General features: G+C 37.0%; 2 protein-coding genes and 1 long non-coding RNA gene across 3 annotated transcripts; 2 read left to right on the top strand and 1 right to left on the bottom strand.

Annotated features, from left to right (window-relative positions):
* Positions 1-30660: 30660 nt before the first annotated feature.
* LOC131599198 (mavicyanin-like) lies at positions 30661-31631 on the top strand. Its single transcript, XM_058871646.1, has 2 exons — positions 30661-30930; positions 31023-31631. The coding sequence occupies exons 1-2, from the start codon at positions 30750-30752 to the stop codon at positions 31421-31423; spliced, it is 582 nt and encodes a 193-aa protein (XP_058727629.1). The 5' UTR covers positions 30661-30749; the 3' UTR covers positions 31424-31631.
* Positions 31632-33869: 2238 nt separating this feature from the next.
* On the top strand, positions 33870-34997 carry LOC131599197 (uncharacterized). The gene is made up of 3 exons (XR_009282624.1): positions 33870-34266; positions 34519-34590; positions 34670-34997. It is a non-coding gene; the product is annotated as an uncharacterized LOC131599197 (long non-coding RNA).
* A 14816-nt stretch (positions 34998-49813) lies between these two features.
* On the bottom strand, positions 49814-50437 carry LOC131597268 (uncharacterized). Its single transcript, XM_058869974.1, has one exon. It carries the CDS (start codon positions 50435-50437, stop codon positions 49814-49816), a length of 624 nt encoding a protein of 207 aa, XP_058725957.1.
* Positions 50438-72089: the final 21652 nt, after the last annotated feature.

Here is a 72089-nt window from a genome sequence, read left to right as displayed (position 1 = left end):
CCCTAACTTTTTCCTGAACTGTTTATTTTGAGATTATAGTCAGCGGGATGTTTTTGATTTTTGATAAGTCTCCTTCATAGGTTTTGACTTAACATCTTTTTCTTTTTGGTGGACATTGACTGCCTTTCTTAATGGTTACAGGAATCCATCATTATTTGTATAAACAAACAGCTAGTTCAATTGAGTTAACTGAGTAACTACCCTGCCCGAGGTTATGAATAAGGTTTTAATTTGTATGAGAAAAAAAACTTCTACTTCTTCGGCTCAAAAGGGGTTGACGATGGATTAACATCCTTATATCTCCACTGTTTAGGAATTGAAACAATGCCTGTACATCGTCAACATAGTCCGTTCAAAAGCATACTGCATGAGGTTACGGTATCATTTTCGTCATCCTCCCTTAAAAGGCTTACAGCTTAGCAGGAGTTAAATATCACAAAAATATATGCAAAGTAAAGACATAATTTAAAATGAGTGATAGAGAAATAATTTATTCAAGACAAACATATGCAATGCACTGATGATGATTATTAAAACAGATAATGTTTATCATAAGTCGAATGTTTAAACAAACAGAAAAAGAAATTGCAACTGAAAGTAAAACTAATGATCTTAAAGTCCACCCTTCTAGCCGTCCACAGTATTAGCACTCTTGTTATGATTAGGCATGGTTGCAGGAGAGTCAAACTCGATTCTCCAACGTTGATCATATCCTGGATCTTGTTCTTCAATGGCCAACAATCATTAGTGTCATGTCCAATGCCGTCGGAGTGATACGCGCATCTTGCATTAGGATTATATTGATGAGATGAGGTATTAGGCTTTATAGGAGGATCCTTTAAAATAATCAACCCTGCTTTCAGCAACTGTTGTAACGCTTCAGCCAAAGTTATGTTGATCTTTGTAAATTGTCTCTTAGATGCGCCTTGTTTACGCTGGTTTCCCTTTTGTCGTACCAACACTTGATTAGAGGCCAGGACTGCTCCTACAGTATTGGATTCATTCCTCTCATTGTTCGCCTTCTTTGTAGTATTAGAATATGTAGTCACTTGAATTTTACCGCTTCGGATACCGCTTTCAACACGTTCCCCAGTCAGTATGAGGTCAGTGAAACCAGATGAGGAACTTCCTAGTAAGTGACTGTAGAAAGGGCCCGTTAGTGTACTCATGAACATGTCAGTTAACTCTCAGTCAGTCAAGGGAGGTTGAACTCTGCCTTCCAGTGTTAGACGCTGGCCTAAGGATCTAGAGGGGGGGTGAATAGATCTCTCTAAGTTTTTAAGGATTTTTCTACTGACTCGAGCGAAAGCGGTTCTGAATCGACTTGCGTCTATTCTGGACCGCTATTGCAAAGATCGTACGTGTTTCAAAACCAAAGAATAAGTGGAATTGATGGTGAAGTAATATGATAGCTAACCAATACGTTTAACAACTGAAATCCAATTAACTTCTAGATTGACAACTTTGATTTGCAATGCAGTAAGATTGGATCAAGCAAAAACACAAACACTTGGTGCTTATAACCAATTATGAACAGAAAGTAAAAGAGAAAGTAAAAGCGACAAGAACACGATATTTGTTTAGGCAGTTCGTCGATCGTCCTCGCTACGACTACGTCTGCCCCCAATTCCAAATTGAAATTGGGTAATCTTTCATTAATGTTGAAAGTAGTATATACAAAGAAGATAACAAAGCGATAAACGATGAACCAATTATGTCGATCCTTTGAATCTTCTTCCCCCTTAATCTTGAGCCAGATCAAGGTTATCCAAGAGCTTCACTTTGATCCCTTTCTGCAGTGTCTTCAATTCCCTCGAACCCTTGTTCTTCAATCTTCAATTCCCTCGAACCCTAGTTCTTCAATCTTCACACTCAGCCGGATCCTCGATGAAGCCTCTTGATAAAAACCCCCAAGAACCACCCGTCGTGGAGGACAAAACCCGCAGATTTTATTCACCAACAAACCCCACAGACCTTCACCCACTAGGAATCTTCAATTCCGTTCCATGGACGTTATCGAACTCATCACTAACCCGCAACGCAAGAATGATTATGTGTAATTGTGTTGGAGATGATGAAGAACGAAGATGAGAAGCGTTTGTGTATCTTTCAGTCGTTGGTGTTGATTGAATAATTACCCTTGCACAATATATATGATTGCATAACAGTTAGAACCAAGAAAAACTGATTTTTGAACTTTCTTGATCAGTTAGGTCGACCACTTGTAGTGCTTAGGTCGACCTAACAGAGCTTGCAGAATTTTTCTCCCAGTTAGGTCGACCTGTTGAAGGAGTAGGTCGACCAGAATCCTTTTCTGATGCATTCTGGAGACTTTTTCACAGATCAGGTCGACCTAGTTGCCATGTAGGTCGACCTAACAGACTGATGTGAAGATTTCTTCATTTTGAGTCGACCTAAATGGTCTGTGAGTCGACCTAGCAGAGGTATATGGATTTTCCTTCATTTTAGGTCGACCTAGGTTGATAGTAGGTCGACCTAACTGCTGATTTTCTGCATTTTTCATGTCCAGCTTGTGTTGAGTCGACTTATATGCCAAGTGGATCACCTTGTGCTTGCTTTCATGAGTGATCAAATTTCTCCTTGTTATTTGAATGCTCATTTGAGTTTGCCATAAATCAAAAACATCTTTGAGTGTAATCTTGTATTCACAAACTCCCCCTTTTTGATGATGGCAAACCAATACTCAAGAGCTTTGGTAGTAAGTGGCAAGGACTCAAATGACTCCCCCGTACATCCAGCATCTCTCTCAACAAAGCTCCCCCGTACACTCAGCAGCTATCTCCCCCTTTGTCAACATCAAAAAGAGAAAACAGGAGAGCAGAGTAGAAGAGAAACAAGAAAAAATAAAGAATACCGGTAGTCATAGAGATAGATAACACATAAAAGGTGAAATCATAAGGGCTAATCATGTTTTAAAGCAAGCCAACAACATACATAGTAGTTCAAGAGAATTATAAAAGAGAACATAGAGTGCTACATCATATTAATGTTTTTACCAACAGAACAAAACAACAGAAACTTAATGGCATGAAATGCAATGAAATGATGATATGATGAACGATATGTCCTAACGCCTGCCCCTTCTTCCTCTTCCTCTTTGAAATGTGTGAGGTCGATCTTCTTCAACCTGTTCCAACAAATCCAGCACCGACATGTTAAGAGTGTTGAAGCTTTGGCTGATGTTAGCATGACGATGCAATGCCGTTTCCTCAAACTGATTCTGCCTCAATATGGAGTTGGATGCAAACGTCTCAAAATCGTTCCTTTGTTCCTGAACCAAGCCGTACAGAGATTGGTATTGCCGTTGTTGTTCCTCATATCTATCTTGTTGAAGCTGCTGCATGGTTTGAAATTGAAGCTGTTGAGTTTCAAAGTTCTGCTGTTGTTGAAGTTGCATAGCTTTAAGCATAGATATTATGTTGGATTGATCAGGAGGAGGTGGAGCAGTGTATCCCCAAGGGATATCCTCTTGTTGTGGCGGAACATATCTCCAATTAGCATCTGTGTCATGAGCTGCGTCTTCCATGGTATGATCCTCCATGGTATGATCCTCCTCATTTGCTATTTCTTGATCGTTTCCCTCTTCCTCATTTCCTACATTGTTTCCAAACTCCGTAGGATCGTCATAGTTGTAGATAACCTTCCCTGTTCCTTTTTGAATGAGATAATAAGTCTTCCTCACAGGATTCCAATGATATCCCATAAGAGTCAAGGTGGTTTGTGAGAATTCCTGGGATTGATGTACGCGAGTGTAGTGTAAGTGATCAAGTCGCATACCAAAGTGATTGACAATTGTTTGAATGATTGAACCATAACATAGGGCTGTAGTTTTCTGTTTGACTTCATGAAACTTAGCAGCAAGGAAGTGAGGCCAGTGTAAACGCGTTCTGTTTTGCAGCAGATACATGAGCACCACTTCATTTCTTTCAATTCTCGAATATCCTCCAGCCCTTGGTCTAATGATTCTTGAGATTACCCAGTTCAAGAGTCTAGGATCTCGCTTCAAATGACCAGCTGTTATTGTTTCATTTGGTCTATCAAATATGGAAGGATCTTTGAGGATTGACTTCATGTAGGCCTCATGATCATAGTTTCCCGGTACATCCCCGTCTACCATACGGAGTTCATCACCAACGATTGTCAGACCAAAAATACTAATCCAAACCCGTTTGTCAACAACATGCGATCTAGATCCCATTTTGAAACGGAAGTTACAACCGTCTCCTTTTGTAAATCCTGCATAGAAAGCCCTAACGGTATCCTCACAGTACGGGGTATCACATTGCAATAAGGGATGAATATTTTGATGTTCAATTAACGCAGCGACATCAGGGATATTCATGTTTTCGACAAGATTTGGATCATAAGTGTATTGCTTAACAACTTTCCTTTTCATCTGCCACTTCTCAAAGTTTTCTCTACAATCAGGGTGAACAAGAGCACTTACCGGTTGAGATGATGAACTGGAAGCAATTTCCTTTCCTTTTCTTGATTTTGGAGGCATGATTGGAGATGCTTTGAGTGAGAGAGGGAAGATTTTTGACAGTTTAGAGTTTGAGGAATTAGGGTTAGCCGTACCAAAAGGGATGAGAATGAGAGGGAATGCAAGAATGGAATGCTTTGAATGCATGACATTGGATCGGGTCGACCTAACAGGCCCAAATATGGAAAAGTTTACGCAGTAGGTCGACCTAAAGTGAAGCTGGGTCGACCTAACAGAAGTAACAATACAAATAACCAAATTAGGTCGACCTAATTTGTGAGTAGGTCGACGCAACTGGCCCTTTTTGGTTTTTCTAAAGAACCTTCTTATGTAGGTCGACTCAAATACAGGGTAGGTCGACCTAAGTTGCTTTCAATGATGAAAATGCCTTGGAAATGTTTCTATATGATGTATTTTTGTTTTGTCATTTGCTTGAAAGCACAACCATTGTATGTTATGAATGAAATGATGAACACATATACATAAGTATTTGAGAAGAGTAGATAAGAACACATGAAGTCACTATAAGCATGTTAATTGATAGCATATTATAGAATCAATGAAATTTTTGGAAGTGAACAATGTGCATGTTACCGCTTTCTTAATATGTAGGTATTCTGTCTTCATTGTGTGACACCCTCTTGTTAAGTGTCGATCTTTTGGTTTTCAGTCTTCATAGATGACATATCAAGAGAGATATGCCTTCTTTTATGTGTCTTGAACATCCTTTATCAATGGAATCGTCAACTATCAATGATGTCAAGACACTTTTCCTGCAAAATTAATTTAGAGTGGAAGGTCCCCAATCTTCATTGGGTCCTGGATGGTGAGTACACAATTTGTTGCACTTAGGCAACCATTGAAATACTCCTTTAGGAACTAAAATTCTCCTAAATTTGCATTTTTCAATGGTATGTCCCTTTTTGCAACAATAATGACAGGTAATATGATGAGAATATGGAGTTTTGCTAGTTGATACTTTTGGTACAAAAGTGTATTTACTATATAAAGGAGTATACGATCTTTTGAACTTGTTTGGATCAACCGCAAAAGTCACTTTTGGTTGTAGAGCCTTGTCTAACTTGGCTTTTAGATCTCTTACTTCTTTTTGCCAAATGTGACATGTCTCACAACCAAACCATGATGTAGGATCTAATTCAACTTTGTCCTTTTGAATGTCTAGCATAGATTGTTTTAAAGCTTCCATATCCCTTTCGGTTTTCTCAACTTTTGATTCAAGATATGAAAATATTTTCTTATTTGAGGCCAAAAGTTTGAAAGCTTTAATTGCATCTCTATGTAATTCTTCAAAAGCAAGTTTTAGTTGAGAATGAGATACTTTATCTACAAGTTCAGGTTTGAGATGACTTACAGCTTTCTTTTTCTTGTTTTGATGAGCCATGAGACATAGGTTTGCTGATTCTTCTTCATCGCTTGACGAGCTTTCACTAGATGAATCACTTTCCCATGCTATGTAAGCTCTTTTAGATTTGTTATGACCTTTGCTTTGGTTCTTCTCCTTTTCTTTCTTAAGGTATGGACAATCCGGTTTGTAGTGACCGGCTTTCCCACAATTGAAGCAAAGACCTTTGATCTTTCCTTTGTTGTCGTCATCTTGTTTGAACATGTTTGATTGCTTTCTATAGTTGATCAATCCTTTGTCGGAATGTTTTGCTCCATTTTTCTTTAGATATTTGTTGTATCTTCGCACAAACAGTCCCATTTCCTCATCATCGGAGTCTTCGTCATCACTTGTGTCACTATCCTTTGGCTCTCGTTTTGAGGTCTTGGAGCTCGAAGCTTTTAGAGCTATTGACTTCTTCTCTACCTCTTTCTCCATGTTCTTTTCTTTCTTTGTCCTCTTCTCATGCATGTCAAGGCATTTAAGATGCTGTTCATGTTCCTCTAGTTTACCAAAGAGAGTGGTAATGTCTAAAGTGTTGAGATCATTTGCTTCCTTAATTGCTGTAACTTTGGGCTGCCATTCCCTGTTCAAACACCTTAAGATTTTGTTAGTAGCAACTGCATTGGAAACCGGTCTATCAAGAGAATTTAATCGATTTTTCAGGTGAACGAATCTTTTCTGCATGCTTTCGATGGTTTCACCATCTTCCATGTGGAAAAGTTCGAACTCTTGAGTTAACGTATTGATCCTAGCTAGTTTGACATCATCCGTTCCCTCGTGGGCAACTTGCAATGTGTCCCACATAGCTTTAGCTGATCTACAATGGGAAACGCGATAGTATTCATCAACTCCTAGAGCTGAGATTAGAATGTTTCTCGCTTTCCAATCGTATGCATATTTCTTTTCATCTTCAGCATTCCAAGTATCTTCTGGTTTTGGAACAACTGCATCAGCTGCATTTGTCATAGTGATCTGAAATGGACCATTGACAATAGCTGTCCAGATGTTCCTATCAATTGCATTGATATGGACACACATACAATCCTTCCAATAGCCGTAGTTTTCTCCGTTGAAAACTGGAGCTCTATTATGAGCCCCTTTAGGTCCAGAAGCCATCTTTCCAATAAGTGTTTCACGTAGCACGGAATAAACCAGAGCTCTTGATGCCACTTGTTAGACGCTGGCCTAAGGATCTAGAGGGGGGGTGAATAGATCTCTCTAAGTTTTTAAGGATTTTTCTACTGACTCGAGCGAAAGCGGTTCTGAATCGACTTGCGTCTATTCTGGACCGCTATTGCAAAGATCGTACGTGTTTCAAAACCAAAGAATAAGTGGAATTGATGGTGAAGTAATATGATAGCTAACCAATACGTTTAACAACTGAAATCCAATTAACTTCTAGATTGACAACTTTGATTTGCAATGCAGTAAGATTGGATCAAGCAAAAACACAAACACTTGGTGCTTATAACCAATTATGAACAGAAAGTAAAAGAGAAAGTAAAAGCGACAAGAACACGATATTTGTTTAGGCAGTTCGTCGATCGTCCTCGCTACGACTACGTCTGCCCCCAATTCCAAATTGAAATTGGGTAATCTTTCATTAATGTTGAAAGTAGTATATACAAAGAAGATAACAAAGCGATAAACGATGAACCAATTATGTCGATCCTTTGAATCTTCTTCCCCCTTAATCTTGAGCCAGATCAAGGTTATCCAAGAGCTTCACTTTGATCCCTTTCTGCAGTGTCTTCAATTCCCTCGAACCCTTGTTCTTCAATCTTCAATTCCCTCGAACCCTAGTTCTTCAATCTTCACACTCAGCCGGATCCTCGATGAAGCCTCTTGATAAAAACCCCCAAGAACCACCCGTCGTGGAGGACAAAACCCGCAGATTTTATTCACCAACAAACCCCACAGACCTTCACCCACTAGGAATCTTCAATTCCGTTCCATGGACGTTATCGAACTCATCACTAACCCGCAACGCAAGAATGATTATGTGTAATTGTGTTGGAGATGATGAAGAACGAAGATGAGAAGCGTTTGTGTATCTTTCAGTCGTTGGTGTTGATTGAATAATTACCCTTGCACAATATATATGATTGCATAACAGTTAGAACCAAGAAAAACTGATTTTTGAACTTTCTTGATCAGTTAGGTCGACCACTTGTAGTGCTTAGGTCGACCTAACAGAGCTTGCAGAATTTTTCTCCCAGTTAGGTCGACCTGTTGAAGGAGTAGGTCGACCAGAATCCTTTTCTGATGCATTCTGGAGACTTTTTCACAGATCAGGTCGACCTAGTTGCCATGTAGGTCGACCTAACAGACTGATGTGAAGATTTCTTCATTTTGAGTCGACCTAAATGGTCTGTGAGTCGACCTAGCAGAGGTATATGGATTTTCCTTCATTTTAGGTCGACCTAGGTTGATAGTAGGTCGACCTAACTGCTGATTTTCTGCATTTTTCATGTCCAGCTTGTGTTGAGTCGACTTATATGCCAAGTGGATCACCTTGTGCTTGCTTTCATGAGTGATCAAATTTCTCCTTGTTATTTGAATGCTCATTTGAGTTTGCCATAAATCAAAAACATCTTTGAGTGTAATCTTGTATTCACATCCAGGTCTCTCCACTTTTGAGCATACTCCTTGAAACTTTCCTTCGGCCCCATAGACCTACTTCGTAGTTGCATACGGGTTGGCGCAAGGTCAGCATTGTATTGGTATTGCACATAGAAAGCAGTTGCCAAATCTTCCCATGTATGGATGTTGGTACCCTCCAGTTGATAGTACCATTCGAGTTGTGTTCCAGATAAGCTTTCTTGAAAGAAATGGATCCAGAGTTTCTTATCTGCAGTATGAGGCTGAATCTTCCTTACATAAGACCTAAAGTGTAGTTTAGGACAGGAGACTCCATCATACTTAGCAAAGGTTGGAGTCTTGAATTTCGGAGGAATAACAACCCCTGAGATGAGTCCTAGTTCTTCAAAGTCTAGCCCGGGTACCTTCTGAATTTCCATGGCTTTCATATGTTCCTCCAGCAACTTGTATTTGTCATCTGGATGTTCATCCTCATGGTGATAGTCTTATTCTTCTTCAGAGGGCTTGGCAGAATCATGGTTGCTTTTCGCATTAGTTTTGACACTAGCATCATCATCTTGTTCATCATCGTCACTGTCTTCAGAGACTTCGGCTTCCTTGAGTTGCAAGATCGGTCTAAGCTTTTTCCTCAGAGGCTTCTTGCCCCTCTTATTCTTCTTTTTGGTCAGCATGGCTTTCAGCTCTTCTTGCCCCTTGGACAAATTCAGAATCAAGGCTTGGAATTCAGCGTTTTGAGCTTGGAGATCCTTAACTGATTGTTCGAGATTCATGATGCTGAAATAAACAGCAAGGAAGGATGAGAGACCTATTGTAAGAAACCTGTTATGCGATGTTATGAATGTAGATGCAATGTTTTCAAGGATCTTTAAGGAATATAGTTATCACATTTAGAGAATGATTTGGTCGCATCTTTGTTCGAGGAAATCTGATTCTTGGATGTTCTTCTTTAGGAAACAAGTTCACCATATCCAGTGGGTCATAGCCTCTAATTCGGGATACTTCTGAATTTGAAGGTACATGGCTAGAGAAAATAAATCCTCTTGCCCCTTGGTATGTGCTAAGCCTTTGAATTGGAAGGTATGTGGCTAGAGGAAAATAAATCCTCTTGCCCCTTGATTGGGAAATGAGTCCTTGATAGGAGTCCCCGAAATTGTGCGCCCTAAATCCCTAAGATCCTTGAAAAGGTTAGTTAAATCATGTTATGCTTATGATGTCATGATGTCATGCGAATGCAGTTCATTAGGCACATTGTGAGATAGCAAAGGCAAACAAGTCTTTTAACAAAACCTGCACGGAAACAAAGGTTAGTAGCAAACACAAACAAGTCACACAAGTCACACAATTTCCTTAGGCTCGGCTTGCATGGAGTTTAGATCATGTGAGATACCCTTCCCCAAAGGTATTTCTAAGGATAAAGATGATCCTAAGACCCATATGGTGATCACTGCTCCCATGCCTAATCATGACAAGGCTGATTAATGTCTATAAGGATGGACTATTGGCTCATTAGCTTTACTTTCATTTGCAATTTCTATCCTGTTTGTTTAAACATTCGACATATGATAGACATTATTTGTTTTAATAATCATCATCAGTGCATTGCATATGTTTGTCTTGAATAAATTATTTTGCTGTCACTCATTTAAACTGTTTCTTTACTTTTCTTTGTTTTGTGAAATTCAACTCCTGCAAAGTTGTATGCCTTTTGAGAGAGGACGACGAAAATGATACCTTAACCTCATACAATATGCTTTCAAACAGACTATGCTGACGATGTACATACATTGTTTCAATTCCTAAATAGTGGAGATATAAGGATGTTAATCCCTCGTCAACCCTTTGAGCCTAAGGTGTAGGAGTTTTCTTTCACGTGCAAATTGAAACCCTTTAATCATAACCTGGGGAAGGGTAGTTACTCAGTTAACTCATTTGTACTAGCCGTTGTTTACACAAATAATGATGGGTCCTCGTAACCATTAAGTCAGACAGTCAATATCCACCAAAAAGAAAAAGATGTTAAGTCAAAACCTATGAAGGAGACTTATCAAAAATCAAAACATCCCGCTGACTGTAATCTCAAAATAAACAGTTCAGACAAAAGTTAGGGATAATAAAGTTAAAAAACCAAAAGAGGTTGTTATAAATCCTCGAAGAAAAAAAATATTACAAAAAAAGGATGATTGTCTGTCCAAATAGACTTACAACGCCTTAACCATCATCAAATGTCAGTGGTATGACTTCAAGACCTGCTAGAACTTAAATGAAAAGTTAACTGAGCATAGGATCAAAGAATATCACGAAGATTGGTTTGGATACAAATAAACTTTGAGCCATTATCCTTTGTTTCTTAAAACCGTGAACCAAGCAACGTTACAACCAACCATTGAAAGTCCTAACTGAAGCATGGTTAGTTCGAAAGCATATTGTCACCAAAAAGGTATCCTGACTCCTTAAGGTTTACCAAAAATGCTGAGTTGATATTTCATTTTTACAAACATCACATTTTTACAAATATCACACTTTTACATCTCATGTTTTAATGTTTTTCAAAAACTCAAGACAGATATATGCATTACATCTCATGAATTCATTATTAAACATATTCTGCTACATAATTTTAAATGTTAGCAACAGGAAGAACCTGCACAGGGTACGACTAATGACTAACAGTTATCCCGACAGACAAGATCACTCCAGAAGCAATGTATACAAGGGGCATGACATGCTTTGTCTAATCAATCTGGGCCAATTAAGTCAAGATTCCAAGAATCTCTCAAGAATGCCAAACAATCAGGGGCGGGCATCCAAGTGGGTCTAAAGCTACCTCTCGATCAGTCAGGGGCATCATCCTCAGCTTATGACTACTAGGGGCAGGTCACCCATAATATATATCTCAGAAGGTCCTCACAAGGAGAATCTCTCCAGAGTCCCTACTGGCAGGGGCAAAGCTAGGAAAGGCATGTTTGACACTTCGATCAATGCTCATTGGTGTATCCCAATCAACAAAAGCCCAGGAATGGAAGTTACTATAAACATTGGGGGCAATGTTCAAGGCACCCATGTCTTCCCACGGAGTCGGTTTCAAAAGATCATATCCCCACAAAGTAATCTTCAAGTAGATATCTTCAATCCCTCCTCCAACAGGGTCTATTCATCTTTCTTATCCCCAGTCAGGGTGCATCAAAGATCGATCTTTCAAATTACTTCTTTCCCCAAGCAGAAGTCAAAAGTCCCCAGCTAAGCATCCTCGAGCATGAAGCGGGAGTTCCTATTCTCTACAAACAGTAAGGGATTTATTTTCTCCCCCAGACACTGCTATAATTTACTGTCGCCAATAACGAAATTTTGCATCCATACATCATATACCTCACGGCATATGCATAACACTCTCATTCATTTCAAAAAGTTTACAATAAATGCATCACTACATTGCATAAAATTAATGTTGCTTTTTCAGTCTATTCCTACAAATCAAGTGAACATTATCTTCTAGATATAGTGCAAAGATAATCAAGTCAACGATTTAATTCTGACACTCATTCAAGACAGAGATCTAGTTCTGACACTTAATTTTGGATATCTTCCAGAGATAGTTCAGAGATAACCAAGACAGAGATTTAATTCTGATACTTAATTTTGGATATCTTCCAGAAATAGTTCAGAGATAATTAAGATAGAGATTTAATTCTGATACTTAATTTTAGATATCATCCAGAGATAGTTCAAAGATAATCAAGACAAAGATTTAGTTCTGATACTTAATTTTGGATATCTTCCAAAGATAGTTCAGAAATAATCAAGGTAGAGATTTAGTTCTGATACTTTGCTCCAGGTATTCTCCAGAGATAGTTCAGAGATAATCAAGATAATTATTTAGTTCCAATATTTAGTTTCAGGTATTCTCCAGAGATAATCAAGACAGAGATTTAGTTCTGATACTTAGTTCCGGGTACTCTCCAGAGATAGTTCAGAGATAATCAAGAGACATTCAAAGATCTAATTCTATCATCACGAACGGTGTAGACACGGTCACCCTTCCAAGGTCAAATTCATTTACTACGAATGGTGCTGACATGATTAACATTCAAAGATCTAATTCTATCATCACGAGCGGTGTAGACACGATCATCTTTCCAAGATCTAATTCAGTTACTACGAATGGTGCTAACACGATCAATCTCCAACAAATACTTCTCAACACAAAGGATCCAGTCTAACGTACGACTCATCCTAGGATACAACCTGACGTACGGTGTATTCTGACAACTATCAACACAGGGGACCCGGTCTAACGTACGACCCATCCTTGAGCCTAACGTACGACTTTTCCAAACATTTAACAGTGCAAACCGGACCCAGTCTAGCGTATGACTCATCCTAAAAGTATAACCTAACGTACGGCTTACTTTGACACTTATCAATACAGTGGATTCAGTCTAACTTACGACTCATCCTAATTATATCCTTGAGATACAGTCTAACGTACGATGTATTTTGACTCTCAAGTCTATCAAGCTAGATGGCATCTTTAAGCCCATCTCAATCAATTCTCTCAATAACTTGGTGGCATCTTTAAGCCTATCTCCAAAAAAATCCTTGCATCATCAAGGTTAAATTTCTAGGTATTCTAGTGTTCAATCTTCTTCCACCTTCAGATTCCGACTGGCATACCAGCCAACCTACATCCTCAGGTTTAAGAAAATTGAACAGGGGCAGCTGTCATACCCCAAAATTTTCCCGCCAAATTTTCATATTCAAACTCATCTAAATGCCAAAAGCTCAATACTTGACTGAATGAGTGTTGTCCCAAACAACAACCCTCCAACTAGGGTTTTGATCTTCTCAAGGAGAAATCAACTTCTGATACCTCAAATGGACTCCATGACCTATCTTATGATTCAAAGAATCTCTATGACAAAATTTAGGCTTCAATTCCAAAGATTGCTCAGTCAACTGCTCAAATGGTCAACAGTCGACCAATTGGACCTAAAAGTCAACTATGGTCAAATTACAGTTAAAACTCCTGATTTTTTGACAATATCCTAATTTTGAAGTATCATTCATCATTTGATCAAGGATTGATCATGATTCATCAAGGAAAGTTTAGAAATCAACAAAACCTAAAGTTTCTAAATTAGGGTTTTTTAACCTAAAAGTCAATTGAACTTTGACCAGCCATAACTTTCACATGGAACATCAGAAATTTCCCATCCGAAGCTCATTTTGAAGGAAATCAAATTCCCTACAACTTTGTCACTCACATGCCAAGGCTAGAAATGCTTCAGTTGAGAGGTACGGATCAAAGGATTATAGGTCCTTTTTGAAAGTCAACCAAAAGCAATTTTTTGTCAAAGCCCATATCATCAAGATAAAATCTCCAAATGCAAAAAAGGTTCCAAAGTGGCTTATAGAGGACATCTCGAGGTTTCCAAAAAGTTCTAGAATTCTACCATATCTTAAAAATTGAGGGAGATATGCCTTGTAAAAGTTTGACAAATTTGAGTAAAAAAATGTGAAGTAAATAAGGTCCAAAAGGAGTTTTCTTGCAAATGGGCCCAACTTTTTATGATCCAATCTTATTCCTCACGTTATCAAAGAGGTTCATATCCAAAGCCACGAATTATTGATTAATATTTTATTTTTTATTGAATTTAATTCATTAAAAATACAATATAAATCACATAGTTAAGAGAAAAAATAAAAGATTTGATTTGCATTTTTGTTTCAATCGTAATCAATCATCAAAATATATATTATTTGATACCAAATTTATACAAGATATTGGTGAGAAAAGATTAAGATTTGACACATTTAGTAAGTTTTACAAATCAAATTTCTAACAAATTGCAATGATTGGATTCGGTGGGATTTGGCCAAGTTTTTTTGACCTAAATGCTCCTATATATATTTACAATACACTCAGCATTGGGGGGAACGAAAGTTGGAAGAGAGAGCAAACCCTAAAGCTTTCAAGAAACTCAAAAAACTCAATCAAGAAGAAACTCCTTCCACAACCACTTTCAATTCCTCCTAGTTGTTCCATTCCACTCCTGAGGTGCAAGAAGGTAAGGATACACTGGTAGGTAAGGCTTATAATGCCCAAAGTATTCATCTTATGTTCATCATGTTCATAACTTTTAGGATTTTCGTGTTTGACCTTCTAGCATGTTTCAATTCCAACTAATCACTTGTATGAGTTCCTTTTAGGTTTATCAAAATCATTCTCTCTCTTTTTTTTCTTTTTTTTTCTTTTTATTAATTTGTTTAAATTATTTTGCATTAAAATCAATTATTAAAAATACAAAAAAAATAGGTTTAGGTTATAATTAGTTAAATAATTTTAATTAATTTATTAATCTAACTTTGGTTTGATTTTAATTAACTTTAATTTAATTAAATTAATAATGACAATTTAGACTTAGGATTATTTTCACCTATTTTTAAACTCTAATTTAAACTCGCGATTCTCTTCTCATCTCCAAACTCGAGTGATTGTCGCATGATTGTTCGTTGTTATCTAATTATTTATTTATTTGTTTATTTAAATTCTAGAACATGTATAGGTCGCCAATTTTTGGGATGTAATAGTAATTAGGACTTTTAATTTCCGCCTTTACTTTCCGCACATCCCCCGACAGGTTTTTATTGTAATCCCACATCCCGAAGCCTTGTAATAGCGTAGGAGATTTATGTTTCCGCACTTTATTTTTATGCATGATACTAACTGCATGGTTAGTAAATAGGGAGTGCAAGATCAATTGACATAGTTCACTAATTAAAAGATAAAACATCTGAATTAACCACGTGATTGATGCACGCACACACCTTTAGGGTAACCTTTTTTGTTGCCTTGTTGCCTGTTGCCTTTTGATTACGATTCTGAAATAGTCAAGTCCCTCGATTCTGAGGATACCTAAGCAAAACAAATGTTACTCTCAGTTCATCATCAAATGATCTTGTCCCTCAAAGTTGCCTTGTAAATGATGATTGTCCCATTGCTAAGGTATCCTCGCCTGTTGCCTGAATGACTATTCTATCCTTCCCTAAAGACTACCTACCCTCTATATGGTAGGGACAATTATATGGCAAATGATACTTTTCTCGATGACCCTTTACATCCAATGAAAGGACTACCTGCCCTCTTTATGGTATGGATACCCCTCTCCCATTAAAGTCTAAAAGAACATAAATTTTAAACTTAGGGTAGGTGCTCCTGATTGCTTGCTCTATTCAAATTCAAATTCAAATCAAAATCTTTTCCCACTTCTTTTCAAAATCAAATTATAAAAGACTACGCTTATTTACAAGCTAAAGTTCTTATTCAAATTCCTTTTACTATTCACACACTATACTTCAAACATTTTGAAAATAAAAGTGAGCTAAGAAATTAAGAGCCCGTGGATAACCATGGATACAAAGGGTGCTTACACCTTCCCTTTGTATAAATTACCCCCCGAACTCAAAGTCTTTTAAAAGGTCTTTTTCTGTTCTTGAAGCCTTTCTAAATTGGATAAAATAAAAGTCGGTGGCAACTCTTGCTATCCGCAACATCATGAGAAGTTGTTATCCAAGAGGCCTTTGATCCTTGATCCTGATTTCTGCTGCATTTGCATCATCATTAACATTTTGCATCCATGCACATGCATCCATGGTTACCAAGACTCTTACATTCTTCCTCTTTATCAGACCAGGCAAGATGATTCTTTGACACCGATATTTGACAATAACCAACAGACAAAGAATCATGGGGGAATTACGAACAATATCAGTTATTATCAAACAAACCCATGCCTCCTCATGGGGGCACCTTCCACCAATGGAGCCTAAAGACTTTGTGTTTGTCAGAGAACATTTCATTTACATCATAATAAGGCCAATCTTGTCATTGTTTAGATTTCTCAAGCATTTTCAATTGTATTACTTTTGTTGTTATCAAGTATTATTCATTGTAAGAAACTAATTTTGTTTGAATAAATAAAAATAGTGTAATATACATGGTTTTCTCAAATCATTTCATTTTTGTCATTATGCTTATTGATATTCAACTCATTTGACTAAAGCAACCAAAAAAGGAGAATGATGAAAATAAAAAATACATGAACTACTAACTGTATGCTTTTGAAACAAAGATCCTGCTGACGATGTACAGGCATTGTTTCAATTCCTAAACACTAGAGTTATAAGGGAGTGAAACCCTCGTCAACCCCTTTGAGCCTAAGGAGTAGAAGTTTCTTTTCAAATATACAAAACCCTCAATCTTAACCGGGGGCAGGGTAGTCTTCAGTTAGTGCGACCGAGCGCTCAACTTTCAGGTATTCCATCAGAGGATCAACCATATTCCATCTATCACAACAAAAGAAGAAGAGCACAATCCACAATGGATAATTCTCATTCACTAAGAATAAGGCAGTCACAACCTTTTCATCAAGTCAATCAAAAAAGTCTTACAACTTGTTCCCGAACGAGACAAAAAAAGAAGCAAAAGAAAATTATCAAAAAAATATATAAACAATAGCCCGCTAAGTCAAAAAAAAAGCTCGAAAGCAAATGACTTAGGCAAAAATTAGGGCATACCCCGCTGGACAATGAAAACCAAAATCAAAAGAAACTTTTTGTCCAGGCAAAAATTAGGGAAAGCAAAAGACAAAGAAAAAGAAAAATCCTCCAAGGGACAAGTTTTTATGACCATCAACAAAAAGCACCAAAGGGTGACTGCCACCTCCATCAAAGCCATAAAAGGATCGCAATCCATCACAATCCTTCCTGAAAGGCGAACACTCGTGTCGAACTAGTTGAACGTAGGACTGGAGAACATCACGAAGAAGGGTGGGTTAAGAAGAACTTGAGCCTTTATCCTTTGTTTCTTAAACCGTGAACCCGGCCACGTTTAACCCTCAAAAGTCCTAATTGAAGCAGGGCTCGTTCCGAAAGCATACAAATTGTAAAATCATGTCAAAACTGTCTCCTAATGTTTCTTGTCACTTGTGTTAGTATCAGTACATCATTTTGACAAATAAAAACTTTTCTTTTGAGATTAACATGTGCATTGCATTCTCATTATCTTTTTCAAAACAGAATTGTCTCTAATCAGAAAGTAAGTACTTGATACCAAGGAAAGTTCAACATTGGAATTCCATCGAGTAATCTTACAAAGGCAAAGGTTGGTCATCCACAAAGCAAATACCTGAAGCATCCATCTGGTGAAATAGTTCATGTCAATCTAGGGCATTCATCCCATGATCAACACTAGGGAAGACCATTGCCAATCTCCATTATTCAAGCACACCAGAATTCCATCTAAAGAGATCCTAAAGGCTGGGGAAAGCTAGCAACAATTCATTTCTTCATCTTCAATCAAGTTTCAGATATCGAGACAGGTGTCGAGGAGTCGAGCCAAACACCTTACCTTCACAAATTCTATCCTTCAAGCAACAACCTTCCTGCAAGGAACCCTCCATTCACTCCTAGTATCACGGAAACAAATCATTCCATTCATAGTCATACAAGAATCATACATATCATTGCATTATCATTGGCATTTCTCCCACATAACCCAATCATCAATAAAGCAGGGGCATCCACCCTACCTTGATTCTCAAGCAGAGTTTCAGAACTCCATCTAATCTATTCTCCACAAAAGCAGAAACCCTGAACAATCAATCAGTACACTGCATATAGAACTAATTGCATTGCATCTCCAAAAGTGCATAAAAAAATCAAACATTGTATATGAAGAATAAGCCAAGTTACTCATCAGATGAGGTCCCTACAAGCATTAGACTAATATTCCACTAGATCACTCAGAGTTACCATTGTGGTGTCATCTCCCAAAGTCAATCATGTTCATCTTTCTTCAACCCAGAGTTGACGGTTATCTCCTGTTCAATCCAGAATTGATTCTTTTTCCCACTCAACCCAGAGTTGACGATTATCTTTTATTTTCCTTTCCCACTCAACCCAGAGTTGGAGGTCATCATTTCTCTTTCCCTCTCAACCCAGAGTTGACGGATATTCCTTATAGTTTTTTTTCCCACTCAACCCAGAGTTGACAATCATCTTTTCTCCTTTTCCTCTCAACCCAAAGTTGACGGTTAATTTTTCTCCTCTCCCACTCAACTCAGAGTTGACGGTCATCTTTTGTTCAACCTAGAGTTGACTTCCTTTGATTTGTCTTTTCCCACTCAACCCAGAGTTGACGATTAACTTTTATCCTTTCCCACTCAACCCAGAGTTGACGGTCATCTTTTTCTCTTTCCCACTCAGCCCAGAGTTGACGGTTATGTCTTGCTTTTACTAACTCAACCCAGAGTTAACGGTTATCTCTTGTCTTTACCACTCAACCCGGAGTTGACGGTTATCTTCTTTCTTCCCCACTCAACCCAGAGTTGACGGTTACCTCTTGTTCAATTCCCTGTTGATCTCTTTTCCCACTCAACCCAGAGTTAACAGTTATCTTTTGTCTTTCCCACTCAACCCAGAGTTGACGGTCGCTTTTCATTCAATTCAGAATTGATTTCTCTTTTTTCCCTCTCAACCCAGAGTTGACGGTTATCTTTTATTCAATCCAGAATTGATTTCTTCTTTTCCCTCACAACCCAGAGTTGACGGTCATCCTTTGTTTAATCCAGAATTGACTTTTCCTGTTCTCACTCAACTCAGAGTTGACGGTTATCTTTTATTCAACCCAGAGTTGATCCTTCCCTTTTCCCAATCAACCCAGAGTTGACGATTATCCTTTATCTTTCCCTTAACCCAGAGTTGACGGTTACCCTTATTTCAACCCAGAGTTGATCCCTTCCTTTCCCCTCTCAACCCAGAGTTGACGGTTATCCCTTGATAATTTCTCTTCCCACTCAACCCAGAGTTGACGGTTATCGTTTGACCTTTCCCAATCAACCCAGAGGTTACGGTCATTCCTAATTATTCATCTTTTTTCTTTTAACCCATAGTCATTATCCAATTCCTTGTTAAGTCCATAGTTGATCTTCTTTCTTTCTTAACCCCGAGTTGATGCCTATATCTTGTGTTACCTCTTATCCAACCCAGAGTTGACTTTTCTTTTTTTGACTCAGAGTTGATACTTTCTTCCCCAGTGGAATTAACATCCTTTATCCCCAGCGAATCCCATCTTTTATCAGGCAAATTTTCAGGTTCTCTTGATATTTAATCTTCTTCTACCTTGAATGATCGAAAGGCTAGCGCCAATCTCACCTTCAGGTTTAAGACGATTAAATAGGGGCAGCTGTTGCACCCTAAAATCTGTCCATCTAATTATTCTTAATTGGCTTACATATCTCATTCATTTACATCTTAGGTCATCAATAAAATCATGCATCATTAAACAACCATTGACATTGGAATCAGAGATCTTGAATTATTAAAGTTTTAGTGTTTCTATACTTCGAGACTAATTCATCTTCAAAGGTTCTTCAAAGTGTTGTTGTGGAATTGATAATATATAAGCGTTATTCTTTCAATCGTTTGTTGCTTGTCAAGGATGTTAAACCATCAATACAATGCATTCACAAACAGCTATATCTAACAAGCCCACTGTTTTAAACCTGTCCTGCAAATTCCCTAATCATTTTCTAACAACATAAACTACCTTTCAAGTATTGTAACTGACCCAACCATTTCCCACTAAATTTCTAAATAATTATCTGTTTTTTCTAACTATAACAACCACTTAACAGAACTGTAACTACCTGCCAGCTTAATAACAGAATTATAACAATCTCATAAGAAACTTAAAACAGAATTCCTAACCATATTCATAACCTAACTGAATCCTAACAGATTTTTTCTAACAGTTAACAAACTATTAACAGAATTTTCCAACTTCCAAACAGAAACTAACAGAGTAACAGAAATTGGAGTTGGAACTAACCTCTATATAACAGACCACCCTTCATTCATCATTGGTTTCTTCGACCATTCTTTCTCTGAGCAGAGCCACTTTTCTCTCCACCATTCTTCACATTCACCCTTCAAGCTTCACCATTTTTTCTCACCTTCATTCATCATCATCTTCATCTCTTCTCTCTGCTCCATTCACCATTCTCCCTCCCAATTCATCATTCACCAAGACATTCTTCACCCCTCTCTCGATTCAATCTTCATCACCATCTTCACTGCCTTGAACCATTCCTTTTCTTCATCCTTCATCCACCACTCTGCTTCTTCAGTACTTCTTCAACCTCCATCGCATCACCTTCATCACATCATCAATAATAACACATCCCGGCTTCACCTGCAACAACAGCGTGTTCATCACCAATCGACATCGCAAACAGAGTCGTGAAATAACACGCATCAGAAAACGAAAAAGAAGTACACGAAGGTGAATCAAAGAAGATGAATTAAAGGACACCAAGGCGTATCTGAGCGAGTTCCTCTGTTGAAGGTGTACCGGAAAATCTTCGGTAGTTTCGAACCGGAGCCGAGAAAGAGAGATCGAGAGGGAGCAAGATTGAGTCTATTGAGAGAAGGTTCTAACGAAACGAGAGACCGTGATCGGCACGACGACGAAGAGAGGAGTAGTCCGAGAGCTTCGTTGGAGAAGAAGATTGAGAGACTGATCGGAGAAGACGATTCTGTGCGCCGCTTTCGTTTTCCCGAGAGAGAAGAGGTCCTCGCTTCAGAGAATTCCAATCGTCACATTTCACAGAGTAACCCTAATTCCTTTTCGTTTTATTATTTTTTTTAATTAATGTTATTAATGTGATTAATCAATAGGTATAATTGGAGTATAATATAAGGTTTAATTTCTGATTAATTGATTTAAATTTCTTAATTAACAGAATCTTATTAATTCTGAATTGAAATAAAAATCTGAATGCTACAACCATTGGGCCAAATTGTTAGATTCACCCCCTTTGGCCCATTGCTCTTGTTTGGAAATCTGTAACAATAATTCTTGATGGGCCAGCAACATCTTGATGGGCCCTGCGCCCTTACCATTACTGAGTGCACCTCCCATAGGCCCGTCTTCTTTTTGACCATAGAATCTGAACAAAAACATTGCTGGGCCAACACCCTGGGCCCAGCGCCTGCTAATCACACCATTGTTTTCGATTCGCACCCCCTGGTTCTATCATTTTTTCTAGGTTACTTAGATTTTTTCATGTTTTTTTTAGTGAATAAAAAGATAATTTTTTCTATTAATTTTGAGACTTTAACACATATTTTGTCATATAAAAATGGTCATAAAAATATTAGTTTAGGCTATCTCTTTTCATTCTTCTTTTGGTTAATTAGAATTCAATTTCCTTCATAAAAACCATATAAAAATAGTAGTATTTTATTTCATTTTTGTACTATATTTTTGACTTGATATTTCATGCTTATCTGTGATTTTGTACCATTGCGCCATTCTCAATTTTTGCCTCTAATGTGACTTTATTCTCATGTCTCTTTAATTCCTAATTTTAGATAGAAACCATGATAACATTAGGATCTAGAAATTCCCTTTTAAACACTTAGGCTAGTTACTTCATTTTAGGCTAGTTTTCTTTTCCTTTTTCTTTTCAACTTTAAAACATTTAATAAAGGAAGAGGCGTATCACACTTCATTAAAAGTGAGAGAGAAATGAGTGGGATTTATTCCCTAATCTGTTTCTCAATCACTTAGTGGGAGAGAAATGAGTGGGATTTATTCCCTAATCTGTTTCTCAATCACTATATGGTGGGAGAGAAATGAGTGGGATTCATTCCCTAATCTATTTCTCTACCAATATACACTCTTATGTGATTCAACTCGCAGATTAATTCCCCTTAAAATCACCAATCAAAAACACTCAAAATACTTAATAAAGGTTCAAAGTAAAACAAAGTAACGAAGTGGTGCGAAGCCTTGTATTGGGTTTTGTTCATCATGAAGTTACATAAAAAACACAAACCAATCTTATATCTTCTCTCTCTCTCTCTCTCTCTCTCTCTCTCTCTCTCCTTCAGGGCATTCTTTCCCTTAATCGGATATGTTGCTTCCTTTCGATCGCAGACAGGTAACGCATAAGACTCCACTCATCGAGCTGCTATCCTAATGCTAGATTGTGAATGTAACTTCGTCCATTAAAAAACACAAAAACAAACAAAAACATGTGAGCCAAACTACGGCGCAGTGATTCCTGAAAAGGATACGTAGGTATTAGCTCGCGGGGCCTAAGCGAGCACAACTATTTATAAACCTTATTTTCCCCGTGTTTCTTCTTCTTTATTTTACATGCATTCCCTTTGAATTGAGCTTTAGATTTATAGATTAACACACCCTTAGAATAGAACAAACATAAGTGGATCCTGTGGAGTACCACAGACGTGAGGGGTGCTAATACCTTCCCCTTGCGTAACCGACTTCTTACCCGATCTTTGGTCGCAAGACCTTCTCTTATCCTTTCCTTATTCCAGGTTTTCTGATATTCCTTTCCCTCGATGGGATAAATATATTAGTGGCGACTTTGTTTATGATTTCGCGAGAATGCGCCAAGCACCAAGGAGAATCTGGAAAAAACTAAAATATAATTAAGCCGACAAATAAAAACAACAATTATAAGGATAATTGTGGAAGTAATAAAAGTAAAAGTTACCCCATAACCATAACAGTTAAAAATAAGATAGAACTTTGAGGAAGTTTGTATGTAAAAAACTTTAACATGGGGTTACGTTCTTTTCCTCATGTTACAATATTTGAGTTACATATTTTTATTTTTTTTAAAAACAAAAATTAATTTGAAAAGATAAAACAATCAGACTAATATCACTTTATATCTATTGTTATAGAATAAGAGAGATCATGTAAAAAATTAGAAGAGTAAATAACACAAAAGAAAGAAAAAAAATGAAGATAGTGAATCAAGTGTTGATGATTAAGAATGTCTATTTCTCTTGTCTGATATATCTCTCTCTCAAATTTCTTTTAAAATGTTTCTCTCAACAACAACAAATAAGAAAACTTTAACAGGATAGACTGGTGGAAGACGATGCAGGATGGACCAAGGTGAAGGGGAATCAAAGGGAGAGGAGAAACAGTGGAAAATGGGAAGCAGAATCGTCAAATAGGAAAATGGACGAAGGTCAATCGATATATTTTTTCATAACGACTTTTGACGAAAGTTTGGGAGCAAAGGATTTGTACGGGGCGCTAAAGGAATTAGGGGATATAGATGAAGTGTTTATTCCATTTAAAAGGGATAAACGAGGTAACAAGTATGGTTTTGTTCGGTTCTTTAACGTTAAAGACGCGAGGGTGTTGGCTTCTCGGTGGGATAGCACCTTCATTGAGGGAAGGAAACTGTTTGCGAACATCCCAAGGTTTCATAGAGCGTAAGTTAGAGATTCAAGGAGAGAGAATGTTCGGAGTAAAGTTGGCGTCTTCAAGAATGTTCATCGTAAGGATCAAGATGTGAAGAAGAGGCCTTTTGGTGTCAGAAACAATCGTTCGTATGCAGAGGTTTTACATGGTAGCAGAGGTTCCAACTTTTTGGCTGAAGGGTTGAAACAACCATTAGCCCATCTGACGTTCAATCTAACGAAGGAGGAGATTGGTAGGTTTCATAAGGCATTCACGGGAGTGGTGTTTATGCCTGGATTATCGTACAGAATGCAAGACATTTTCCATGTTGAAGGATACTTTAACGTCAAGGTGACTCCCTTGGGAGCTAACCTTTGTTTGTTAGAGGAACAGGTAGATGGAGAACTGCAGGCTTTGATCGGCGAGGCTAAGTCTTGGATTGCACAATGGTTTAAAGAAGTTAGAAGATGGCAACCGATAGACGTGGATCCTGAGAGAACAATGTGGATTAGGTTTTTTGGGATTCCCTGTCAGGCTTGGAATATCAGATATTTTGAGTTTCTTACTTCTACTATCGGCTCCTTCATTTGTTGTGATGACAATATGTCTAAGCACACTAGGATGGATGTGGCACGTTTCATGATCAGAACCAGATGTGCTAATGTGATCGAGGAAGTTCTTAACATCCAAATTGATGGGATTGTTTTCAGGATAAAAATCATGGAAGAACCTCAGGGTCCTACAGAATTACTTTCTGGCAACCGTAAACCTTGTCACATTAGTGATACAGATAGCAGTTTTGGTGATTCAGACTCAGTTCCAGACGGGAAGACGGAGAAAGGAGCTGTTGACACAAATATGGAGGTGTTCAATGTAGTATAGTGGTTATCGAGGAAACGACTTTTGTTGAAGCGGTTCGAGGTGATAGTGTCGAAGATGATGGGACGGATGAAGATATCAGGGAGGATAGGGAGATAGTAGTCTATGAGAAGGAGCATTGCACGCATGATTATTCATTAAAGTTGCTAAATAACTTTTCTGCAGACAAACGCGCTAGTTTGAAACAAGTTTCTTTTGGGGAAGTCAACGATGACCTGAGTTTGAGGGCTATTGAACCTAGTGATTGTGAGGTTTTGATTTCTAGCTCGAACAAGTCCAAGTTTGGTGTGAGTGAATATTTGTTTTTTCCTGAAGGGACCCACGTGGGGTTGGAAAAGGTGGATTGTGGTTTTGGGCCTGAGTTGGGCAATCATGTGGATGATGGCCCATTTAGTTTTGATGAAGCTTGTTTGAAGATCAAGAAAAAAAGGCCCAAAAATAAGAAGACTAAATTGTTAAAGGACATCAACAATTTTGAAGTACCCCAAGCTTCTTATTTTGCCATTCTTCAACCCAAAAGTGGTGTTAGTGGTGTAACTACCAAGTGTCCTCACAAAGCACCTCGAATGTGTGTTCATGTGATTGAAAGTGAAGAGCGTCACAACGAAGAAAAGGGGACTAGCCCTTTTGAAGATAGGCGATTGAATTCCAGTGAAGAGTCCTTTTCAGGCAGAGCGGTGATGTGTTGTGATTCCACAGAGAGGTCTGATATCAACCATGGAAACCATAGATTCTGGGATAACATGGAGACGGAGGTTGGGAGGATAGTGTGGGATACAATTTCCAAATTGGGAATCACTAGCTTGTTGGACAAGTCAAAGTCGATCAAAGCTATTAAATTAATGGAAATTAGAGAAAAAGAAGGAAAGCTCAGAAGGGAGGCGTCTAATCATCAATTCCTATGAATATCTTTTCTTACAACATTAGAGGAGGAGGAGGAAGTAGAGCAAAGAGGAAAATAATTAGCTACAACATTCAATCAGGTAATTTTGATGTCGCTTTTATTCAAGAAACTAAGTTGCAATCTTTGGATAGCATATTTGTAGCAGATCTTTGGGATAATAAGGAGGTTGAATGGACGAGTAGTGGGGCCGAGGGTTCTGCAGGTGGAATGGTGATCCTCTGGAAAAAATACTTTCTGTCGCTTAATTTCAGTTTTAAGGGAGAAGGGTTTGTGGGAGTGAATGCAGATTGGCAAGGTAGAACTTACAATCTGGTCAACATCTATGCTTCTTGTTTTTCTGCTCGAAGGAGATCTATGTGGAGTCAATTGTTGGATTTTAAGAAGAAGTTTGGAGATAATGAGTGGTGTCTAGGGGTGATTTTAATGCTGTTTGCGAAAAGGAGGAGTGCATCGGGCTAAACTCAGGAAACAGGAGTAGGGAGAGTCAGGACTTAAAATCTTTTATTAATGAAATGGTGCTTATTGATGTTCCTTGCGTAGTGGGAAAATTCACTTGGTATAACGGTGCAGGCAATGCCATGAGCAAACTTGACAGATTCTTACTTACGGAGAATATCGTTCTCAATTGGAAAATTTTGGGGCAATGGGTGGGAAAAAGGGATATCTCTGATCACTGTCCCATCTGGTTGAAACCTTGTAGTAAGGATTGGGGGCTTAAACCGTTTAGGTTTAATAACTGTTGGCTCAAGCATAAAGACTTCGGTAAGTTCATCGAGGAAGCATGGAAGCTGCTTACGGTGGAAGGGAGAGGTGACTTTAGATTAATGGAGAAGTTGAAGATGCTGAAGGCTAAACTAAGATGGTGGAATAAGGTTGTTTTTGGATGGATTGACCTTAATGTCGATAAGGCGGTTAAGGAGGTGAATGATTGTGACGCGCTATTGGTTGCACATCTAGGAGGGGATAATTCTATTTTAGTTGAAAAAAAAGCCAAGGTGGTTGAAGTAATATGGGATAACTTAAATATGAAGGAAAGTCTCTTGAGACAAAAGTCGAGACAACAGTGGTTGGCGGAAGGAGATCACAACACTAGGTTTTACCATAACTATGTCAAGGACAGATTTAGGAGGAACCACTTCTCTGTTTTACATACACCTTTTGGTACTGTGGAAGGTGTTCAAGAAGTGAAAAAGGCGGTGAGGAGTCATTTTGCAGCTTTTTTCAAGGAAAGTTGCCCGAACAGACCTAAACTTGAAGGGGTTACATTCAAAAATTTAAATGACAACGATAATAGGTTTCTGGAAGATCGTTTTAGCGAGGAGGAAATCAAGGAAGCAGTTTGGAGTTGTGATGGATTCAAGAGCGTTGGGCCGGATGGCTTTTCTTTTGAATTTTTGAAGAAGAGTTGGGCTTGTATTAAGGATGATATCATACTGTTTGTGAATGATTTCCATGCCAAGGCAAAGCTTACGAAAGGTTGTACAACTTCATTTCTTACGCTGGTCCCGAAGGTGAATAACCCTCAGTCGCTCACGGAGTATAGGCCTATATGCTTGGCTGGCTGTCTTCACAAAATCTTATCAAAACTTCTGGCTACCAGACTGAAGAAGTGCATAGGAAAGTCGATATCGGCCAAACAATCAGCTTATGTCCCAGGCATAAATGTTCTGGATGGGGTATTGGTGGTCAATGAGATACTGGATTTGGCTTCTAGAGAAAAAAGAGTTGTATAGCGTTGAAGGTCGATTATTAGAAAGCGTATGATTCGGTGAGTTGGAATTACTTGAGATTTTGCTTGGACAAGATGGGATTTGGAATTAGGTGGAAGAAGTGGATGGAGGTGTGCGTCTTTAGTAGTTCGATGTCCGTATTAGTAAATGGGAGTGCTACTAAGGATTTTTGCATGGAAAGAGGTTTGCGTCAAGGCGAGCCCTTATCGCCCTTCCTTTTTGTGATAGCGATGGAGGGGTTGAATGGTATTATGAATAAGGCAGTGGAAGTATGAGCTTATGATGGTTTTCGTATCAATGATAAATTATCGTTCATTATGCTTCAGTTTGCCGACGACCCAGTTATTTTGGGAGATGGGAGAACTGAGAACCTTTGGGGGCTGAAAGTTGTATTGAGAGGTTTCGAAAGGGTTTCGGGGCTGAAAGTCAACTTCTTCAAGAGCGAAATTTATGGTATTAACTTGAGCGAGATTAGGTTATCCATGGTTGCCTCGTTTCTCTCTTGCTGTATTGATACGGTTCCATTCAAATTCTTGGGGGTGAAAATCGGTGATAGTCCGAGGAAATCTCACATGTGGAAGGAAGTGGTAAATAATATTGCTAAGAGATTGGCTACTTGGAATAATAAAATCCTGTCTATAGGGGGTAAGGTTGTCTTGATCAATTCTGTCTTAAATTCAATCTCGATATTTTCTTTATCGTTTTACAAATCTCCTGCGTGTGCTGAAAGAAATTAGAAGGATCCAAGCTAATTTCCTGTGGGGAGGTTCGGATTCGAAGAAAACTGTGCATTGGGTCATCTGGGATAAGGTTTGTAAGTCTAAGAAGGAAGGAGGACTCGGTATTAAGAATCTCGAGCTTTTCAATGCAACTCTGCTTAGTAAATGGAAATGGCGAATCCTGACGGAAAAGGACGCGATTTAGAGTGGTATCATCTGTCATAGATACCGTAACCCGACCTAGAAGTTGATGAGTGTAGGAAGCTGCGATGTTCGTAAAGGTGATTCGATATGGTGGAGGGACCTCATGAAAGTGGAATTCAAAAACGGTGCTGATTCGAATGTTTTCACTAACAATATTTTCTGCAGGTTAAAAACGGGGTCAGCAATTTCCTTTTGGCATAATTTGTGGATTGGTTCTCAATCGCTCAAAGACGCGTTTCTTGAAGCGTATGAGAAAGCTTTCAACAAGTTGGGGAGTATCGACAACGCGGGCTAGTGGAATGATGGAACATGGTGTTGGAATCGGTTCTGCCCTGACGCTGAACATCGGTCTGCTGCAGCATATCAGGAAGCCGAAATTGCAACAATTCTTTAGGAAATCGTTCCCTTGATGACCGGTGATGACGAGTTCCGTTGGTTGGATTATGATGTTGATATTTTTTTGGTTAAATCGTGCTATGAGCTGATGGATCATACTAGTTTGGACGTGTCGGAAGAGGTAAAAAGCTTGTTGTCAGCTTTGTGGAGTTTGAAGGTTCCTTCTAAAATCCATATCTTTGGTTGGAGGTTGATTCTTGATAGATTACCAACCAGAAATCAACTTATCGAACGTGGAATTATTAACGCTATGTACGATTCTTGCTGTGTCTTTTGTTTTCGGGAGGAGGAAGATAAAGCTCATCTCTTTGAGAATTGCGTTTTTTCTAACCGTATTTAGATGGCGGTAAAGAGGTGGATGGGCAACCAGGTTTCTTCAATATTCCATGAATCTGCTTTTGTGTTAATCAATTTGAGCCATGTCAAATATGCTCCTGTTAGAAACTTGTTGGAATTATTTGGCTTGCCACAAATTGGAACTTGTGGTTAATGCGTAACTCTATTATTTTTAAAGATGGCATTTACCGGTTCGATGAATGTCTTTCTTCTATTATTCTGTCGGCTTGGAAATGGATGGGATGGGTTGTAATAATTCTAAATTTTGTAGCTATTATGACTGGTACACTTCTCCTTTAGATTGTACCAGGAGAAGAGATTAAGGTCCTCATTTGTTAAGGGTTTGAGTACCCCTTGTACTCGTTTTTTTTTTTCTATAATATATCATTGCTTATAAAAAAACAAATAAGAAATATGGAATTGTAAAAGAGACAAAAATTATGGTCATTGATTTTACTCACTTCCTTCAAATAAAAGAATGTTTGAGAGAGAAGTTAATTGCATAACAGAGAAAAAAAAAGAAGAAGATTTTGGTTGTCTTTGCATTGTTGAAAGGTTTTGGTAAGAAAACTGCCACTCTGAAAATAGTCACTCGTTTCTCCTTTATATTTGACAATGTAGTAAGAAACCGGTTGCCCCGTAAGATAACTGTTCTAAAATGAAAATTATTTCTGCATGTAGTAAGAAAATGGTTGGCCCCGCAAGATAACTTTTTCAAAATGAAAACTTGGCATCATTTCTCCTATTCTATTTTTACCGTATAAGCATTTACTGTGGTAGTAAATATAAAAATAATTAAAAGATTTTTTTAAAGAAAAATAGGTCAGTCCAAATATATATATATATATATATATATATATATATATATATATATATATATATATATATATATATATATATATATATATATATATATATATATCATCGCTTATAAAAAAAGAAAAACAGGTTCCAAATTTCAATGAATAACCATATTAAAACGTTTAACTTTTCTAAAACACCTTAAAAACTCTTCGAGTCGTAGAATACTTTGTGAGAGGAATTCTTGCATGGAAACGGACATAAAACTTTATTCTTAATCGCAATCAATAGATATAAGACAACATATTATGAAGGAGAGAGAAAATTTAAAATAATTTATTTAAAATTTAATTTTTTTTAATTGGATTTTTTTTTAAACAAGAGATTAAGATCGTTGTGATTACAAAAGAGAAAGAAGATTAAAATTTTATTTTTTAATTAATTAAAATTTTAAGACTGATACGTGTATAAAACTATTTTTTTATGGTTGTGTCTAATTTCTCCACTATGTGAATAAGGGTAGCTTTTTTTCCGCTAAAAGCCTCCACCAGCAGCGAATTGATTTTAAGAACTACAATATTTTCTTCATTTACAACACGTTAACTAATTTAGAAGTCACCATCAAAACTAGAAATTTCTATGGAAATACTTACGCGCGAATTGGTGGGAAAGGGAAGAAAATGAGACAATAGAGACAAGTTCTATTTTCATATTGAAAGTCTACTTCTAGACCATTTCCATGCATTTACTTACTACCAGAACACAAATATTGACTCAACCCAACCACTCTATCAAAATTTAATTAATTAAAGAAAAAAGAAAAATACTCAGTCTTGCAGTGAGAAAAGTAGTAGCATGTGAATTGTCTATATATAATAAATCAAAAGAGAAGGTAAGCAGCATCAAGCTTTGTAATAAAAACACAAATACACAAATAAATAAACAGGGGCGACTTGAAAACACATATTGATTAGACAAAAAAGAATGTCTCATTTAAAGAATATGTCAATTATTTTAGTAATTGCTTTTGTTGCAACAATAGTAGAAAGAACAGATGCAGTAGATCATACTGTTGGAGACACAACAGGCTGGACAAATAGTGCTGGCGCTAAGTTTTACTCCGACTGGGCATCCAATAACACATTCAAACAAAACGATGTTCTCGGTGAGTAGGTCTTTTTGGAAATTGAATAAACTCTCATATTAACTAATTTGATTAGAGGAAACAGTGTCTTATTATTGTTTCCTACATTCCAGTTTTCAATTTCGTTGCGGGTGGCCACAGTGTTGCTGAAATTAACAAGGCAGACTTTGACAATTGCAATGTGAATTCAACTACAAATGCCATAACAACAACACCAGCAAGATTCACCCTTAACAGAACTGGTGATTTCTATTTTACATGTACTTTCCCAACCCATTGTCAAACTGGCGGCCAAAAACTAACCGTTAAAGTCCCAGCATCTTCTTCATCTACTCCTCCTTCTGCTACTCCCCCTTCATCTGGAACCACTCCAACTTCCCCTACCAGCGGAGGAACACCATCCCCTTCCTCTCCAACTCAGCCTGGCGCAACTCCTCCATCACCTGGTTCAGCCACTGCTCTCGTTGCTACTTTCCCTACTCTGATTGCTCTTGTCATAAACTTGTTGCTTTAGACTTTTTTTTTTTGGAATGGTTGCTTTTTGTGGTAAAGTTATTTACAGGTATAAATGTTTATTTCTATTTTTGGGTGTAATGTTCTATACTTAAGTTTTTTAGGTTTCCTTGTTATTTTTGGTTTTGTATCGGAATCAATAAATTTGCTTTTTGATTGTTTTGGATTTGAATACGGCTTAAGCAATACAAACTATTGTAGACTATCCATCTATTCCTCTGTTTTGTTTTAGTTATATTATTGTTATCAGAAAGTCACAAATTTCCGCTATAATATAATTAATACAAGAAAAATATATCAGTGTTGGATTCAGTAGATTTTATTTTTGCACTTTAGGGTTGAATTTTTTTCGAAGCAAAATGGAATTCACTATTATGGCACAAAGAAATATCAACCACTTCATGCACCTATGCCATAACAAACCCCTCTAACCGTGGTTACATAATTCGATGGGTCCCAGAGAACCACAAACTGTGAATCGGTTCTTCAGAGTTCACCAAAAGTTCGATTAACCAGCACACTAGAATACCACAACAGTATGCTAAAATATATTAAAGTAAAATTATTTGGAGTTAAGGTTGCAGCAGTAAAACAAACCACCACGGAACGTTAAAATATCGTTAACGACCACTTGCGCACTTGGAGCAAATATACAAATGCAAGTAGACTTCGGTAATTAACGAAAAAGAAAAATAGTTGTGTCTTTTATTTATAACTATGTTGATTCTTTAGTGTTAAGAAATTATCCGATGTGGATAGATGTGGACTCGGATGTCGGAAAATTTTTAGGTGGACAAGGACCTAAGAATTTGTTTTACACACAACCAATCACATAATTTTAATTAATTAAAAAGTAAATAAAGAATTTTCTCTCTCCTTCATAATCTCAACCACCCCATGAATCCGATTAAAAACAAAATTAAAATAAAAATAAATTAAAAATTACTAATTTTTTATTGGTTGTGCCTAAGAATTTAGATTTATGACCGTGTCCATGTAAGAATTGCTCCTCGGATGTATATCTATACTGTATGTTTGACAATCTTGTCATCTCACTCTATTCTAATAAGTTTTTGATGTGGGCAGAGTCACCCGCAGCGAATTTGGAGCCGTAATGCAAAATTAATATTTTTAAATAAAAAGTTTATTATTATAATTTTTATTTTAAAATAAAAAATCATCATTAAAAATTTTAAATTATTATTTTTTTCAATTAAATCTCTAAATAATATAAAATCAAAATTAAAATTACACAAAAATATATAAGATATTTAAAATCAAAATTACATATAATTTTTTCAAATAAAAATAAAATATATGTAACCATATATGATAAATATATAGTTAGATCAATAATCAATATCTTTAAATATAAATGTATTGAATAATAAATATTTTGTAATACTTCTTCTGTCCCAAAATAAATGTCATATTAATTGTCCCAAAATACTTGTCACTTTACATTACCCATACAATTTTATATTTAATCTTTCAATTATACCATCTAATAAATACTATTAATTTATTGTTTTTTCATTTAATATTAATGTTATTTCGAATACACCAATAGTTAATCAGGATAATTTAGTAAAGTCAATATTCTTTCTCTTTCATTTTTTACTGTTTCTTAATCTCTGTGAATTGGGTCATTGCGACAAATAATTTGGGACAGAGGGAGTAATTTTTATCAATCATCACAAAAATTGATGATTAAAGAAAATTAAAAAAAAAATAAGACTCCATCCATCCAACACTAGCTGTAGTAAAATAAGACTCCAATCATCACAAAAATTGATGATTAAAGAAAATGAAAAAATAAGACTCCATCCATCACTAGCTGTAGTAAGAATTGAACCGCTGTCTGTAATGAAAATGTCATGCTACGTTACTATTACACTACAACTAACATTACAACTAACTTGTTATCAATATTTTGCTTTCTGTACACTATGATTGTTGATTGAGTTTTTAAGAGGCCTTTTATATAGCCCAAAAAAATGACTATGCATACATCGTAAGGTGTATAATTCGAATACTCTTCTATATCAAAATTATTAAACTATTTTATTTATAGTGTTCCAAGCACTAAATTTGAATCAACCACGAACTCAAATGGTGTATTGACTATGCATACATCGTAATTAATTTTTTTAGAGTTGTGTACCACATATCCAGATTCATACCACTTACGAAAATGAATTCTGAACGGTGTGACTATGCCTATAACAATACCCCCTACTACTAATAATACACTCCCAAACTCATCTACCATATATGAATTTTAATAGTTCCGAAAAAGACACCAATGCCCCAACCTCTATATTTTCCATATCATCAAACTAAGGCTATTTTGTATAAAAAAAAACTTTTTCCAACTAATGATGTCATAGGTTTCAATTACATAGTTGTAATTTTTTTCCTTTGATCATTAAGTTGGAATGGTTAGATGATATCACATGGGGTTGTTTGGTTACAAATCAACTAATGTAACCCCACTTTGTTTTGTTTTCACGAAAATCAATTTTCATAACATCACCTTTCCAATTTTCTCTACCCTCCTTCTCGTGTTCTCTCTTCCCAACATCATCTCTCTTTTCCTCTTCTTTCTTTTCTCTTCCCTCTGTTCCTCTTCTTTCTTTTCTCTTCCCTCTCTTCCCAACATCATCTCTCTTTTCCTCTTCTTTCTTTTCTCTTCCCTCTGTTCCTCTTCTTTCTTTTCTCTTCCCTCTCTTCCTCTTCTTCTTTCTCATCTCTTCTTTCTACTTCATATATGGACAGAGGGAACTAAGGGCATGTGACTAATTTGTTGAGAAAGTATGGTATTGTTAGAGAAACTTATATGTGGTAAGAGATTTTTGCTTTTTGATTATGAAATTTCTTCTATTTCTATCGGTTTGTTGGTTGAGTATTTACAGATTATTGTGTCTGTGGTTTTTAATTATAGCATGATAGAAATTATGGGTTTACAAATTGTATATGTTTCTGATTTGTTTGGTTATATGTTTAAAATTAGGGTTTTGATTTTGTGATTAGGGTTCAATAACAAGAAAATTACTGTTTTAATTTTGTGGATTTATCGTCGATGTTCGATCGCAGATCTGAAGTGTAAAATGATAGTGGTATTATGGTTCTGCAGAACAAGAGAGAAAGAAGCGAACATATTATGAGGTAACTGTTTATCTATGTATCTATCTCAATCCAAACGAAGAAAAATAGTTCTGAGACTTCTGTTTGGTTTATTTTTCAGGTTAATTTGATAACAACTTTCACAAAAAGTGGTAAATAATTTGGTGCTATCTTGAAATAATTTGGTGTTATCTACATATACACACAAAACTTATTTAGTTGTAATTGTTGATAATATTTTAGATCTGAATTCGATTTTGATTTATTTATTCTCTCTTGTGATGATTTGATTTATGTTCCATTTTCAAATTGTAAACCCTATAGCTCACCTCATAAAATAATTGGACAAATAATAAGCTTTATAGCTCACTTCATAAAATAATTGGATAAATTGTAGGAAAATTATGTCAACAATGGATATATCAATTTGCAAAGAGTTGTTACAAAATAGTTGTGATTAATAGCCTTGTATTATATGCTTTTTAATTGTATATCATCTATTTATTATTTTTTCTATAATCATACTTATAGAAAATACTTGTCTATATCATTTGAGAAGTTTATTGACATTGTATTTTAGAAGTGTCTGTTGAATTTGACATGGTAGTGAAAAAAAAAAAAGAAAAAAAAAGAGTAAATAAATAAAGTTGATTAAAAAATTGTCATTTTTTAAATTTAAAGAGTGGATTCAATGTGTCATAATTATTTTATAAAATAATGTTCCAATATTAAAAAAAAAATAATGAATAGTTTAGTTTATAAAAGCAGTGCAAATATTTTATTGTTTTCAAACAAAAATTCATCCAAAATACCGTATTAATAGTACGAGAGAAATATCCCTTCTTTTTTTTTTTTTGGAAATAACGATTATATATAACCAAAAAACAGTCTGTACAAAGCGTTCACCAGTGATTTCTGATAAACAACCGATAGTCCTCCAAACTCTAGATTTTGGTAACTTATAGGATCGACTATATTGATCCTAGGACATGTGTGAAATTTCTAATGGTTTCACAGTGTAATTTATAGTTTGACATTATCTATGTTTATGAATGATAGATTATGGCTATTTAAAGCATAAAGTTTCAACAGTAAATTCTAATTAACTAGAATCTAAAGACTTGAATGTAAGGGTTTGCAGAAATGTAAAGAAAATGCAAAGTAACTCTAAAAATGTAAAGGCTTTAATGATAATGTGAAGACTTTCGAATGTAAAACGGAATTGAAGACCATAACAGTAACTTATGCAGATAAAGATAAAGATAAACTTTGAATGAGGGTTAAAAAGGTTTGAACTTAAAGGTTTGCAGGAAATTAAAGGCTTCGACAAGAATGTAAAGGAAAACAATATAAAGGTTTTGATAAAATGTAAAGATAATGCAAAATAAAAAGAAGTTTCAACAGAAATGTAAATTACTCGACTGGAAATAAAAGCAATGAAAAAAGGTTATTTTAAATTATCTGCATTGATAAAGATTAAATGACTTTAAACAAAATCATGGTGTTCTTACGCATACATTATCAGCAACTCTTTTCTCTCGCACCGATACTTCGAGTATATGTGATTTTAGTATAAAATGTGAACACACCAAATCTAATAACTAAGACTCCTATTTATACTAGTTCGACCCTAACGGTCTTTCTACATAATCTTGCCACGTTCGACGTTTTCAAAACGTGTAAACTCTGATGCTTCCACGCGTCTTTCAGACGAACAACTGCTTCGTTTGAGATTCAAATTTTTCCACTCGAAATTTTGAATTTACCAAACGTGGGTGTCGAAGCGCTCTTCTAAATATTCTGAAAATATTTCTAAGTCTCGTCCCCTTGACCTTGGACTACACTTCGACATACAAAACACTCCTTTACAAGAATAAACTTACAAATGGCCTTATAAGGCCATATTTCATGCTACTCTCCAAAACATGATTTTCCAAATCAATCTCAACTAAATGTTGAAATCTCCAGCTAACAACAAGCCACCCATAGGGTCCAGCTAAAAACACTTAGTAAATCATCCCTAAGGCATGATTATCTAAGCTATGTATTTTATAAGGTTTGGCTTTATCCAAACTCTATTAACTATAATTTCTATGACTCTTCTTTCTATATCTATATCCATCTCCTTTATACTATCTACAAAAATACTATCATTCATATGTTTCCAAATCTCATAAGAAGTCTCTGCCACATTAATCTTGAGGATTTTAGCTTTCCAGCTCTTGTTCTTGCTATTCTTAAACACCCTGTTCAGTTCCTGCACCCATCCTTGTGGATTGTGATCCATATTCATCCACTTCAGAACATTCCTCCAAATGTTCTTTGTGACCCTGCAATCAAAGAAGAGATGTTGGAGAGTTTCCATATTATCACAAAAGGTACAGTCTTCATTTGTTAGCATCCCGAATTTCCTCAATCTAGCCTTGGTAGAAAGTCTATCATGGCAAGCTAACCACAAGGTAAATAGGACTCTCGGCCTGGCCGCATTATCATAAAATAGTCTTCTCCATGGCACCTGCTGATGTTGTTCCAGAAAATTGTAGTAAAACTTTCTCATATTAAACTTTACATTTTGTACCAAGTCCTTCCATGGTTGCATCTCTTTCACTTGATCCCTCTGTTTCAAGATATTCTTCAGTATCCATAAGCAGCTAATCTTGATTGGGACTGTCATTATATCCTCATATTTAACATAATAAGTATGCACCCAGTGAATCCAAAGAGAATCCTTCACTACTGTAAATTCTAAAGCATCTTCGTGATACAAGCTTTACTCCATTATCCAATAGAAATAATGTTGAGCCCTCCTTGTGCCTTAGGTGCACACACTTTACTTCAAGCCACCGAACGTTTCCTAGTGATGATCCCCTTACCAAGACACAAAAAGGTTCTGCACAGAGCTTCAAGTTTTTTAGTAACTCCTTTGGGTAATGGAATACATCGCACCTAATACTTGATTGTACCAAACACTACACTTTTAATCAGTCGGGCCTTCCCTGCATAGCTCAACAGGCTAGCACACCAATGGGAATTCTAGCCCCTATCTTTTCCACCAATACATCACATTGATTGTTGGTCAGTTTCCTGCTAGTTAGAGGCATCCCCAGATACCTAAAGGGTAAGGGGCCACTCTGAAAACCAGTGGTATGTTCAAGACTTTTCAAGGTGCCTTTATCAATACCACCTGCATAAAGTTTACATTTCCTCGCATTAACATATAGCCTAATGGTCCTTGAAAACTCATGAAACTTTTCCATTACAAGTTGGACAGATGTGAGGCCTGTTAGAACACGATTTGTTCTGATCAATATTCTTAGTTTTGATGATAACAAGCATATGAATTTTGTATGAGATAATGTGGTACTCTAATACTATGCAATTTCCATTTCAGGAATTATATAAAGAGTATGCACAAAATCAGCGCAAGAAGCACTGACTCAGAAGGTTCAGCATGCAACATCAGAACATGGTCTGGCAAGACATCAGAAGATGGTCAAGCAGAATCAGAACATGGGTCTATGGAAGCATCAGAAGAACTTGAGATCAGAAGCAGAAGCACTGAAGTTCTCATGGTATCACGCTCAGAAGCACTTCAAGGTCAGAAGACAAGAAGATGCTCTGCACCAAGCTGTTTGACTCTGATGACATTCAAACGTTGTTTACACAAACATCAGATCAGAAGCAAGTACTAGACTGGCAGGCTACACTGACTGACAAAAGGAACGTTAGAAGCTATTAAAGGCAACGTCAATAGACACAGCTGAAACAAGGCTCGAGGTAGTTGACAAAAGAGTGAAACATTAAATGCAATGCTGTACGGAATATGCAAAGCATTAAATGCTCCCAACGGTCATCTTCTCAAGTGCCTATAAATATGAAGTTCTGATGAGAAGCTAAATACAACACTTGCGCATTAAACTGAAACGCTGTCAAATTCAAAAGCTCTCAAACTTCATCATCAAGCTCACTACACTGCTGTTGTAATATCTTAGTGAGATTTAAGCTTAAACTTAAGAGAAAATCACAGTTGTGATAATAGCTTTATAAGAAGCATTGTAACTCTTAAAAGAATTTATTTACATTAAGTTGTAAGAACTAGAGTGATCAGGTTGTTGATCAGTATACTCTAGCAAGTCTTAGAAGTTGTCTAAGCAGTTTGTTCCTAGAGTGATCAGGTTGTGATCAGGATACTCTAGAAGACTTAGCAGTTGGCTAAGTGGAAAACCATTGTAATCAAGTGTGATTAGTGGATTAAATCTTCAGGTGAGGTAAATCACTCCAAGGGGGTGGACTGGAGTAGTTTCGTTAACAACGAACCAGGATAAAAATCATTGTGCAAATAGTTTTTATCTTACTAGTTTTTAAAGCTACACTTATTCAAACCCCCTCTTTCTAAGTGTTTTTCTATCCTTCAATTGGCATCAGAGCGCCGGTTCTAAGGTGCAAGCACCTAACCGTGTTTAGAAAAGATTCAGGAAGAGAAAAACGCTTCAGTAAAAGATGGCTGGTGGAATTCCAACAAACACACCTACATCTACATTTGGCTCTGCTGAGCAATACAATGGAAATGGTAACAATGGTTATACTAGACCACCAGTATTTGATGGTGAAAACTTTGAATACTGGAAAGATAAACTGGAAAGTTACTTCCTTGGTCTAGATTGTGACTTATGGGATCTTCTGGTGGATGGTTACAAACATCCAGTGAATGCTACTGGCGTAAGGCTTACAAGACAAGAATTGAATGATGATCAAAAGAAGCTTTTCAAAAATCATCATAAATGTAGGACTGTTTTGCTTAATGCTATCTCTCATGCTGAGTATGAGAAGATATCTAACAGGGAAACTGCCCATGGTATATATGAGTCATTGAAAATGACCCATGAAGGAAATGCTCAAGTCAAGGAGACTAAAGCTCTTGCTCTAATCCAGAAATATGAAGCCTTCAAGATGGAGGATGATGAAGATATTGAGAAGATGTTCTCAAGATTTCAAACACTAACTGCTGGATTGAGAGTTCTGGACAAAGGCTACACCAAGGCTGATCATGTAAAGAAAATCATCAGAAGCTTGCCTAGAAGATGGGGCCCAATGGTGACTGTATTCAAGAAGAATCTGAATGAAGTCTCTTTGGAAGAGCTAATCAGTGCCTTGAGAAGCCATGAAATTGAGCTGGACGCAAATGAGCCTCAGAAGAAAGGTAAGTCTATTGCATTAAAATCTAATCTTAAAAAATGCACTAACGCTTTTCAGGCTGAAGAAGTAGATTCTGAAGAATCAGAATCAGAAGAAGAAGATGAACTGTCCATGATCTCCATAAGGGTAAACCAACACTGGAAGAGCAAACAAAGGAAGTTCAAAAGCTTCAGAAGTTCAAAGAAGTTTGAACGAGGAGAATCTTCTGGTGGCAGAAGATCTGACAAGAAGAAGGTCGTCTGCTATGAGTGCAATGAGCCTGGACACTTCAAGAATGAATGTCCAAAACTTCAGAAGGAGAATCCCAAGAAGAAGTTTCATAAGAAGAAAGGTCTTATGGCAACATGGGATGATTCAGAATCAGAATCAGACTCTGAAGGAGAGCAAACCAACTTTGCACTGATGGCTACAGTGGATGATGGATCAGAATCTACATCAGAATCAGATTCTGAAGAGGTATTTTCTGAACTATCTAGGGAAGAGTTAGTTTCCAGCTTAACTGAACTTCTGGAACTCAAGGCTCATCTTAGTATCAAATACAAAAAGCTGAAAAAGCAATTTGAATTTGAAACTAAGAAGCTGGAAGTGGAAAATTCTGAACTGAAGAAAAAAGTTTTAAAATTATCCAAAGATAATGGATCTCCTTCTGAATCAGAAAAATCCATTCCTAGTCTCAATCATATTCTGAAAGAATATGACTCGAGCTTCAGAAAGTTTCTATCTAGAAGTATTGGCAGAAGTCATCTTGCTTCTATGATATATGGTGTATCTGGAAACAAAAGGTTTGGTTTTGGCTATGAGGGTGATACCTCACATAAATTTGAACCTGTTGATGATTTGAAAATCACATACAAGCCATTGTATGATCAGTTCAAATATGGCCAATCACATGATATCAAGCTCACATCACATGCACAGAGTTTTAACACAACACACACCAAGAAGCATGTGACACAACCTAAAAGATATCATGCTGACAAACCCAAAGAATATCATGCTGTTCCTCCTGTTACTTATCATGCTAAACCCAAGTTCAATCAGAACTTAAGGAAAACTAACAAGAAAGGACCCAAGAAATTGTGGGTACCTAAGGAGAAGATAATTTATGTTGCAGATATCCTTAGCAGCAAAGAAGGCAAAGCACAAAATGTCATGGTACCTGGACTCTGGGTGCTCGCGACACATGACGGGAAGAAGGTCTAAGTTCCAAGACCTGGTGCTTAAATCTGGTGGAGAAGTCAAGTTTGGAGGAGATCAGAAGGGCAAGATTATTGGCTCTGGAACCATAAGTATTGGTAACTCTCCTTCCATAACTAATGTACTTCTTGTAGAAGGATTAGCGCATAACTTATTTTCCATAAGTCAATTAAGTGACAATGGTTATGACATGATCTTCAATCAAAAGTCTTGCAAGGCTGTAAGTCAGAACGATGGCTCAATCCTATTTACAGGCAAGAGAAAGAACAACATTTATAAGATTGATCTTTCTGATCTTGAGAAGCAGAAGGTGACTTGCCTTATGTCTGTTTCTGAAGAGCAATGGGTCTGGCACAGAAAATTAGGACATGCTAGTTTGAGAAAGATTTCTCAGATTAACAAACTAAATCTGGTCAGAGGTCTCCCAAATCTGAAATATAAATCAGATGCTCTCTGTGAAGCATGTTAGAAGGGCAAGTTCTCCAAACCTGCATTCAAATCTAAGAATGTTGTCTCTTCCTCAAGGCCGTTAGAACTTCTTCACATTGATCTGTTTGGACCAGTCAAAACAGCATCTGTCAGAGGGAAGAAATATGGATTAGTCATCGTAGATGATTATAACCGCTGGACATGGGTAAAGTTCTTAAAACACAAGGATGAGTCTCATTCAGAGTTCTTTGAATTCTGCACTCAGATCCAATCTGAGAAGGAGTACAAAATCACTAAGGTCAGAAGTGATCATGGTGGTGAATTTGAGAACAGATTCTTGGAGGAGTTCTTCAAAGAAAATGGTATTGCCCATGATTTCTCTTGCCCTAGAACTCCACAGCAAAATGGAGTTGTAGAGCGAAAGAATAGGACTCTGCAAGAAATGGCCAGAACCATGATCAATGAGACCAATATGGCTAAGCACTTCTGGGCAGAAGCAATAAACACTGCATGTTATATTCAGAATAGAATCTCTATAAGACCTATTCTAAATAAGACTCCTTATGAATTGTGGAAGAATAGAATGCCCAACATTTCTTATTTTCATCCGTTTGGATGTGTGTGTTTTATTCTGAATACTAAAGATCATCTTGGTAAGTTTGATTCTAAGGCACAAAAATGTTTTCTTCTTGGATATTCTGAACGCTTTAAAGGCTACAGAGTATACAATACTGAAACATTGGTTGTAGAAGAATCAATCAATATCAGGTTTGATGATAAGCTTGGTCTTGAAAAGCCAAAGCAGTTTGAGAATTTTGCAGATATAGATATTGACATATCAGAAGCTGTAGAACCAAGAAGCAAAGCTCCAGAAGCTGAAAGTCTAAGAAGCAAAGAATCAGAAGATCAAGTTGTTGCATCTTTAGAGAATCTCAGAATTTCTGAAGAGCCAACAGTCAGAAGATCTTCTAGACTCACCTCTGCTCACTCAGAAGATGTGATCCTTGGAAAGAAAGATGATCCCATCAGAACAAGAGCATTCCTTAAGAACAATGCAGAATGTCAATTAGGTCTTGTTTCTTTGATCGAGCCAACTTCTGTTGATCAAGCTCTGGAAGATCCAGACTGGATAATTGCCATGCAAGAAGAACTAAATCAGTTTACAAGGAATGATGTGTGGGATTTGGTTCCTAGACCAAAAGGATTCAACATCATTGGTACTAAGTGGGTGTTCAGAAACAAGCTTAGCGAAAAGGGAGAAGTGGTAAGAAACAAAGCTAGACTGGTGGCTCAGGGATATAGTCAGCAAGAAGGGATTGACTATATAGAAACCTTTGCACCAGTGGCCAGGTTAGAATCTATTCGCTTATTGATTTCTTTTGCCACTCAACATAACATCACTCTGTATCAGATGGATGTTAAGAGTGCTTTCTTAAATGGCTATATAGATGAGGAAGTCTATGTCCACCAACCTCCTGGTTTTGAAGACTCTAAGTCTCCAGAACATGTTTTCAAACTTAAGAAATCATTGTATGGGTTGAAGCAAGCTCCCAGAGCTTGGTATGAAAGATTAAGTTCTTTCCTTCTGGACAATGGTTTCACTAGAGGACAAGTGGTCACGACTCTCTTCTGTAAAACATCTAAGAAGGATATTTTAATTTGTGAAATTTATGTTGATGATATTATCTTTGGAACATCAAATGCTTCACTTGGAAAGGAGTTTGCTAAGTCTATGCAGGCTGAATTTGAAATGAGTATGATGGGTGAGCTTAAGTATTTCCTTGGGATTCAAATCAACCAAACTTCTGAGGGAACTTATGTTCATCAAACGAAGTATGTAAAAGAACTTCTGAAGAAGTTTAATCTCTCTGAAAGCAAAGAAGCCAAAACTCCTATGCATCCAACATGTGTTCTAGGTAAGGATGAGGTAAGTAAGAAGGTAGATCAGAAGTTGTAAAGAGGTATAATTGGATCTCTTCTATACTTAACTGCTTCTAGACCTGACATTCTATTCAGTTTTTGTTTGTGTGCTAGATTCCAATCAGATCCTAGAGAATCTCACTTAACTGCTGTTAAGAGAATTCTGAGGTATCTGAAAGGTACTACTAAGGTTGGTTTAGTCTACAGAAGATCTAAAGAATACAACTTAGTAGGATTCTGTGACGCTGACTATGCTGGAGATAGAATTGAAAGGAAGAGTACTTCTGGAAGTTGTCAATTTCTTGGAAGTCATCTGATCTCCTGGTACAGCAAGAAGCAAGCTACCACAGCGCTCTCAACAACAGAAGCAGAATATGTTGCTGCTGCTGGGTGTAGCACACAAATGCTCTGGATGAAGAGTCAACAAGAAGATTATCAGATATATGAGAGTAACATTCCTATTTTCTGTGATAATACTTCTGCTATACGTTTATATAAGAATCCTATCTTACATTCCAAAGCTAAACATATTGAGATTAAACATCATTTTATGAGGGACTATGTTCAGAAGGGTGTTCTTTCTTTGAACTTTGTGGATACAGACCATCAATGGGCTAATATCTTTACAAAACCCCTTGCTGAAGATAGGTTTAAGTTCATTATGAAGAATATCAGTACGGACTTATGCCCAGAATGAGAAGATGAGAAGATCTGTGTATGAATAACTTCTGAAATATGTTAGGACTAGGCAGCTATAAGAAGTTCTGATAATGATCAAATAGAAGTTCTGATTCTGTTATTACTAATGTTTCATTATCTAAGTTGATTCAGAAGCTCTTTTATAGTAAAACAACTGTCACCAGTCTTTCCAGAAAATGAACACGTGTTCACTATTTTTGGACAAGCATGTGTGCAGTTGAGGAGACGCCGCCCTAGGTAACTGTGCAAATCATTTCATTTTGTCACTTTATCTCTCCTAACGTCATTTCTCATTAAATGCATATTGATGTCATTTTTTTGTAATCATTTCTTTTAAACAGTTTTCTTTTTTACTTTATTTTATTTTCTTTTTCAAACCATTTAAATAACCCGCTTCTTCTTCATTTCATCTTTTTCACTCTCTCTCCATTTGTGTATCTCTCTCTTTGCATTCGTTTCCTTCAAACCCTAGTTTATGATCTGAAACCAAGCATAATCATCATGTATTCATCTTCAAGTTCATCAAGCCCTGCAGAAAGACTTTCTTCTACTCAGATTCTTTTACGCAAATATGGGTATGCTCCTCTGAAAACCTACATGATTCCCACTGAAGAACTGGAAGTTCTCTGTGAGTCCGTTGTGGAATTCAACAATCTAAGAACAAATGGCTTCCAATGTGATGCAAGGATATTAGCACAAGGATGGTCAAACTATCTCGATAGATTGGTTGGACCAATTTATCCTGAACTGGTGAAGGATTTCTAGGTACATGCAACGGTTACCCCAACTGCCATCAGTTCCTTCATGCTAGGGCATGAAGTGGTTATTACTGAAAATCTCATCAGGAAGCTCTACAACCTGGATGATGAAGAAGGTTGCACCGGTCCTCAACCTGGAAGGGTTAACCGGTATCAGGTTGAAACACAAATATCTCATGCTATTGGGCTTGAATCTCATAAAACTGGTACTTTAAGGCCATTTTATCAAGTGTGGGCTGAGATTATCCTGGGTTCTCTTCACCACAGGAAGCAGTTATTCTCCTCCTCCGCCTACATTAGTCCTGATCACAAGTATACTCTCTTCTGCATTGGCAGAAAGATAGAACTCAACATCTCTCACATTCTGTTTGAGAATCTGAAGACTTCCATTGTTGAGTCTAGAGAAGAAGAAAGGGCGAAGAGTCCTCATATTCTAAGAAACACTATTCCTTTCGCCAGAATGATATCTAATATTTTGACGGAAAGTAATTTGTTGGATTCTATTAGGACCCTTGGAGCGTCCCAATTTCTTGGAGTTGTTCAAGGACCTATCTTCAACGGTGTTGATCTGTTCAGACTTGATCTCATCCAGAAGGTATCTTCTGTTGGTACAAGCTTTCCGGATATTCTGTCAAGGAGAGTTCCTGTTGAAGGTTTTGCCACTTTGTTTCATTTAGAACTTCACAAGGCTGTCAAGCACCACTTGGAAGATTCTGTTAGGAAACAATCTGAAGTTGATCCTGCGTAGATCCGTGGTAGAGTGCTTATGTCAAAAGTTGATCTTCAGAAGAAGGATCAGAAGAAACAACAGGCTAGGCTAAAAAGAAAGGCTCAAGAAGATGAGGCCAAGCAAGCTAAGAAGCAGAGGATCACCTATGATCCTGACAAGGTGAACACTCCAGAATATCAGCAGAAGAAAATTAGAGATTCCTTTCGTACTCCCAGATCTGCAAATGCTCCTTCTGCAATTGTCTCCAGGCAAGTTTTTACTTCTCCTTCTGTACCTCAATCTTCTACCCAACCACCTCCTTCTGAACCAAAAAACACCTTCACTATACCAAATCCTCTTCCACCTTCTCTTTCTACTCCTGTCTTAAACCCTACACCACTAAATATTCTTCCTCCAACTCCTTCTGATAAGCCATCCTCATCAACCCCCATTATAATTATTTCCTCTTCACCTACTCCAATCATAGATATCCCTTCATCCTCAATCATTCCCACATATATCCCATCTTCCTCAAACACCGCACCTCCACCTTCTCTATCCCATCCCCTAACTACCAGAAAATCCAACCCTTACTACCTTCTCTACCCTGACTACAAATTCACCTTCAACCCACCTGAACCTGAACCCCATATCTACTTGGAGCTGTTCAGAAATGAAGTGATCAGCAGGCTTGACCTTCTGAAGGATGCTTTCTTCAATGGTCTTGATGATGTTTCTACGAGAAACCTCTGGAGAAGCTTTCGCGAGGATTTTCAAGTAAGAGCTATGGGAGTACAGAAGAGACTAGTGGCTGCTGCCCCTGGTTATGCTGGTTATCTTCTGGAGGGTGATAATGGTATCTACTATCATCCCCTCAGAAACAGTGTTGCTGTTGAGGAGAAGAGATTTTGGATGAGCTGGAAGAAGCAAGAATTGTTGCTGCAATGGAAGCTAACCCTTGCAGGGAGATTGTGGTCTGGAAACCTCAATATCCTGTTCTGATTGGAGACTTCAAGACTCTCTTTGAATTTCTGAGGGAAAATCCTTCTGAGGAAGACCCAAGCTTGGTCATTCTAGAAGTTGTTGACCCACCAGAAGTTGAAGGTCCTTCTGCTCCTAGGAATCTTGCTGCCATTCTTCAGGCACTTGAGAATGGAGATTCTGAGGTTCCTGCTGTAGAGTATGGAGATGCTTCTATGGAAGAAGCAGATGCTGAAGATCATGTTGCTGAAACCATTCCTGTTGAGGAAAATCCTGCAAATGATCTGACTATGGAAGCTACGGATCAGAATGCCATCCCTCTGGAATGAAGTTGTGAAGCTTCTTCTGATGAACCTTCTCGTCTCGCAAGGACTCTGGAAGTGATTCAGAAGAACCAGGATGAGCAGAGATCGATCAACACTGAGTTTCGTGCTTTCATGGAGAGGCAGAATGAGAGCAACAATGGGATTCATGATATGCTGGCCAAGATCATGTCAAAACTAGGGTCATCTTAGTCATTGAGTCTTTGATTGTTTTCTTTTGTTTTGCTGCATTTGTTTTTCTATGCATCTTCTCTTGCCCTCTTGTACTTCTGAACCTTTTCTCCGTGCTTAATGAAAATTATCTTTTCTTCAAGTGTTTGTCCTTTTGTTTTTCATCTGAATCTTTTAGGTTTTTGATGTTATGACAAAAAAGGGGGAGAAAAATGTGATAAATGATCTGATTTATTTTATCAGTTGCTGGGAGAAAGGCTCCACATTTCTAACAGAACTTGCAAAGTTCTATGTCTTTGAGTGTTGTTTTGCAGGAATTGAAGATCCTCTTTAAAGCTCAACATGAGAAGCAAAGACATGGGGAAAAGCAATTCTATAAAGAATAAAGCTCATGGAAATTGAAGCAAGCTGAGTGCTATAAAGCTTCAAGATCAGAAGCAAGAAGGAAGCATGTTCTGATATTCTGATGATAGAATATGCTTTCGTTCTTATTCCTTATATGTTCTGATGCATGTTTTTAGTTACAAAATATGCTCTAAAACATTTTGTGTGTGTGCTCTGATACATATTATATGTTCTGAAACATATTCTATGTTCTGATTCATTCATGCTGACTTTTGTCGTTTAGTTTGTTCTGTAACATTTCAGGATGTAGAGATGCTCTGATGATGCTCTGGTACATTCAACAATGTTCTGATACAATCTAGCATGCAATGACTCAAGAAGAAATTCAAGCTCTGAAGCTGTCCAATGGAAGCAAGAATCAGAAGCTATGGATATTCTGAAGATCTAGGAAATTCAAGTTCTGAAGCTGTCCTATGGAAGCAAGAATCAGAAGCTGCGAATGTTCTGAAGATCTAAGCATATGTGAAAGTCTCTACTAAAATACTCAGGGAAGTCTTTTATTTATAAAAATTCTTCTAGTATTTATTTCAGGGGGAGATTATTTATCTCAGGGGGGAGATTGTTAATCTCAGGGGGAGACATATTCACACATTGTCTATATGCTTATGCTATAGCTGTGTAATTTTCCTTAGCTGTCTGTCTTTTCTAATCGCAAATTCATATCATTTATGTATGTTTTTGTCATCATCAAAAAGGGGGAGATTGTTAGAACAAGATTTGTTCTGATCAATATTCTTAGTTTTGATGATAACAAGCATATGAATTTTGTATGAGATAATGTGGTACTCTAATACTATGCAATTTCCATTTCAGGAATTATATAAAGAGTATGCACAAAATCAGCGCAAGAAGCACTGACTCAGAAGGTTCAGCATGCAACATCAGAACATGGTCTGGCAAGACATCAGAAGATGGTCAAGCAGAATCAGAACATGGGTCTATGGAAGCATCAGAAGAACTTGAGATCAGAAGCAGAAGCACTGAATTTCTCATGGTATCACGCTCAGAAGCACTTCAAGGGCAGAAGACAAGAAGATGCTCTGCACCAAGCTGTTTGACTCTGATGACATTCAAACGTTGTTTACACAAACATCAGATCAGAAGCAAGTACTAGACTGGCAGGCTACGCTGACTGACAAAAGGAACATTATAAGCTATTAAAGGCAACGTCAGTAGACACAGCTGAAACAAGGCTCGAGGTAGTTGACAAAAGAGTGAAACATTAAATGCAATGCTGTACGGAATACGCAAAGCATTAAATGCTCCCAACGGCCATCTTCTCAAGTGCCTATAAATATGAAGTTCTGATGAGAAGCTAAATACAACACTTGCGCATTAAACTGAAACGCTGTCAAATTCAAAAGCTCACAAACTTCATCATCAAGCTCACTACACTGCTGTTGTAATATCTTAGTGAGATTTAAGCTTAAACTTAAGAGAAAATCACTGTTGTGATAATAGCTTTATAAGAAGTATTGTAACTCTTAAAAGAATTTATTTACATTAAGTTGTAAGAACTAGAGTGATCAGGTTGTTGATCAGTATACTCTAGCAAGTCTTAGAAGTTGTCTAAGCAGTTTGTTCCTAGAGTGATCAGGTTGTGATCAGGATACTCTAGAAGACTTAGCAGTTGGCTAAGTGGAAAACCATTGTAATCAAGTGTGATTAGTGGATTAAATCCTCAGGTGAGGTAAATCACTCCAAGGGGGTGGACTGGAGTAGTTTAGTTAACAACGAACCAGGATAAAAATCATTGTGCAAATAGTTTTTATCTTACTAGTTTTTAAAGCTACACTTATTCAAACCCCCCCTTTCTAAGTGTTTTTCTATCCTTCAAGGCCTCCCCATGTGAAGAGTAAGATATCATCTACAAAACAAACATCAATAATTTGTAACTTCTCACATTTGCTATGGTAGTTGAAATCAGGGATTTTGCTCAGCTCATTCAGTTTCCTATGGAGGTATTCCATATCTATCACAAAAAGCAAAGGGGATATGGGGTCCCCTTGCCTTAGACCTCTTTTAGCCTTTATCTTCTTTGTGCAAACACCATTCTCATTGAAACTATAGGAAACAGTTGTGACCATTTTCATAATCCAGTCAATAAACCTTCTTGGGAACCCTACCTCTATCAAAATGGTTTTTAGTGCTGTCCATTCCACTAAGTCATATGCTTTTTGAACATCCATTTGTAGCATACATCTTGGCACCATTCCTTTCCTATTGTATCCTCTTATTAGTTCATATGCTAGCATCACATGATCTTGAATCCTCAGACCAGACACAAATGCATCTTGGTTCTTGCTGATGATGGAATCCAGGACTTTATTTAATCTGACAGCTAGGATTTTAGATATTATCTTATACACATTTGTGCAACAAGAGATAGGTTTGTACTCTCTTATTGCCCTAACTTGCTCATGTTTAGGTATCATGGTTACCAAGGTGCAGTTAAATCTCTCATCTAACTCCCCATTTTAGAAGAAGTTCTGCACAGTGTCCAAAATATCTTGCCTAACAATTTGCCAAGATTTCTTGAAGAACTTAGCACCAAACCCATCCACCCCTAGGGCTTTTAGATCTCCTATGTTATTCAGGGCCTCTTTAATTTCCTTTTCATCAACTCTGCTAATCAACATAGCTCTTTGATCCCTACTGAGCTGGCTACCTTTTCTCAGAGCAATAATATCCACTCTTTGAAGAGTAGTCTCAGCACTTCCCATGAGTAATCCATAGAAGGTAAGGATTTCTTGTTCCATCTCCCCTTGAGTAGTGGCAGTTGTGCCATCCTCCATTTTTAGAGCTTTGATATTCTTTTGGCTATTCTTACTCTTAAGGGAAGCATGGAAATAGGAGTTGTTTTCATCTCCTAGTCTAATCCAGTCAATTTTTGCTTTTTGTCTCATCATCTTTTCTTCAATCTCATTAAGCTCCACTAGGCTTTCACTATGGTGTTTCACCTCCACAATATTGTGGACATTTATTCTATCGATACTTAAAATCTTTTGAGCTTCATACAACTCCTTTCTCACCTTTTCTATTTGCAGTCTGATCCATATGATAGGTATGTTCAGCTGCTTAAGCACCTTTTGTAGTCTCATGAGTTTAGTCTAGAGTACTCTGGTGGGTTCACCTTTAGCTACCCTTCTCTAACTCTTTTCCACCTCCTCATTATACCCTGTAGCCTCAGTCACCACATTAATGAATTTAAATCTATAAGGATTCCTATGTCTTTCTTTTTCATCTTTCACACACAACAAGGCATGGTAAGATATGCGAGGCTCAAGCACTTGAACATATTTATCAATATTTTGCTGCATCCATTCCATATTCCCAATTACTTTGTCAATTCTAGAGTAGATGCCCCCTACACATGTTTATTAAACAAGGTGAATCTATCCCTTTAATTGTCAGCTTCAAATAGCACTGCTCTACTCATCATGTCAGCCAGGTCTGTAAATTCCACTTCTTTTACTTCCTTCCCACCTATTTTGTCCTGCATCCCCAACACATTATTGAAGTCCCCTATAAGGCTCCATGGTCCTTGCTGGGTTCCTCTAGTATGTTCAATGTCATTCCATAGGATTCTCCTTTTATCAAGCTTGTTTGAGGCATAGATTGTCGTAATCCAATTTATGAAAGCCCCCTCAAGGTTGTACACAGCACAGTGGATCATTTGATCAATCTTCTGAATGCATATAACCTCAATTTTATTTTCATCCCACATCACCCATATGCGACCATTAGGATGTTCATAATAATTGTCAATTATCATCCATTTCCCCCCTCATTTTATTCCTAGTTTTCTCAGCATTACTACTCTTAACTCTAGTTTCTAAAAGGATTGCAATCTCAGGTTTGAGTTTAGAGAGGCAGGAGTTAAACTCTCTAATATTTGCAATCTTATTCAGCCCCCTTACGTTCCAAGAAATGATCATTGGGTAAGGGTCACCTTAGGGTTATCCCAATCCCCTAAGGTTTCAAAACCATTTTGACACAAAGTATGTTCCAATATTACCTCGCTAGCCGATTGTTTTCTTCTCTCCATTGATCTTCTGTTGACCTCAGTCCACAAACTTGCATCAGTTGGAGTATGTGTTCCCTTGGGTGTGTTGTTAGTGTCTTGTACCTTTCTCTCCTCCTCCCTTGTTTCTTTCACAATGGCATTAGGTCTTGTATCAGTGTTGGTGACTATCTTCTGCTACCAAACTTTTGTTTGTGTCTTCCTCTCCTTATTACATGTATGTCCAACCTTTTGGAATCTTTCACAAAATTGTGGTCTTCACTCATATTCAACCTTTTGCTTCCTTTTGTTACCTTCATGATCCTTGATCACAATTTCTTCCCTTAACTTCTTAGTGACATCCACCTCTACCAGCAGCCTAGTATAAGTGATTCGTAATCTCCTAGTCGTGCACTCATCCTTATTCCCCAAAGCACTCCCTATCTTCCCCAAGCTTTTTGGGGCCCCAAAGATGCAATGGAAATTGTGGGAGCTTTATCCAAATTGGCATTATACGGAACATGTTTTTCTCCATAGAGAAATCTGGTCTCCATTCCATGATAACCATGGGCAAGTTACGGATCGTGTAGGGTCCCCTCATCATCACCTCCTCTTTCTCTTTCTCTGACTTGAACTTCAATATCAAGTAACCATCCTCATTGTAGAACATTTCTGGGAGCTTGGTGTAGCAACCTGCCCTAAAAATTTAGACTTTTAGAGTCGCCACCTATTCTTCCAGGGCGAATAGGAAACCGTACGAAGTTTTAGAGGTCTGGATAAGTTATTATAATCCGGTCAAGGGAAGGTTTTAGGTGTCATACCCCAAAATTTGTCCTTCTCAGTTCATCTTCAATAACTCAAGGTTCAAGGGTTTTCTCAAGTCACTCTCTCCTAATCAAAGGGTCCTCAAGCTAAGGTTTGCACTTCATTGAAATAATTTGAATCTCTAAGGCCTCAAATGGATCTCAAGGTGTCTCATATGTCTCAAGGTATCTCCATGTCAATTATCAAGCTTCAATTCCAAGGATTGCTCACTCAATGGCTCAGATGATCAATAATCGACTATGCTGACCTAAAAGTCAACTATAGTCAAAATACAGTCAAACTTCAAGATTTTTGGTCAACATCAAGTATGTGAGGTTATATCCATCATTTGATCAAAGGTTGATCATTATCCATTGATAAAAACTCAGAAATGAACAAATGCAAATGTTCAAATTAGGGTTTTTTATAGGAGAAAGTCAACTCCACTTTGACTGGTCATAACTTTCACATGGAGCATCAAAAATTTCCCAACCAAAGCCTATTTTGAAGGAAATTTGATTCTCTACAACTTTGTCTCTCACAAGCCAAGGCCAGAAATGCATCATTTGGGAGATATGGTACAAGAGATTATAGGTCCTCCAAAAAGTCAACAAGAAACACCTTTTGGGTCAAAGCTCATAACTTGAGCATGAAAGCTTCAATTGAGATGAAACCAAAAAGGTCATTTAGAGGACTCTTTGAGCTTTCTAAAAAAGTCCTAGAATGCATTCATATGATTAAAAGGGAGGGAGATACGATGCGCACAAGTTGAGCAATTTTCAAGATATGCATGAAACTCTAATGGCACATCTTTGCATTTTTTTGATTAAGGGGCATAATATGTGGATATTTCAAACTTGTCTATGGGCTTTATAATGACTTCTAAAACAATTATTTTATTTTTTATAATATTTATTTTATTTATTTGGATTTTAATTCATTTAAATATTAGTAAATCATGGAAAATATGAATAATTTGTTTTGAATCCAAGATTTGATTCTATAATTAGTTTTAATCATCTAATATATCAATCATATGAATAAAAAAATGTGAAAAGGAGATTGGAATGAAGAGATAGATATTGGACTTAAAATAGAAAGATTTCATACAAAATCTTTATCAAACTTCCATGTCACATATTGATTAATTATTTCCCAAGCTTTATAACCCTAATATACCCCATATATATAAGGGAGAATACTGAGATCAAAGGAGGGAAGACTGGCCGCAAAAGAAAGGTTATTCATGCTTGCAAAGTTTCCTCAAAAATTAGGGCAAGAGTTTTCCCTCACAAGTAGCGACTTTCAGCCAATTTAGAGGATTGCCTCATGCTCCTGAGGATTGGAGGAACCTGAACTGACCATCACTCAAGCCGGAAAACATTTGGAACCTCTTATCTTGTCAGCACCGGAGGTAAGGTCTTAGAACTTCGAATCCACTAAATTGTACCTTGTTTATCCGTTTGATGTGCATAATCAGGTTCAGGGTGTCAAATAGAAAGATTCTAACGTATCACATGTGAAGTTTGTGCCTTGATTCAGAAGACGCCATTGTTAGGGCGTTGAGGTCTCTCGCCGTCGTTCTCAAGGTTACAAGCCTCCTCATTCCAAACTAACCGTTTCATTGGGTTTGCAGCCACGTATTTAGTGGATCTGGGCGTCTTTCGTGTTGGTTTTGTTGCTCTTTCACGGGTAGGCAAAGCATGGTCATCGGAGAAGATGGTTGAAACCGTCGTGGGGGGTGGCTGGGGAAGAAGGTAAGATGGCGTGGCAATTTTGTGGGCCTTGATTCGCTAGTCAAACAGGCTAGAATCTCTATCTCCATATGATTGGTTGGTTTATGCTACAGGGACCCATTAGTTTGACTTTTTTATTTTATTCAATTGATGTGTTGTTTTATTATATAATAAGATTTCCATATTATAAACAACATAAGGACGTAGCACATCTGGCAAAGGGTTTACTGGTGAATCATGAAGAGCCTGGGTTCGATACCCAGGTGTGTCACTTTATTTTTTAAGCAAACCTGGCTCTCAGATGCAGTGTGCGCAGCCCACTCAAGCTTGTCGTACGCCTCCAGCCATCAACCGCTGGATCACCAAGGAAGCGGATCCAACGCATCAGGTTTGAAGGAACATCATGGAACTCCAAAGGGCAGCTGCACAGGATTAATTCCAGGTTCTTTTATTTAATTTTATTTACTTTATTATTTAAATTGTTTAGGTTAAATATTAATTAATTTTGCTTGATTTAGTTAAATTATTCAATTAGGATTAAGTTAGTAAAATTAGGGTTAGGCTAATGACTAGGATTAGAGTATTTTTTTCGATTATTTCGATTCTATCGATTTAATTTATTTAATTAATTTAACTATAAAAATCACCAAAAACCCTACCAATGCATTAGGTTTTGCCCAATCCCATTGCACATTTGGCAAGACATTAACTCCAATACAACTAATTCTGGTTTAATTCTCTCCTCGACCCGACTAAATCTATTAGTCGCAACAACGAGAGATAAAATAATAAAACGTAAATAATTGAATTTGTTGTCATGTAATAACCAAATCTATTGGTTACGAGAGGCAATGATAAAACGCATAATTTGATTACAAAAATTAAAATACACCTCATTTGCTGTCCGTGACGATCGAATCTATCGATCAGAATAACCAGCAATACATTCTTCAATCTGTTAACTATAATGATCAAATCTATTGATCATCGCAACTAACGGTAACATATTAAATCAGGGTTGTACGCCAAAATCTTAAAACACACTAAACCACGAAACTATAGAATTTCATCTCTTCAATACTGTGATGTTCAAAACTACGATAAGGTAATTCAAAATACCTTGCGAACTTCGCATCTCAAAACTACGACAGGCCACTCAAAAATCCTTTAAAATAACTTCAAACCATATCAAATCAAACTCTAATTCAAAGGCGTACAACCCCGTGCCCGAACTATGTTGACTCTGATTCTCCATAAGGAGATACGTAGGCACTTGGCAACAAGGCGAGTCCCCTTCCCTAAAATCTCAATTCACTCAAATCTCATTTTTCGCCCTATTCATTTCCGTAGCTATTAAACCTGAATATTTTAGCCATAAAATTTGACCTTAGATTCAAAGCCATAGGAAAGGGTTGAGGGTGCCTAACACCTTCCCTCGACCTGATTATAATAATCTTATCCCGATCTCTTAACTGCGTAGGGTTTCCTATTCGCCCTGGTAGAATAGGTGACGACTCTAAAAACTTTTATTTTTAGGGCAGGTTGCTACAGCTGGCGATTCTGCTGGGGATAAGTGATAACAAAATTGTAAATTATTATGCCCCTATAGGTTTTGGCAGGGTTTAGGTTTTTGGCAAACTATTTAGGTTTTTGGTAAACTTTTTAGGGTTTGGCTAATTCGCCATTTTAGGGTTTATTTATTTTTATAAATATTTAAATTTTATTTATTTATTTATTTATTTATAATTTCATCTATTTACATCAGTTTAAATAAATATCGGTTTATTTAAATATTTGTTGTTCTACAGTATTTTTTGAACCTGCGCCAACCGGATTTTGAGGTTAGTTTTAAATATTTAAATTTAATTTTATTTATTTATTTACTTATTTATAAGTTCATTTATTTACAGCAATTTAATCAAATATTTGTTTATGTGAATATCTGTTATTTTATTGCATCTTTTGGGATATATAAATTGTTGTTAAACCTAAGCGTGGGGATTATCCTTAAGACCAGAGGGGACTTGAATCGCCTACGAGTCTTATTGATAATCTCACCCAGAGTGGGTTGAATATCCGGAAATGTCTAATACGAAGCTTGACTTTGTTGAGGGCAGGATTGGTATTTAGCTGATCTCTCTGGGAACCTACCTCTAAAACTCGAACCTCAGGGATAAATGAGTTGTTCTAAAATCCAAAGAGACAAAAAGTCTCGGCGGCTACAAACGACCCCATGAGACCTTCTAGAACATACCAATGGGAAGGGTAGACACCCTAAGCCGTTACGTCGAACCTATGAACCTAGGGCTTATGTGCTTATGTGCTTATTATATGCGTGCAATTTATATACTACGAATATATGCATTTCAATTTTGCAGGTTTTTCTACGCGTTCCCTAGCCTGTAGGGATTTTATTTACAAGGTAACGTCCTTCCCACGAAGGAAACCTCAATTTATGCACGTCAATTGGCCTCTTGAACGGTCACCCCGTGCTTACGTCCACGTGTTCCCTAGCCTGTAGGAACTCTATGTCTAAAATTGCATCCTTCATACAAAGGACATCTTTGTAGCATACGTCAATTGGCCTCTCGATGGCCATGAGATCTAGCGACTGTCTTGAACGGTCACTCCGTGCTTGCTCCTACGCACTCCCTAGCCTGTAGGGGTTGTCTTTTACGTCCATGTGTTTTTACAATGACGCGCCCTTCCCCTGAAGGACACCCTCATTAACGCACGTCGATTGGCCTCTCGATGGCCATAAAACTTAGTGACTGTCCTGAACGGTCACTCCGTGCTTTCTTCCTGCGCACCCTCTAACTTGTAGGGTTTGGATTTCTATTTATGCATCTTCAATCCCTAGCCTGTAGGGATTTCACTTCGCCTGATATCGTCCTTAGATAGGTTGTGTTCCGCATAGAGAACCTTCCCACGAGGGACAACTTCATTGGTACATGTCGAACGGCCTCTCGATGGCCATGAGATTTGGAGACTGTCTTGAACGGTCACCAGCCGCTACCTTCTGGGTACTCCCTAATCTAAGGGATTTCCATTGTCGCGTCATGACATCTATCTTGCAAGGATTTTGCTAGGGTCTAATGTCACCTCTAAGGTTATCCATACGATTACATGTCGCACGTCTGCATTGCATTACATACAAGGAGTTATAATACATAAAAAAAGGGGAGTCTCTCGCATACGCATGCGTTTGCATTTTCATGCATTCATACATTTGCATTTCTAACTTCGCCCGCATCCACACTCGCCGTGCTAGCCGATTTCCCGAGACTCGCGAAGAAAAATCAAAGGGATCGCGAACTATGGAGAAAGGAGGATAAAATATTGAGACTGATCTTGGTCTTGCTAAAAAAAGGATGTCTTTTACCATGCCGACTACATGTCCATGCCTTTTCGTAACAGGATTGAAAATACAATATAGGTTATCATCGAGCAAGGAATAGTTCGACAAAGAAGTTCCCTCATAGATACACTCAAGGGGTATCTAGTTATAAAGGGGTTCATCTACGAACATAGCAAACTTACAAGGACGCTCTACGATAACTTGGGGGCAAGAGTCAGTCCAACTGGGGCAATATCCTGAACAAAGATGCATAACTACAATGGAGGGAAGGCGACATACGTTAACTCCCCACACCAAGGGGCAAAAGGGTCATAGGTTTTCTCTATCAATCTACAAACTCTGAAGGTTACGAACGGTGTGATACTATCCTTAGGAAAAGCAAAAGAGGTTCAGTCAAAGGAAACGCATGAAGTTCCGATACGACGAAAACCCACCGCTAACAATCTATTCCCGACAGGTTCGACGTGCCCAAGGAAAATTCGAGGTTACCCTTTACTTCTACAAGTATAAGAGCTAAGGAGAAAAACGAGGTAGACGGATTTACGAAGGAGATTTCCCCTAGGATCAATAGGTTTATCATTTCAAGTTGTAACTTCTACGATCATAAAGTATTATTTGGTGTAAAACGTTGTACCTTTTCGAATAGTAATTCAATAAAATAATCATGCATGTTTTGAAATCAATCTATTCACTTCGCTCTTGCATTACTACGACCTTTCATTTCAAATTATCACTCCCAATTATTAACAAACTTGAGGGAGAATGACGAATACAAATAACTAAGTCTCGCTAAACATATGCTTTCAAGGTAAGACCGAACCGACGATGTACAAGCATTGTTTCAATTCCTAAACAGTGGAGATATAAGGATGTTAATCCCTCGTCACCCCCTCGAGCCAGGAGTTGGAGTTTGTTTCTACTTTTCAAATAAACCTTGATTTCAACCAGGGGCAGGGTAGATTTCGATTAATTCAATGGTGTATTTTGGTTGTCAAGAGAATTAGTCAATCCAAGCAAAGGTTAAAGCAAAGGTTCAAGCATATCTTCTTCCTCACGTTCATCCAAGAATGAGGAAACAATGGAGATAACATTCACAACATCTCCTCCCTCAATACATCATTCAAGATCGAGGACGTATCAAAATCGAAGCTTACAAATCAAAATCAACATGGCAGTCACAACATTCAATATCCAAGGATCAATATCTCAAAAGGAGCTTTCAAAATAAAAAAGAAAAAAAATGCCCGCTAAGTTAAAATGGAAAATTCCATAAAAGAAAAAAGACTTAGGCAAGAATTAGGGCATCCCGATGGATCAAATTCAAAGGAATTGGCTCATGCAAAAATAAGGGATAGAAAAACAAAGGCAAAATACAAAGGATAATCTTGTGACTGCCAAACCATCGAAGCTTCCCAATAATGCTTGGATCTCTACAACATTTTTCATCGACGCTTGGATCTCTACTAAGGCTATCTGCGCAACATCAAAACTGAAACGTTTCTCTTACAAACAAAGCGCAATCATTGGATTAGGCGAATTCTTAGGATTTGGAGAACATCAAGGAGAATGGGATGGGTTAAATAAATTTTGAGCCTTATATCCGTTGTTTCTTAAACCACGAACCAGACCAAGTTACAACATTCAAAAGTCCTAATTGAGGCAAGGTTAACTACGAAAGCATATTAAAGCAGAACTTTGTTATACTGACTCCTAGGTTTGTTAAAATTATTTCTAATCACTACGCTTCTTCAAACATTCATTTCTAATCATCCAGTCCTAATTCATAACGGACTTCGATTCCAAAATTTGCGTACGCATTGCGTTAGAGTTACATCTCGAAGGGTACAACGTCATCTATGAATATACACTTAGCATCAAGGAGATCTCGAAATCGGTTAATCAAAGGCGATCATTTCTAATAAAGACTCTTGAATGGGGAAACCACGTCCAGAGGGTTTTCCTAAACAGGGGCAAAATCTCAAGGATTACAGGGGCATACAATCAAAGATCCTATTCACTAGGGGCATTCTTCCTAAGGATCAATCGACTTGGGTCGCGTCTCAAAGCAATAATAATCAGGGGCATGTCAAACATGAGAGAAATTTAAAAGGATAGAACACCATGGACAACCCTCCATATCCTGGAAATCAAGGGCATACCCTTCAACCTAAACGTCGAATCATATGACAAGGTTATTTTCCAGGGCACTTCCCTCATGACTTGGAGATCATAAGCATCTTCTCCCACGAAAATATTGGGGCAATGGATATCAAATCCATAAGACGCACAACAAAAGGGAAAGGCGTTCTCACACTTTACGACCTCAAACAAATCTTTCTCCTATCTACGATCTTCAAAAAAAAAAAACAGGGATTTGGAAATCGCGCTAGCATCCAACAACCTTACGACTTCAGCAAGCTATATACGCTTTCGGTTACCAATAACCTAGCATTGGAGCATCATATAAATCATGCATTACATACATTGGTTGATACATTACACCATACCTTTTTAGGTAGTCTTCTTTAAGATAAATCTTACGATCGTTTCCAAGAGCCTTTCTAGGTTGTCTTCTTTAAGACAAATCCCACGATCCTTTCTAGGAACCTTTTTAGGTAGTCTTCTTTAAGGCATTCCCTTTCTAAGAACCTTTCTAGGTAGTCTTCTCTAAGACAATCATCGCCATTTCCAAGAACCTTTTCAAGTAGTCTTCTTTAAGACATTCTAAGAACCTTTTAGGTAGTATGTTTAAGATATTTTTCAGCCTTTCCAGGTAGTCTTCTTTAAGACATTCCTCATTCGTTGCTAAAAATCTTTTCAGATAGTCATCTTTAAGGCAAATGTTCACATCCATGCTGGAAACCTTTTCAGGTAGTCTTATAGAAGACTTTATTTCATTCCACTCGTTACATCAATCAACATATGCATAAGCATAAGCATTATCCCATACATCAAAAACTCTGGTGCTAAACTACATTGTCCACCTGCTTCCCGGTAACCTTGCCGATGAAAGTAACCTTACTGTTTGTTTATTTCCTATCACCCGATTGATGTATCCCGGTAACCTTATCGATGATAGCAACCTTGCTGTTCATTTCACTCATAAAAACATATACATACGCATATCATCTAGCGCATTTACATACTACAAAAGCCCAGTTTTCGACCCATGTGTCATGAGTTTCCAACCCTCGTGTTGTGACTGGTGTATTTTTCAATCCACGTGTCGTGAGTTTCCAACCCTCGTGTTGTGATAGGTGTATTTTCCGACCCACGTGTCGTGAGTTTCCAACCCTCGTGTTGTGACTGGTGTATTTTCTGACCCACGTGTCGTGAGTTTCCAACCCTCGTGTTGTGATAGGTGTGTTTTCCGACCCACGTGTCGTGAGTTTCCAACCCTCGTGTTGTGATAGGTGTGTTTTCCGAACCTCGAGTCGTGAGTTTCTAAACATATCGTTTCCTTTCCGACCCTCGAGTCGCGAGCATCATCTTCATACATCTACATGATACCGTCAAGGATTATATGCGGATAAACTTGCTAGCCCTATAGCAAGTGAATCTTTTTCATGCAGGTAAGTTTGCTAGAACTATAGCAAATGATTCCTCTTATGCAGGTACGCTTGTCAGAACCATGGCAGGTAATTCCTTTGGTGCAGTTAAGTTTGCTAGAACTATAGCAAATAATTCTTATTGGTGCAGGTAAACTTGTCTGAACTAGGACAAGTGACTCCTATTGGTGCAAGTGAATTTGTCAGAACTATGACAAGTGATCCTAATGGTGTAGGTGAAATTTGTCCGAACCAGGGCAAATGATCCAAATGGTGTAGGTGAAATTTGTCCGAACCAGGGCAAATGATCTAAATGGTGTAGGTGAAATTTGTCCGAACCAGGGCAAATGATCCAAATGGTGTAGGTGAAATTTGTCTGAACCAGGGCAAATGATCCAAATGGTGTAGGTGAAATTTGTCCGAACCAGGGCAAATGATCCAAATGGTGCAGGTGAAATTTGTCCGAACCAGGGCAAATGATCCAAATGGTGTAGGTGAAATTTGTCCGAACCAGGGCAAATGATCCAAATGGTGTAGGTGAAATTTGTCAGAATCAGGGCAAATGATCCTAATGGTGCAGGTGAAATTTGTCCGAATCAGGGCAAATAATCCAAATGGTGCAGGTGAGCTTGTCATAACTATGACAAGTAATCCTATTGGTGCAGGTGAGCTTGCTAGAGCTATAGCAAGTTATCCTTTTTGGGTTCACAAAACTACGGAAACTTACTAGAACTATAGTAAGTGGGGTTCACAAACTACGAAAGCTTGCTAGCGCTATAGCAAGTTAACTATCTTCTACATAACTGTGAGTCGTCGCTATTGATAGTTACGTTTACCCATCACGTTTGTCCCTCGGAAGTGATTAAAGGGTTTCACAAAGGGTTTTACAACGGTTTTACAAAGGGTTTCTCAATTGGGTTTATCACGTTAGTCCCTCGGCAGTGATATTCTTCAAGACTACAAAGGGGTTCACAAAGGGTTTTACAACATGGTTTTATAAAGGGTTTCTCAATTGGGTTTATCACGTTAGTCCCTCGGCAGTGATATTCTTCAAGACTACAAAGGGGTTCACAAAGGGTTTTACAACATGGTTTTACAAATGGTTCTCAATTGGGTTTATCACGTTAGTCCCTCGACAGTGATCTTCTCCAAAACATCATCAATAACACACAAAGGTTTTACTTTTCTTTTCCAAAGTTACTAACAGACTTCGAATAACATAGTTAATAGTCATGCATCATTCAAACTACATACCTCATTCATACATAGTGCATATACATACATGGCTCTCATTTATTTTGAGAAGCTCACTGCATCATAACATTGCATAAAATTAAGGTTGCCTTTTTAGGCCATGCTACAACCAAAACATGTGGTTCCTTAAAAAAAAAGAAGAAAAGTGGAAGGAGCATCTGCTTCACATTCTAAAAGAAGGGGTATTTACCTTGGGTGGCATCTTTAAGCCCCTCTCCCACGGATCTTTTTCCCGACGAACGCAAATTTCAGGGCATTACAGTGTTCAATCATCTTCTACCTTTAGATCATGATAGGTAGACGTGCCTATCTGACTCTTCAGGTTTAAGAAGATTGAATAGGGGCAGCTGTCATACCCCAAAATTTTCCCTCCTCAGTTCATCTTCAATAACTCAAGGTTCAAGGGTTTTCTCAAGTCACTCTCTCCTAATCAAAGGGTCCTAAAGCTAAGGTTTGCACTTCATTTAAAGAATTTGAATCTCTAAGGCCTCAAATGGATCTCAAGGTGTCTCATATGTCTCAAGGTATCTCCATGTCAATTATCAAGCTTCAATTCCAAGGATTGCTCACTCAATGGCTCAGATGATCAATAATCGACTATGTTGACCTAAAAGTCAACTATAGTCAAAATACAGTCAAACTTCAAGATTTTTGGTCAACATCAAGTATTTGAGGTTATATCCATCATTTGATCAAAGGTTGATCATGATCCATTGATAAAAACTCAGAAATAAACAAATGCAAAGGTTCAAATTAGGGTTTTTTTATAGGAGAAAGTCAACTCCACTTTGACAGGTCATAACTTTCACATGGAGCATAAAATTTTTTCCAACCAAAGTATATTTTGAAGGAAATTTGATTCTCTACAACTTTGTCTCTCACAAGCCAAGGCCAGAAATGCATCATTTGGGAGATATGGTACAAGAGATTATAGGTCCTCCAAAAAGTCAACAAGAAACACCCTTTGGGTCAAAGCTCATAACTTGAGCATGGAAGCTTCAATTGAGATGAAACCAAAAAGGTCATTTAGAGGACTCTTTGAGCTTTCTAAAAAAGTCCTAGAATGCATTCATATGATTAAAAGGGAGGGAGATACGATGCGCACAAGTTGAGCAATTTTCAAGATATACATGAAACCCTAATGGCACATCTTTGCATTTTTTTATTAAGGGGCATAAGATGTGGATTTTAAACTTGTCTATGGGCTTTATAATGACTTCTAAAACAATTATTTTATTTTTTATAATATTTATTTTATTTATTTGGATTTTAATTCATTTAAATATTAGTAAATCATGGAAAATATGAATAATTAGTTTTGAATCCAAGATTTGATTCTATAATTAGTTTTAATCATCTAATATATCAATCATATGAATCAAAAAATGTGCAAAGGAGATTGGAAAGAAAAGATAGATATTTGACTTAAAATAGAAAGATTTCATACAAAATCTTTCTCAAACTTCCATGTCACATATTAATTAATTATTTCCCAAGCTTTATAACCCTAATATACCCCATATATATAAGGGAGAATACTGAGATCAAAGGAGGGAGGACTGGCCGCAAAAGAAAGGTTATTCATGCTTGCAAAGTTTCCTCAAAAATTAATGCAAGAGTTTTCCCTCACAAGTAGCGACTTTCAGCCAATTTAGAGGATTGCCTCATGCTCCTGAGGATTGGAGGAACCTGAACCGACCATCACTCAAGCCGGAAACCATCTGGAACCTCTCATCTTGTCAGCACCGAATGTAAGATCTTAGAACTTCGAATCCACTAAATTGTACCTTGTTTATCCGTTTGATGTGCATAATCAGGTTCAGGGTGTCAAATAGAAAGATTCTAACGTATCACATGTGAAGTTTGTGTCTTGATTCAAAAAACGCCATTGTTAGGGCGTTGAGGTCTCTCGCCGCCGTTCTCAAGGTTACAAGCCTCCTCAGTCCAAACTAACCGTTTCATTGGGTTTGCAACCACGTATTTAGTGGATCTGGGCGTCTTTCCTGTTGGTTTTGTTGCTCTTTCACGGGTAGGCAAAGCATGGTCATCGGAGAAGACGGTTGAAACTGTCGCGAGGGGTGGCTGGGGAAGAAGGTAAGCTGGCGTGGCAATTTCGTGGGCCTTGATTCACTAGTCAAACAGGCTAGAATCTCTATCTCCATACGATTGGTTGGTTTATGCTATTGGGACCCATTCGTTTGACTTTTTTATTTTATTCAATTGATGTGTTGTTTTATTATATAATAAGATTTCCATATTATAAACAACATAAGGACGTAGCACATCTGGCAAAGGGTTTACTGGTGAATCATGAAGAGCCTGGGTTCGATACCCAGGCATGTCACTTTATTTTTTAAGCAAACCTGGCTCTCAGATCCAGTGCGCGCAACCCACGCAAGCTTGTCGTACGCCTCCAGCCATCAACCGTTGGATCACCAAGGAAGCGGATCCAATGCATCAGGTTTGAAGGAACATCATGGAACTCCAAAGGGCAACTGCACAGGATTAATTCCAGGTTCTTTTATTTAATTTTATTTACTTTATTATTTAACTTGTTTAGGTTAAATATTAATTAATATTGCTTGATTTAGTTAAATTATTCAATTAGGATTAGGTTAGTAAAATTAGGGTTAGGCTAATGACTAGGATTAGAATATTTTTTCGATTATTTTGATTCTATCAATTTAATTTATTTAATTAATTTAACTATAAAAATCACCAAAAACCCTACCAATGCATTAGGTTTTGCCCAATCCCATTGCACTTTTGGCAAGACATTAACTCCAATACGACTAATTCTGATTTAATTCTCTCCTCGACCCGACTAAATCTATTAGTCGCAATGACGAGAGATAAAATAATAAAACGTAAATAATTGAATTCGTTGTCATATAATAACCAAATCTATTGGTTACGAGAGGCAATGATAAAACGCATAATTTGATTACAAAAATTAAAATACACCTCATTTGCTGTCCGTGACGATCGAATCTATCGATCAGAATAACCAGCAATACATTCTTCAATCTGTTAACTATAATGATCAAATCTATTGATCATCGCAACTAACGGTAACATATTAAATCAGGCTTGTACGTCCAAATCTTAAAACACACTAAACCACGAAACTACAGAATTTCATCTCTTCAATACTACGATGTTCAAAACTACGATAAGGTAATTCAAAATACCTTGCGAACTTCGCATCTCAAAACTACGATAGGCCACTCAAAAAGCCTTTAAAACAACTTCAAACCATATCAAATCAAACTCTAATTCAAAGGCGTGCAACCTTGTGCCCGAACTACGTTGACTCTGATTCTCCCTAAGGAGATACGTAGGCACTTGGCAACAAGGCGAGTCCCCTTCCCTAAAATCTCAATTCACTCAAATCTCATTTTGCGCCCTATTCATTTCCTTAGCTATTAAACCTGAATATTTTAGCCATAAAATTTGACCTTAGATTCAAAGCCATAGGAAAGGGTTGAGGGTGCCTAACACCTTCCCTCGACCTGATTATAATAATCTTACCCCGATCTCTTAACTGCGTAGGGTTTCCTATTCGCCCTGGTAGAATAGGTGGCGACTCTAAAAAACTTTTATTTTTAGGGCAGGTTGCTACATTAGGCACCCTTAACCCTTTCCTAAGGTTTTGTCTAAGGTAATGTTTATGGCTTGAAATATTAAGCAAGGTTTATGCTTTCAAGGGTTAACAGTAAGATTCGAACCTAATTGGAGTTTTAGGGAAGGGGACTCGCCTTGTTGCTAAGTGCCTACGTAACTCCTTATGGAGGATCAGAGTCTACGTAGTTCGGGGTATGTTGGTGTTTTTTAGAGGTTGTACGCCTATGTAATTTGTATGTTGAAGTGTGTTTTAAATTGCAATTCGCAGTTATGCAATTATCGTAGTTTCATAGTTCGTAGTTTGTAGTTTGTGAAGATGTTAATGATTTATTATGCGGCGTACAACCCTATTTAATATCTTGAAATTTTATAATCGCGTTGATCAATTGATTTGATCAACATAATTAATAAATTAGTAAAGGATTACTAATCATCATAACCAATTGAATTGATTACCTTTAGTAAATAGAAATAGTTTAAATAAATTATTTTAATTAAAGATAAATTGAATTATTTATTATTAACCAACACAATCGATTAATTCGATTAAAACAATTAATAAATTGACCCTAACCTAAATTAGCTAAATTAAATTAATTTCTCGCTAATTATCATAATCAATTGATTTGATTAAAACAATTAGCGAAGTAACCTTAATTGTGCGTATAAAATTTATATTAAATATTAATATTAATTGGCATATTTTTAATCAGAAGCAAATATTAATAACCAGCGCGATTATTAAATATAATCGAACCAAATATTAATGATTTAAACCTAATTATTTTAATTATTTAAAAACCTAATGTTAAATAAGAACAATTAGAAAAAACCCTAATCCTAATTAAATTAAAATTAAACTTAACTATTTAACCTAATTAATTAATTAACCCTAATTAATTAAAAAAACAAAACCTTAATTAAGATTATAAATAAAACCTAAATTTAATTCTAAAATTAAAAAAAGAAAATATAAATAAAATAGTTTATGAAAGAAAAATAATAGAAGGATTAAAAAAACATGGGCGTTAATCCTGTGTGGTGCGCTGCTGAAGGTTCATGGTAGAGTTGCAACTCTGTAGGCGTTGGATCCAGCCTTGGAACAATCCTAAGGCCTTGATGGCAGGGTGCACCGTGGTCTCCTCCAAGCAGTGAGCACATGATCCAAATGAGAAAGGTATCAAAAATAGATTGTTGTCGCAGGGGTTCGAATCCCCATCCCTGGGATTACCAACAAAACGCCTTGGCCATCCCTGTTGCATGCTTTATTTGTTAATATGTGCAAACCACGTGCATATAATAAGACAAATACGAATTTCAAATTTAAAAAATAAGCGCGCGTGGCTTCTTCTTCGTCCCCGATCCCTGAATTTCTGACCAGTCTTTTACCTACAGTTTTTTCTGTAGCCAGAGCCTTTACCCACGGTTTCCTGGCGTAGCCATAGGACCTGCAAATATCTAATTTGACAAATATGCAATATGAATTAGCAGTGAGGGTACATGACGATTCAAAATTGGCCCCTGAACGCAATGGTACCACTCGTTTAGTCCAATTTTTCCTGTATCAAGAACCCCTCATTTGGAGCTCTAAAACCCTAGCCATGGCGAATCCTCTAATCTGCAACAAAACTCAAATTAAACAACCCAGATAGTTTGCAAACATCATACTAAACACAATGATACAATCAAAACATGTTTATGATGCATAAATTTGACAATTCGATTTTGAAAAAAGAGAGTGAAAACTGTGATGTGTGAGACCGAGTTTTTGGACGTTTCAAACGATAGTGATGATCCCAACATTTCTAGAAAGTGACGAGGGACCGTTCCTGATGCTTAGAATAGGGTGAATCATCCTAAAATTCTGACTGCATCTTCACTTTCTTCCAAGATTTTTTTGCTTCTGTAATGGCTCTTGGTTCTGATTTTTTCTCCCCTAATGCATTGCAATAGATCATGTATATATAGTAGAACAAATTGGGTCACCAATTTGGATCAGAATCATGGTTATTGTAATGATTGGGATTTAATTTGAAATTTGTATGAAAACCTTCCAAAATTGACATAATCTCAATCCAATCTCACCAATACTAATTTGTACGAATTTGTGAGGAATATATGACATTAAGGAGATTGATTTTGATTAGGAATCAAAGCAAATCAAATCTCTTTGCTTTTTCCCTTTTAATTATTTGATTAAATTGATTTTTAAAAAATAAAAATCACAAAATCAGAAGTAATTCGTGTCATTCAAATTGGATCTCTTGGGTTACTTGAGGAACAAGATTGGGTTATAAAAAGTTGGGCCCATTTGTAAGAAAACTCATTTTGAATCACTTTTGTTTCACATTTTCCCTTCAAAATTGTCCAACTTTGTCAAGGCATATCTCCCTCAATTTTTAAGATATGTAAGAGTTCTAAGACTTTTTGAAAATCCCAAGATGTCCTCTACAAGCCACTTTGGAACCTTTTTTCCATTTGGAGATTTTATCTTGATGATATGGGCTTTGACAAAAAATTGCTTTTGGTTGACTTTCAAAAAGGACCTATAATCTTTTGGACCATATATCTTAAATGAAGCATTTCTGGCCTTGCCATCAGAGAGACAAAGTTGTAGAGAATTCAATTTCCTTCAAAATAGGCTTTGGTTGGGAAATTTTGGATGTTCCATGTAAAAGTTATGATCAGTCAAAGTTGGGTTTACTTTTAACTCAAAAACCCTAATTTAGAAACTTTGAGTTTTATTGATTTATGAGCTTTCCTTGATGAATCATGATCAACCCTTGATAAAATGATGAATGATACTTCAAAATAAGGATGTTGACCAAAAATCAGGAATTTTGACTGTACTTTGACCATAATTGACTTTTAGGTCAAACTAGTTGACTATTGACTATCTGAGCAATTGAATGAGCAATATTTAGAATTGAAGCTTGAATTTCGGCATGGGGATAGTTTGAAACCTAATAAGCCATATGAAATCCATTGGAAACATTAATTCATCAATTTTCTTAAGAGGTTGCAAAACCCTAGTTCAGGAGATCTTTGATTATGAGAGTGTGCCTTAGGTTAACCCTTGAGCCTTGAATCATTGTATGAGTTTGAAAGTGAAATGAGATTGGAAAATTTGGGGGAATGAGACTTGGAAAAGTTCCATGCCCCTGGTCATATAGTTCTTCACAATAGTCATACTCAGATTTGCCCCAATTACATACATAATCAGAGAATCCTCCCAAAATCGTACCTCCGATTCCACATCATCCACTTCAATCTCCACTTCTACCTCACCATCAACAAGTTTTGGTGCAGTGAATTGAATTGCCATGCCATTTGTGGATTTTTGGTTCCCCCGGACAACATCAACCCATAGCTTGGTATCTGAACCCTCTCCCTCCATCGCCTTTACAGATCCCTTTGGTGATATCGATCTAGGATTTTTGAAAGACCCCAAATTCACCTCCGCATCACTATGATTTGCTTCTTTTCCTTCATCTTCTTTGTTCTCCGTAATCAGTTCCTCCTCCTTCCGTGTATCCTAATCTGCTTCCGTCGTGCGTACGCCATGGTGGCTCGATTCTGGTGACTGAGTTGCCCTCTTTTTCGGCCTTCCTCTTCCCCGTGTCATCAGAGCTCCAGAAATATCCCTTATTTAAACTAAAATTAACTGATGTAGATAATAAAATAATCACAGTAAAGAATAAAATTTATGAATTTTTGCTTAAAATTGTAAATGTAACACCCTTCTAAAACCCCGCGGAATATCAAATAAAATTCAGAGTAAAACATAAAAAGGGTATTACAACTTCAAAATATTTAAAACATTAAGCCATGTCATGCCTTATGAGGAACTTCAAAACACATTATTCAGTACTCATGTTAACACAACGGAAAATACTTCAAAACTGAATAACATAAAACATTGGTATTCAACACCAAGAATTTACTAATTTAAAACCAACAAAACATCATTCTAACATAAGAAATAATCGGTCAGACAATATTAAAACAAACGTCCCCCAGTGTTACAAGACCAGAGCATGACACCGACCCAACCGACTAAACGAAGTAACTCTGCGAGTTATCCTCACCAAGCACAAACCGCTACTCCTTAATCTGAAAAATGTCAACAGTAAGGGTGAGACATATCACAATTAAACTATATTATAAGTTCATAACGACAATATATCATAAGCAGATTATTCACCCAACTGCAACATATTTAGATTTTTAGATTATCCTCCAATAGTTACCAAAAATACAACCGATTACATCACCACGACATAACACTGGAAATCTTCCAATCATGTTATAACAACACAAATATAAATGCAATGACTTTATGCATACAATTATTATTCACCCGGTCATCACATGTATTTTAGATACACAACGGTTAATCAAACACACAACCATTCATATCAAACACATACGAATTATAACATTGGACAACTTCCATTCATGTTATAATTATGCACACAACCTAATGCAATGCAACTAATGCATGTGGTACCAATCATGGGACGAACCCATCTCACCGATCCACCACCATAAAGATTCACCTACTTCTCTCACTAATTCCACACAATGGGAATTAGCTACTGCTGTCCCACCACCATAAGGGATACAACCCACAACATGATTATGAAATGCATGCATCAACCATAACATGCACATCATCAACATCCACCAACGATTCATAATCATTCATCCATAACACACAAAGCATACTCATATCACAACCATTTGATATTCACCACAACATAATACATTTAACACGGAAACATATAATCACCACAACAATCACATAGCCATTATCAATCACAAATGACATATTGCATACAAGATAATCAATGTCATCCTCAACAACCACCAAAAACAACATCTACATTTGATAAACTTAAGCCTCATGTATACATACAATTACCAAAAACATATGCAAATAAGAATTATCTATGCGATTCTGATATTTACGCACATCACCATAATTCAACATATTGAATTATCCACCACTTGTACAATATGCATCTATCACGTAATAATCACAACAATGCATAGAATTTATTATTCATCAATTCCATGTATCACAATTAGCATATAGTACACAACACCAATACATATTGTTCTTAAATAACATTACTCCATGACATACACATATACAATTACATGTCATTTTCACAACCACATAATAATTAAATCATCTAGTTCTATTCAGTTTATTTTCATCAAAAAGAGCATTTCAATAGCTTCGTAACGCTTCGAACGGCACCCAAAACGGACTTACGGATCAACAGTTATGAATTTTTAAAGTTTTGAAAAAAACTGCCAACACAGTGATGTAACGGGTTATATCATTCATGTAACCGGTTACATCAGTTCCAGTAGTGAAAATACCCTATTTTTCTTCGATGTAACCGGTTACCTCAACCATGTAACCGGTTACATCACCCAAAATTCCCAAAGAGTTGCATTTTTCATCATTTTTCACATAGGTAACCGGTTACCTCAACCATGTAGCCGGTTACATCACTGAAGAAGTGTCAAAATCTGTATTTTTCTTCTGCTACGGGATTCTACCTTCAAACCCCCAAAACCCATCTTTTACACACTAGAAAATCATTATAAGTCCTAATTCTTCAAGTTCAATACCAGCATTATGTAATTATTCAAATACACACATCAATTCTATCCATTGTACATAAATCATACATCATCCATGTCATCACAAACACATCCAATTTGCCATATAGGTTCCAAAACCCCAAAAATTCCCAAAATATAACACACATCCAATTGATATACAAAACCTACATAATCAATCCTATCATCATTAAACTGATAATATAGGCCAAATGAATTAGTCCCCCCTTACCTTAGCCAAGAACCTTGAATTCTTCTCTTCCTCCTCTTCTACCCTTTCACGTTCCTTCTCTTTTCCTCTTTTGCTTCTCTTTTTTTTTTCCTTATTTTCACAATTTCTCTATTTTATAAAAAAAAATAGGATAATTAGTTAGTAAGGCCTCTCCATTGGCACCTCCCCTTTTACTAACTACGTCACGACCCAATAACAATAATTCTCATAATTCTTCCAAAATCCAATTTTAATTACTAAATAATTAAATAATTTCCAAATAATTAATTTAACTTAATTAAATTAATTTATGAAATTACGGGGTGTTACAGTAAATATATTTTTTAATATCTCTTATTTAATTTTTTTGAAAAATAAAAAAAAATCAAATCAGTTTCAAATATATTCCATCATTTTCTATCTTAAAAAATTATTTTGTGATTAAAAGGAGTCTTATTATTTTTCTTAAAAAGCTTAAAATTTATTTCTTTTATACGTAGATGTTGAGATTAGTCATAAACTTGTATTTCTATTTCTGTTGACAATTATTGTAGTCTCAAAGAACTTAATGCTTATCT

The sequence above is a fragment of the Vicia villosa genome, linkage group LG4 (assembly GCF_029867415.1).
Source record: "Vicia villosa cultivar HV-30 ecotype Madison, WI linkage group LG4, Vvil1.0, whole genome shotgun sequence".
Lineage (NCBI taxonomy): Eukaryota > Viridiplantae > Streptophyta > Magnoliopsida > Fabales > Fabaceae > Vicia > Vicia villosa.
This window is presented reverse-complemented; position numbering and strand designations above follow the sequence as displayed.

What these genes read in the sequence shown, in the direction of transcription:
- LOC131599198 (XM_058871646.1), top strand. Translation starts at nt 30,750, where the DNA reads ATGTCTCATTTAAAGAATATGTCAATTATTTTAGTAATTGCTTTTGTT. An exon ending in CAAACAAAACGATGTTCTCG is followed by an intron (nt 30,931 to 31,022) that starts GTGAGTAGGTCT and finishes CCTACATTCCAG; the next exon opens with TTTTCAATTTCGTTGCGGGT.
- LOC131597268 (XM_058869974.1), bottom strand. Translation starts at nt 50,437, where the DNA reads ATGAGACTACAAAAGGTGCTTAAGCAGCTGAACATACCTATCATATGG.